The following is a 72,089-nucleotide window of genomic DNA, read 5'->3' on the forward strand; positions in this document are numbered from 1 at the left end:
GGTGGGCTGGTCTGGGCAGACCAGGGCTGGGGGGGGGGGGGGGGGGACATGGGACCAGTGCAGGCCCGGTGGGAGGAATGTGCTCCCCCTACCCCCGTGCCCCAACCGTTCTCAGCAACCTCACCCTCGGGATTCGATGGGACCGTGTCGCAAGCAGGGATCACCCAGGTGGAAGGTGCTACTGTGGGCATGAGTCAAAAATTGTCGTACGATGAGGCGCACCAGAGCTCATCACAGAGCGGGGTGTCGTCTCCCTCCATTCTATGGACCAGAGCCACTGTTACTGCGAATCCAGGCTCCCAAGCTTGTAGCGCTGCAGGTATGTATAACGGATGGGTGTGCGGTGTGGGAAGTGAAGGTCAGGGATGTGGTGTCCGTGCCCCTGGCTAGCAGCCCCCCCCTTCCACCTCTCCCTCGTAGTCCTGGAGGCGATCAGAGCGTCCCGTGCGCGCTGGGCCTGGTGGTAACATCATGCGGCCTCCCCTGCCTGCCTGGGTAAAGCGGCCTGTTATCCGTAGGTGCCCGGAGGGTGACATGCATCCGGTCTATCGCCCCCTGGACACCCCTGGCAACCCAGCGATGGCAGTGAACCCCGCTGCCCAGGCATCCTGGTGGGCTCGCTCCACATCGAACTAGGTGTATCATGGAGCTTACCTGACCCACAACTTTTAATAGATTGTGGGATGGGGAGCACATGGCCCACTCTACAGGTGTGGTACAGCAGAAATGGAAAAATATTTTTTAAAGCAAAACAATGTTTATTCTATGGACTCAATGAAAAATGAAAATGCAAGTTAATCTTTTTAAAACAGACAGTGAACAGTTTAGCAGCCATTAATTCAAATACAACCGCCAAAGAATACATCACTAAGTAATCCGTAAGCTGTCCTTTAAACAACCTTTTACCTGAAGCGCATCAGGTTAAAATCACGACTGTTTTTAATGTTAAATCACCAGGATCGATTTACAGTCTTTAGGTTACAGAGAGACTAATAAACCTTCTGGCTGTGACTGCAGCTATCCAGCTCTGAAAACGAAACTAAAACCCTGCAGCAAACAGCCTAAAACGAAAGTAAAAAGCTGACAGACAGCCCAGCTCCACCCACTCTCTTAAAGGTACTCTCACGACAGTATATACACTATATACACACCCTTTTATAAACACCAATTTCTTAAAGGTACTCTCACATGACACTGGGCATATAGGGCCTCCATGGCAGCGCAGGTGCACCTGTGTGCCAAGGTCTGTGAGATCCCAGTCAGGACCCCACTCGGCGACTGGAAGGACCCTGTTGCATAACAGTTCAGGGCGACTGTCATCTTGACGGTCACCGGGAGTTGGTGTCCTCCCCCATAACCCCGCAGTGCCAGGTGTTCCATGGTCTGGTAGATATGTCGCACTGTCTCTCTGCTCAGCTGGAGTTTCCGACTGCATGACCGGTCCAGCAGGTCCTCGAATGACAGGCAGTGTTGGTACACACGAGGCCTCAAGTGGCTGCTCTTTGGCATCTCCTCTTCCTCGGCCTGTTAGACAGCCCACCCTCCAGCCTATGCGGCCACCCCCTTCCCCTCTGCAGCCCGTTCCTCTGAAGCCTGGTCCTCTGTAGCCCGGACCTCTGCAGCCCGGACCTCTGCTGGCCGTTCCGCTGCCCCCCTCACGTGGCCGCAGGGCATCTCGAGGAGCTGCAACCATCACCATGGCGGCCAGCATTGCTGATTGAACAGCAAATGCCATTGTCTGCAGGGGGTGAAAGGCCAACATGTAAGCATGGCAAATACTCCTGTGCGCAGTCAGGTTCCATGGGCTACACGGTGGCCCCAATTGACAATGCGGGCCCCTCCCAAGTATGTCCCTCCCCCGCATCCCTGTCCCGTCGGTATCCAGCACCGTCGGTATCCGGCACCGACCTTGCACCCGTCCCTGCTGCCAGAGTTTACCTGACCCACAACTTTTAATAGATTGTGGTATGGGGAGCACACGGCCCAGAGTATGTGACATGCTTACATGTTGGCTGGCACTGCCCTCACTGGGGGCTGCTGTGGGTGTTGCCCTGGGTGGTCTCCTGATGGGTGGCGGTCGGTTAATTGTAACTTGACATTAACTCTTTCCACACTGGACTTCCACTTGTGATTGGTCACATAAAGGGCTGTTCCTGTTCAAAGTCACAGAAAAGGGCTCTTTTTACCCAAATCCGGGTGGAATTTTGATGAAAAGGCGAAGGTGAATGTTAGAGGAGTAGTTTACCCCTGGAATGGTATGTCTTCTGATCACCGGACATGGCAGAAAACAATCAGAGGTTTGGCTGGAAAGTTGAAACAGTCTTGTACTTCACAGACTGTCTCCTCTAGCATGCAGGCGGGGGAGGGGCAAGCAGTAAGGCCCCAGATACAGGAACTGATGACTTTTATCAAGGAGGAATTCCATAAACAGAGGAAAGAAATGCATGAGGGTCATGCAAAGGCTATTGTAGAAGCTGTGGAACCCGTGAAGAGTACTTTGGAGCAGATGGAAAGGTGTTTGGAGGTGCAGGGGTCACAGATTCAGGAGATTGAAGGAGTGATCTCGGATCACAGCGATCATGTGGTGGCTCTGGAGACGGAGATGGGGCTCCTAGGTGAAACAATTCAGGGCAAAGGTTGAGGAGCAGGAGAATGCTTCGAGGAGACAGAACCTGCGAATAGTGGGCCTTTCTGAAGGAGTGGAAGGTGAGTGCCACAAGGTATGTCTCCAGGATGCTGGCGGAACTGGTGGCAAAAGTGATGCTAGATAAGGCACCTGAGGTGGACCGAGCGCACAGGTCTCTGAGGCAAAAGCCTAGTGCTGGGAAACCGCCATGGGCGGTGATTGTGAGACTCCATAAATTTGTGAAGAAAGAGAAAATTCTACTGTGGGCCAGGGAGAAGCATAGCTGCGACTGGGAGGGAAATAACGTCTGGATTTATCAGGACATCAGAAACGAGTTGGCAAAACGGCGGGCAGGTTTCAACAAGGCCAAGGCGGTGCTGTACCGGTGGCAGATCAGGTTTGGGGTGCTCTACCCGGCGAAATTATGGGTGACGTTCGGAGGCCGGGAGTATTATTTAGAGACCCCAGAAGCGTCCGAAGACTTCATTAAGGAGCATAAACTGGGGGAGAACTGAGTGGACAATGCTTGGGAACCGGGGTGCTGGCACTATGTAATGGTCGGGAGCATGTTTGAAGTGGATATAGGGATTGGGGGATTTTAGCCTTTTTTTCTGGGGGGGGGGGGGTTTGTTCAATGTTGAGATTGTAAGGAGTTGTAGAGGTGAAAAGTTTCTGTGGGGATGGATGTTCCCATCCCCCCTCCTGTTTTATGGGTCTGTTTGTGTTTAACATCTGTTTGTTTGCTTTTGGAGAAGGCTACCTGGAGTTCAGGAGAAGTCCATGTTTGGGTGGGGGAGGATAAGGTCAGCAGGGAGTATTTCTCCTTGAGCTGAGGAGTGGGGGGGGGGGAGGGGAGGTCACTGGAAGGTGCCTTTGGGCAGGGCGGCCATGCGAGCAGGTTATGCTGGTGAACGAACGTGAGGTGGTGGGGGAGAAGGCCGAGAGGGGTGGCCAGGGGGAGGGGGGACAGGGGGAAGTGGGGGGGGGGAAGAAGGGGAAGGGGAAAAGCGGGGAGGGGGTTTCAGCGACATGGCAGGGGGTGAGAGATGACATGGTCAAGGGCGAAGAAAGGGGCCATCTGGGATGGGCTAGGTACAGAATGGAATTAAAGGGCAGGAGTTAAGTGGGGAAGGTGACAGATGGTTGAGGGGATTGGAGGCGCAAGCCTCCGGTAAGGCTGGTAACGTGGAACGTCCGGGGACTGAATGGCCTGGTTAAAAGGTTGCGGGTATTCCCGCACCTCAGGAGCTTGAAAGCGGGGGTGGTCTTTTTGCAGGAGACACACCTCCGTGTGAAGGACCAGGTTAGGTTAAGGAAGGGGTGGGTCAGGCAGGTTTTTCACTCGGGGTTTGATTTGAAATCGAGGGGTGTGGTGATTTTAATGAGCAGAAAAATGGGATTTGTGAGTGCGAAGGAGGTGAGGGACCCGGGTGGGAGATATGTGATTGTGAGTGGGGTATTCGAAGGGGCACCGGTAGTGTTGGTAAATGTGTATGCCCCAAATTGGGATGATGTGGGTTTTATGAGGCGGTTGCTGGCAGCAATCCTGGATTTGGCCACGTACCAGTTGATCATGGGAGGAGATTTGAACTCTGTCCTGGAGCCGAGGGTGGATAGATCGAGTCCCAGGTCGATGGGTAGGGTACGAATGGCAAGGGAGCTGGGGGGTTTGTGGAGAGGATGGGTATGGTGGATCCATGGCACTTTCAGAACCCAGGTGAAAGGGAGTTATCCTTCTTTTCACACGTCTATAAGGTGTATTTGAGGATTATTACTTTGTAGTGAGTCGGGAGATTTTGATTGAGGTGGAGGGGGCAGAGTATGCGGGAATAGTTAACTAGAACCATGCACCGCACTGGCTGGAGATTCGGTTCAGATCGTGACAAGAGCAGAGGCCGGGGTGGAGGTTTGACTTGCGGTTGTTGGCGGATGGAGGTTTTTGTGATAAGGTGCGGTTGGCAATTAGGGATTATGTGGAGTTCAATCAGAATGGGGAGGTGTGGGCGGGCATTTTTTGGGAAGCACTGAAGGCAGTGGTCCGGGGAGAAATTATCTCATTCACGGTTTCTGAGAATAAGGAAAGGAGGGTGGAACATGACCGTCTAGTGAGCGAGCTAGTGGAGGTGAACAGGGAATATTCGAGGGTGCCTACCATGGAGGGATTGGCGAGGAGGAAAAAGCTGCAGGGGCAATTTGACAGGCTGACAACGGGGAGGGCGGGAGGGCAACTGCGTAGGGGTGCAATACGAGTATGGGGAGAAGGCGAGCTGCATGCTGGAGGTGGTGGTGTCCATGGACATTGAGAAAGCATTTGATCGGGTGGAGTGGCGGTACTTGTTTGAAGTTTTGGGAAGGTTTGTGTTTGGGCCGAGATTTGTGGCATGGGTACGGTTGCTGTATGTGGCACCAAGGGCGAGGGTGAGGATGAATGATACAAGCTCACGAAGCTTTGACTTACACAGGGGTACGAGGCAGGGGTGCCCGCTGTCGCCACTGCTGTTTGCGCTGGCCATAGAGCCGTTGGCGATGGCTCTCAGGGGGTCGGCAGAGTGGCAGGGGATAATGAGGGGACAGAGGGAGCATCGGGTGTCGCTCTAAGCCAATGACGTCATGCTGTATGTTTCGGATCCGTCGGAGAGTATGGGAAGGATTATGGGCCTGTTGAGGAGGTTTGGAGGGTTCTCGGGACACAAGCTGAATGTCGGGAAAAGCAAGGTATTCCTGGTGAATGAGCTGACACAGCGGGCTAATTTAGGGGGGGATGCCATTTACGATAGCGAGGGCTAGGTTTAGGTACTTGGGGATTCAGGTAGCGAGGGAATGGACGGGGCTCCATAAGTGGAACATAACGAAGCTGGTGGAGGAGGCCAGGGAGGATCTTAAGAGGTGGGATACACTGCACTTAACGTTGGCGGGGAGGGTCCAAGTGGTGAAAATTAATATTCTGCTGAGGTTCTTGTTTATCTTTCAGGCTCTCCCGATCTTTATACCAAAGGCCTTTTTTCGGAAAGTGGACACAATCATCTCTGATTTTGCCAAGGAAGGTGTGGAAGGTGCCGAGTGTGAGGAGGACCCTGCTACAGAGGCAGAGGCAGCAGGGGGGCTGGCTTTGCCAAACTTGCTTCATTATTATTGGACGGCGAATATGAACAATGTGCGGCGGTGGTGGGAACAAGAAGGCGTGGAGTGGGTTAGGATGGAGGAGGAATCTTGTCAGGGGCCTAGTTTGAGGGCTATGGTGATGGCAGCATTGCCAATGGCTCCGAGTAGGTATTCAGGGAGCCCAGTGTGCAGTCCACGGTGAAGATATGGAATTAGCTGAGGAGGCATTTTAGGGTGGAAGGGATGTCGGTGCTAACGCCGCTCAAATCATGGGTTTGAGCCATGAGCCAGGGGGGGATGGATAGTGTATACAGGAGGTGGAGGGAAGTGGAGCTGGTCAAGGTGAGGGATTTGTATTTGGAGGAAGGGTTTGCCAATCTGGAGGAGCTAAGGGAGAGGATAGAACTGCCAAGGGGTAGTGAGTTCAGCTATCTACAGGTGAGGGACTTTGCACAAAAGGTCTGGAAGGGGTTCCCTAGATTGCCGGGATACATTCTGCTGGAGCGACTGTTGCTGTGGAAGGGGAGGGAAAAATTGGGGATATATATAAGTGGCTGGGGGAGCAGGGAGGAGAGCGGGTGGTGATGTTCAAGGAGAAATGGGAAGCGGAGTTGGGAATGGAGATCAATTGGGGAGTATGGAGTGAGGCACTGCGAAGGGTAAACGGGATCTCCTCTCGTGCAAGGATCAGCCTGATACAGTTTAAGGTGGTGCACAGGGTGCGTATGACTCGGGCGAGAATGAGTGGGTTCTTTCAGGGGATAGCAGATGAATTTGAGAGGTGTGGGCGGGGGACAGCGAATCACGCGCACATGTTTTGGGGTTGTGAAAAATTGGGAAGGTTCTGGGCGGGAGTGTTCACGGTCTTAGCCAGGACAGTGGAGGAGGGAGTGGACCCGGACCCTTTGGTGGCGATATTTGAGGTTTCAGAGAACCAGAGCTCATGGAGAGGAGGAAGGCCGATGTCTTGGCCTTTGCCTCTCTGATTGCACGGCGACGGATTTTGCTGGAGTGGCGGTCGGCATCGCCACCGGGGGTAGCAGCATGGTTGGGTGACCTGTATGACTTCCTGTGGTTAGAGAAGATAAAGTATGAGTTAAGGGGCTCAGCAGGGGGGTTTGATAAAAGGTGGGGGATGTTTGTGACCGTGTTTGAGGGGCTGTTCGTCGCAGGGGGTTGAGGGGGTTGGATGATGGGGAGGGAGGGGTGAAAAAGGAGAAAAATCTGTCCAAACTGCGTAGTTGATTGTTGGATAGAATGATTCCCAGGATGTTCATTTGCTGTAACCTACTTTGATACAAGTTTGAATAAAATGCTTTTAAAAAAAACTCTTTGCATACTGAACATTTCTATAATGTCACAATCCCTACTAATATTGTAGTGAGCTGTGCTCCAACTTCCCCTTTGATACTATAACCAGCAGCATCTATTTAGTTCAAAAATACAACTTAACTAACATACTCTGAGTTAAACATTAGCTTTATTTGTGTACTTCAGCCAAGGGCTCCTGTTGACTTGTTCATGATGATCAAGATTTAATTGCTGCTCAAATGTTAGCTTTGAGTCATGCTGCTGTGTTGCATAAATAAGCAGATTGAAGCGTCAGATAACTAGACAGCAGCAATTGATTTCGAGTTTAGTTTTCCTGTTTCTTTCGTACAGATTTGAGAAGCAGTAAGAGTTGTCCAAACTGTCTGAAAACAGAAATCCATTGTGAGCCGTTAAAATGGATGAACACGGCACAATATCTGCACACCGCCCCTTTCTCTTGTTTGTTTCAATTTTGATTCTCGACATGGACCATCTGAAGGCATTGGGGATAAATAGCAGGCTGAAGGTAAGTATCGCATCAATTAAAATAGGGGCAAAATGTTACTGCTCTGTCGTGGCGGAGAGCTGTTCAAATCCATTCATTTCAGTGGAACTGGAAAACCCGCGCGTGGGAGGGGTTGTAAATTACAACTGTGGTGTGTGTAAATGCCAATTATGCATCCTAACGAGTAAGCATGAGGATGGTTGGTAGGTTTTGCTTCTCTCTTTTTCAACAACGGATGATTATGCCCTTTTTGTCAAAATTGCATCTCGTGGAATTTCCCCCCCCGGAATTTCCTCCCCTCTTAGGTCGGGATAAACTTTCTGGGATATATTTTAACAGGCAACACTGCCTTATCTTGTCTCCTACCTCTTCCAAGTGGCTGTTAATCATATGTGATGTAAAGTTTGACAGTAATTGGGGACCGCAAAATCCAATCTCGCCCTCACCCAATCTGCGCTCAGACATGTTCCCAGTGAGAAAGGCAATGATTTGCTTTTGTTAAATGAGAGTTGGATTTGTTTGCCCAGCTCTCTCTCTGAGTTATATATCCCTGTCAATGGGCAGGAAGGATGTTCCCAAATATTTTCCCGTATCCTCTTAGGCTATGAATAAAAATGCAACTGGGGTCTGCCATGGACATCTTGGGGGTGAACAGTCAGGCGTGCCATTTTTGGGGTCTCATTAACATCAAGCTGGCATGTCACAAAACGGCTGGGCAGCAAAAAATAATGACAATCAGGATCATAGAAACATGGGAATTAGGAGCAGAAGTAGGCAATTCACCCCTTCGAGCCTGCTCAGTCATTCAATCAGATCATGGTTGATCTCTTTCTGGTCTCAAATCCACCTCCCTACCTGTTCCCTATAACCTTTAAACAGTTTTTATCTAAAATACATCTACCTCTTTCTTGAAACCATTTAATGATTCAGATTCCACCGCACTGTGGGGCAGCGAGTCTCACAAATTCACAACTCTCTGCGAGAAGTAGTCCCTCCTCATCTCAGTTCTAAATCTACCGCCTCTCAACCTTTATCTGGGACCTCTTGTTCTAAATTTCCCCACAAGGGGGCATATTTGGCCTACGTTTACTTTATCAATCCCATTTAGTATTTTATACACATCGAACAGGCCAGTTAGCATTTCAACAGCAATCAGCTAACTGAGGAAATGGAGGTTTGGGTCAGGAGACCATATGATCAGAGAGAATAGGAGCAGGAATAAACCATTCGGCCCATCAAGTCTGCTCAACCATTCAATAAGCTCATGGCTGATCTTAACTCCACTTTAAGACCTGTACCATAACCCTTGTTAATACACAATCTGTCCAATTTAGCCTTGAATATATTCAATGGCTCAGCCTTCATTGCTCTCTGGGGAAAGGAATTATTGATGAGCCGCTGAGAGAATAAATTCCCCTCATCTTCATTGTTGCAAAAGGCTTGTTTGTAGTTTATGGAGGTTAAAATAATGAGGGTATAATATTAGGCAATTTCAACTTTCCCACAATTAATTGGGATAGCCATCATGTTAAAGGCTTAGGTGGAGTAGAGTTCTTAAAATGTATACAGGAGAAACTTTTAGCTCAATATGTAAAGGATCCAACAAGGGAAGGAGCAGTGCTGGACCTTTTTCTGGGAAAAGGAGCCAGACAGGTGGTTGATGTGTTGGTGGGGGAGCATTTTGGTGATAGTGATCACAACACAGTGCAATTTAAATTTGTTATGGACAAAGAAATAGACAAGTTGCAAAAAAAGGTTTTGGATTGGGGGAGAGTAGATTTTAACAAAATAAGGCAGGATCTGGCCAAGATAGTCTGGAAATAATTATTTGTGGGGAAATCTACAGAAGAGCAGTGGTGGGGAGGGGGTCAGGGGTTCAATGATGAAATGGGGAGGGTACAGGCCCAGTATATTCTCTCTAGGATAATAAGAAGGTGTAACAAACCCAGAAAACCATGGGTGACCAGAAACATTCAGGATACGATGGAAAGGAAAAGGGAGGCATTTAACAAGTATCAAGGGAGCAAGTTTGCAGAGGCATTAATGGAGTACAGAAAGTGCAGGATGGCGCTTAATGAATCAATTAGGAGAGCAAAGAGGGGATATGAGAAAGCTCTGGCTGGTAAAAGTAGGGAAAATCCCAAGATATTCTGTACGTATATGAAAGGGAGCAGGTTAACCAGGAATAGAGTAAGGCCCATTAAGGACCAATGGGGAGATCTGTGGGTGGAGCCAGAGGACATTGGGAGGGTGTTGAACAAATATTTCACATCTGTCTTCACCCAAGAGAATGAGGAGGTAGTTATGGAACTTGGGGGAGAGATTGGAGGTATTGGTGGGCTTAAAAGTGGAGAAAGCTGCAGATCTGGATGAATTGTGTCTCAGGCTGCTATGTGAGGGGAGGGATGGGATTTCTGGGGCTCTGACCCAAACTTTTAATTCCTCTCTGGGTGCCAGAGCGCTGAAGAACAGCTAATGTGGTCCAACTATTTAAGAAAGGTTGCAGAGACAAGCCAGAGAACTACAGATCAGTGAGTCTCACATCAGTGATTGGGAAACTACTGGAGAAGATTCTGAAGGAAAGAATCTATCTCCACTTTGGGAGACAATGTTTGATCAGGGATAGTCAGCATGGCTTTGGCAGAGGGAGGTCATGCCTAAAAAAATCTGATTACATTTTTTGAGCATGTAACCAAGTGTGTATATGAGGGTAGTGCAGTTAATGTAGTTTACATGAATTTCAGCACAGCCTTTGACAAGGTCCCACATAGGAGACTTATTAAGAAGGCAAATGCTCATGAGATACAGATGGATTCATAATTGGCTTAGCGGTAGGAGACTGAGGTTGTTGATAGATGGCTGCTTTAGTGCCTGGAAGCTGTTATAATATAGATCCATGTATATGTTGGAGTGCAGACAGGCAGTGATTGACACACAGGATGACCAGTAAGCACACAGAACACAGCAACCAATCACCAGGCAGAACACGGCCACTATAAAGCCAGAGGGCACCAGTTTTCCTGCTGTCTTGGGATCCAGCCTCTGAGACAGTCAAAGCTCGTGAGCAGCAACTAGTACAAACACAATGTGGTAGTCAGTTAGTCTGGTCAGGTTAGCCTCAGGTCTCCAGTCAAGTCAGCATAGTGTCAACCCACAGTTAAGCATGTAATATAGTTAGTTGTTCAATAAAATCATGTTGCATCTCATCAAGTGTTGGAAGCCTGTCTCTCTCTACACTGCATCAAACACAGTCCACATAGACCCAGCTTGCCCAACACATCAGAAGCCAGTGACCAATGGCGTACCACTGGGCCTCCTATTGTTTGTCATTTTGTTTAAATGACATAGATGAATATGAGGGGGGTAGGATGTGTAAGTTTGCGGATGACACAAAGTTTGGCCGGGTGGTTAACAGTGAGTTTGAGTGTTTGGGTTACAGGAAGATGTAGACGAGATGGTCAAATGGGTGAATAAGTGGCAGATAGAATTTAACCCTAAAAAGTGTGAGGTGATACACTTTGGAAGGAGTAATTTGACAAGGAAGAATACCGTGAAAGGTCTGACACTGGGAAGTTCCGAAAAACAAAGGAACCGTGGCGGGTTTGTTCATAGATCTCTGAAGGCAGAAGGGCAGGTTAATAGGGTGGTGGAAAAGGCATTTGGAACACTCACTTTTGTCAATCGGGGCAAGAGCAGATTACAAAAGCAGGGAGGTCATGATGGAGCTGTACAGAACTGGATACTGCGTCCAATTCTGATCGCCACATTTTGGGAAGGATGTAATTGCAATGGAGCGGGTGCAGAGATGATTCACCCAAATGTTGCCTGGGATGGAACATTTAAGTTATTAAGAGAGGTTGGATAGGCTTGGGTGGATTTTCTGGAGCAGAGAAGACAGAGGGGCCATCTGATCAAGGTATACAAGATTACGAGGGACATGTTCAGGGTGGATAGGGAGCAGCTGTTCCCCTAAGTTGAAGGGTCAGTTGAGGGGGCACACATTCAAAATGAGGGGTGGAGGGTTTAGGGGGGATTTGAGGGAAAACATTTTTACCCAGAGAGTGGTGACGGTCTGGAATGCACTGCCTGGGAGGGTGGTAGAGACGGAATGCCTCACATCCTTTAAAAAGTACCTGGATGTGTAATTGGCACATCATAACATTCAAAGCTATAGGCCAAGTACTGACAAGAGGGATGAGGTGGGCAGGTCAGGGCCTTTCATGTGTCAGTGCCAAAGGGCCTCTTCAGCACTGTCGTATTCTGAGATACTGTGATTCTCTGCCCACGTTGCACCCGGCACACATCAAACAGATGCAATCTGAGCATGAACCAGATGAGCATTTAAATATGATCAGCATGTTCCAAGCTGGAGTCTATGCGTTTTGGGATTCTTCACCACCGCCGGACAAGTGATGACAACGCATAGGCGCTATTTCTTCAGGGAAAAAGCAATTACTGGGTAAGGAAGGTGATTCTTTTGACCACCTGTGGGGCCCCACTATCAGCGTCATAAAGAGCCTAACCTACCTGATAGATCTGTACTTTGATCAATATATCTTATGTGTCGCCGCACGATATATATTACTCGACAGAAATTTGTAACTGAGCTTCGTGCGTGAAGTAAATCCAATCTTTATTCAGTCATTTTGCAGATGTCTCTTATCAAGTCAGTTTGCTTGCAAATACAGTTTTTAAAAGTTTGTTTTGTCCAAGCAAATACATCTGTTAAATTCAATACAAATTACAGATTTTGATGTTTTCTTCAAGTTCAAATACATGATACAGAGAAGTTGAAAATGAACAAAATGGCAACTTCAGAGCAAAGCGCAGGAAATAGTTAAGGACAGGAAATAGAAATGAAATGAAATGAAAATTGCTTATTGTCACGAGTAGGCTTCAATGAAGTTACTGTGAAAAGCCCCTAGTCACCACATTCCGGCGCCTGTTCGGGGAGGCTGGTATGGGAATTGAACCGTGCTGCTGGCCTGCTTGGTCTGCTTTAAAAGCCAGTGATTTAGCCCAGTGTGCGAAACCAGCCCCTGATTATTCCCGAATAATTTGCTCATAATCGGCACCTATTTTTAAGGTATTTGCTATTGCTAATGTTTTATCCTCTTTCTGTCTGAGATTGGGTCATAAAAATTATAGTTCATTTTATTCGACAGAAATGACTGTCTATCAACCTTTTAGTATGGGGTGGCTGCATCATTTTATTCCCAACACTCTTTATCAGTTATCATGACCACTGAACTGGGAACTTTGCCCAGCCCAGATGCATATAGTAACGAATGTGTGTGTCTGGAGTTTTAATCTGATCTTTCTCATGGTATTCAGCAGTTTTCACTGCCTGTCTGTTTGAACTGTGTAACCTTAGTGAAGCCATTTTGAGCCTAAATCACTTTAAAAAGCCATTTTGATTTTGAAGCATTTCTTCCTTATAAACTAATTATATATTAAAAGTAGATTTCTATCACTACCTTGTGGCCCCAGACTCTAAGGCATTCAAGTAATTTGTGGCCCTCATGGAAAATCACTACGACACAATCCGTCAGTCATTTTTCAATGATATCAATTCGACATGGCCGAGAGAACACCGGGGAAGTTTGCAGAGTTTTTCGCAAGGTTATACAAACTAGCGTAACACTGTAACTACGAGCCACCCTACCTGAGATGCTATGAGGCCGCTTGGTATGTGGTGTGAAAGTCATGGTGACCCAGTGAAAATTGCTGGCCAAGCTGTTGCTGGACCTAAAAAAGGTAAAATCAAAGGTTCCATGTCCAAGATACACGTAGACCCTAAGGCCCAACCAAAATATTTCAGGCCCGTCCAGTTCCCGACGCATTGCTGACAAATATAGAGGATGAACTCAACTGTTTGGAAAATTTAGGAATCATCCAGCCGGTAAAATTTTCAGATTAGGCAGCACCTGCAGTCCGGTGCTGAAATTGAACAAAACCATCCGCTTGTGCAGGGATTATAAACAAGGCCTCTCGCTTGGACAGATGCCCAATGCCATGAATAGAGAACCTCCACACAGCGGCCCCCTGGCAATTCTCCGGGCGCCGATGGGCCAAGCGGCCGTCCGTGTTTGGCCAGTCTCACCGGCGTAGGTTATGCATAGTCCCACACGGCGGAACCTGGCAGGTAAGTCGGCGGGGGCAGTCCTCGGGGGGGGGGCACGGGGGATCCGATCCCAGGGGGGGTAACCAAGGTGGCCTGGCCCATGATCGGGGCCCACCGATCTGCGTGTGGGCCTGTGCCGTAGGGGCACTCCTTCCTTCCTTCCGTGCCGGCCCCTGTAGGGCTCTGCCATGGCCGACACAGAGAAGAGAAGTTCATGCGCCAAAAGACGCCGGCGGTTCTGTGCCTGCGCGAGATCACCCCGGTCCTTTGGCACATGCGCAGACACGCGCAGTCCCTTCAGCACCGGCTGGCGTGGCGCCAACCTCTCCGCCATCCACCTAGCACCCAGAAGTGCGGAGAACTCCAGACCATCGAGAGCTGTTGACGCCAGAGTGGTTGACGCCGGTTTTCCCGCTGGCGTGGGACTTAGTCCCCGGAAAGGAGAATCCTGCCCTCTATTTCTAAACTCAATATAAATCACGCATACCTCCAATTAGAGCTAGACATATTAGAAAATAGCGATTTGATGTGAAACTGGCACCTGCCACGATTTCAACATCTAAACAAATTCTCCGCCCAGTCACGTTTCCCGATTCCAGCATCAGCCGATGGTAATCTCGCCCAATATTCTGCTTTTCTATTCTGTTATTTCTGAGGGGTTTTAAAGAAACAAAATAAACTTCACTTTGCAAGGTCAAAAAGATAAATCAATTTACAATATCTATCTTCTGTGGATACGCTAATCTTCAGAATGAACATGAGTCACATGCTTTTTAAAATTCATTTACGGGATGTGGGCATTGTTGGTTAGGCCAACATTTATTGCCCTTCAAAAGGTGGTGGTGAGTTGCCTTCTTGAACCACTGCAGTCCTTGAGGTGCAGGTGCACCCACTGTGTTGTTAGGGAGGAATTACAGAAAGCTGCCCCAGCGATAGTGAAGTATATATATTTCCAAGTTTGGAGGGGAACTTCCAGGTGGTGGGGTTCCCAGGTATCTTCTGCTCTTGCCCTTCTCGACGTTGTGGTCATGGGTTTGGAAGCTGCTATCGAAGGAACCTTGATGAGTTAGTACAGTGCATCTTGTAGATGGTATATGTGGTGAAATGCATCACTGTAAATACACAAGGGGTTAATGTAAATACACGTAGACTAGATAGACACTAGAGGGAGCACCAGAGACATGACACACAGACATTCAACCAATAGGCCAGAAAGATAGGACACGACCAATGGGCATTCAAGATGCACACAGAGGTGGCACTACCACCATATAAGGACAAAGCACACATGATCTTCCTCTTTCCAGTGGAGACACTTAGTGAGCACATAGAGTTGATTGAACACATCACACCCACCACGTGGATTGTAGCAGACTGGTTCATCAGTCTGAGTAGCAGGATTAACAGGAGAGTCAAATTCAAGTAGGAGAATCGTTAACAGTTTAATAAATGTGTTAAAGCTATCTCCAGGTCTGAACCTTCCTTTGTCAGAGTGCACATCAAGGAAGCAGCTTATGCTACATCAAGAGCATAACAAAACATGGTACCAGTGAGTGACTGTTAAATTCATATAGTTACAACTCAGCAAACAGTGACAAACAGCAACAGCACCCAGGCAAGATGACGTTCGAGATTCCGGATCCACAGCAGCTCAGGTACCAAGGCAATCTCAGTGAAAACTGGCGTGCATTCAGGCAGAGATTTGAGATCGACCTGGTAGCGTCCGACTTAGGTGGCGTGGCGGATGCAGAGAAAATAAAGCTTCTACTCACCATCGCGGGTCCAAGAGCAGCTGAAATCTTCCAGACCTTCAAATACTCAAAGGGGCAAAACAAGAGTGACTTCCAGGCAGTCCTGGATAAATTCCAAGAATTCTGCGACGAAGATACAAGACGAAAAGGAAGGACGGTAGAAAGAGGGAAAATCGACCGTGGATATCTAAGGAAATAAGGGAGAGTATCAAATTGAAGGAAAAAGCATTTAAAGTGGCAAAGATTGCTGGGAGATTAGAGGACTGGGAAATCTTTAGGGGACAACAGAAAGCTACTAAAAAAGCTATAAAGAAGAGTAAGTTAGAGTATGAGAGTAAACTTGCTCAGAATATAAAAACAGACAGTAAAAGTTTTTACAAATATATAAAACAAAAAAGAGTGGCTAAGGTAAATATTGGTCCTTTAGAGGATGAGAAGGGAGTTTTAATAATGGGAAATGAGGAAATGGCTCAGGAACTGAACAGGTTTTTTGGGTCGGTCTTCACAGTGGAAGACACAAATAACATGCCAGCGACTGATAGAAATGAGGCTATGACAGGTGAGGACCTTGAGAGGATTGTTATCACTAAGGAGGTAGTGATGGGCAAGCTAATGGGGCTAAAGGTAGACAAGTCTCCTGGCCCTGATGGAATGCATCCCAGAGTGCTAAAAGAGATGGCTGGGGAAATTGCAGATGCACTAGTGATAATTTACCGAAATTCACTAGACTCTGGGGTGGTCCCGGTGGATTGGAAATTAGCAAACGTGACACCACTGTTTAAAAAAGGAGGTAGGCAGAAAGCAGGAAATTATAGGCCAGTGAGCTTAACTTCAGTAGTAGGGAAGATGCTGGAATCTATCATCAAGGAAGAAATAGCGAGGCATCTGGATAGAAATTGTCCCATTGGGCAGACGCAGCATGGGTTCATAAAGGGCAGGTCATGCCTAACTAATTTAGTGGAATTTTTTGAGGACATTACCAGTGCAGTAGATAATGGGGAGCCGATGGATGTGGCATATCTGGATTTCCAGAAAGCCTTTGACAAGGTGCCACACAAAAGGTTGCTGCATGAGATAAAGATGCATGGCATTAAGGGTAAAGTAGTAGCATGGATAGAGGATTGGTTAATTAATAGAAAGCAAAGAGTGGGGATTAATGGGTGTTTCTCTGGTTGGCAATCAGTAGCTAATGGTGTCCCTCAGGGATCCGTGTTGGGCCCACAATTGTTCACAATTTACATAGATGATTTGGAGTTGGGGACCAAGGGCAATGTGTCCAAGTTTGCAGATGACACTAAGATGAGTGGTAAAGCGAAAAGTGCAGAGGATACTGGAAGTCTGCAGAGGGATTTGGATAGGTTAAGTGAATGGGCTAGGGTCTGGCAGATGGAATACAATGTTGACAAATGTGAGGTTATCCATTTTGGTAGGAATAACAGCAAACGGGATTATTATTTAAACGATAAAATATTAAAGAATGCCGCTGTTCAGAGAGACTTGGGTGTGCTAGTGCATGAGTCACAGAAGGTTGATTTACAAGTGCAACAGGTGATTAAGAAGGCAAATGGAATTTTGTCCTTCATTGCTAGAGGGATGGAGTTTAAGACTAGGGAGGCTATGTTGCAATTGTATAAGGTGTTAGTGAGGCCACACCTGGAGTATTGTGTTCAGTTTTGGTCTCCTTACTTGAGAAAGGACGTACTGGCACTGGAGGGTGTGCAGAGGAGATTCACTAGGTTAATCCCAGAACTGAAGGGATTGGATTATGAGGAGAGGTTGAGTAGACTGGGACTGTACTCATTGGAATTTAGAAGGATGAGGGGGGATCTTATAGAAACATTTAAAATTATGAAGGGAATAGATAGGATAGATGTGGGCCGGTTGTTTCCACTGGCGGGTGAAAGCAGAACTAGGGGACATAGCCTCAAAATAAGGGGAAGTAGATTTAGGACTGAGTTTAGGAGGAACTTCTTCACCCAAAGGGTTGTGAATCTATGGAATTCCTTGCCCAGTGAAGCAGTTGAGGCTCCTTCATTACATGTTTTTAAGGTAAAGATAGATAGTTTTTTGAAGAATAAAGGGATTAAGGGTTATGGTGTTCGGGCCGGAAAGTGGAGCTGAGTCCACAAAAGATCAGCCATGATCTCATTGAATGGTGGAGCAGGCTCGAGGGGCCAGATGGCCTACTCCCGCTCCTAGTTCTTATGTTCTTATGAAAAGGTAAAAGATGCGCCAACACTCACCACGAGGTAGGCTTGCAGCAACAAATGGCAATTTTGATTTGCAGCCATCTTGGAAAAGGAGCCGCACATGCGCAGCTGCGCGAAGAGCGCACAGAACGGGAAGGTCCGTTTGCGCATGCGCGAGAAGCCGCTTATGCTACGTCAAGAGGATAACAAAACAGTATGCATGGCTTCCACTGTTTGGTGGTGGTGAAAGGTTTGAATGTTTATGGAAGGCAGAGCAATCAAGCGGGCTGCTTTGTCTTGAATGGTGTCGAGCATCTGGAGTGTTGTTGGAGCTGCACTTATCCAGTCCATTACACTCCTGGCTTGTACCTTGTAAATGGTGGACAGGCTTTGTGGAGGGGCCAGGAGGTGGGTTACTCACTGTAAGATTCCTAGCCTTTGACCTGCCTGGTAGCCACGGTATTAATGTGGCTGGTCCTGTTCAGTTTCTGATCAATGGTAATCCCCAGGATGTTGACTGTGGGATATTCAGAAATGGTAATGCCATTGAATGTCAAGGGGCAGTGATTAGATCCTCTCTTGTAGGCGATGGTCATTGCCTGTCACTTGTGTGGCATGAATGTAACTTGCCACTTGTCAGCCCAAGCCTGAATATTGTTCAGGTCTTGCTGCATTTGAACATGGACTGCTTCATTATCTGAGGAGTCGCGAATAGTGTTTAACATTGTGCAGTTATCTGCAAACTTCCCCACTTCTGACCTTATGACGGAGGGATGGTCATTGATGAAGCAGCTGAAGATGGTTGGGACTAGGACACTACCCTGAGGAACTCCTGCAATGATGTTCTGGAGCTACTGGAGTTGTTTAATTATTCACCGCCATCCATGGCTGGATGTGGCAGGACTGAAGACTTAGGAGAGGCAGTGGCGTAATGGTATTGTCACTGGACGAGTAATCCAGAGGCCCAGGATAATGCTCTGGGACCATCGACTCAAATACTGCCAGGGTAGATGGTGGAATTTGAATTCAATAAAAATATGGTATTAAAAGTCTAATTGTTGTAAAAACTCATCTGGTTTTTCCTTCCTTTCGCGAGAGAAATCCGTCTTCCTTACCTGGTCTGGCCCACGTGGAACTCCAGACCCACAGCAATGTGCTTGATTCTTAAATGCCGTCAGAGATGGGCAATAAATGATGGCCCGGCCAGCGAGGCCCACATCCCATGAACGAATAAAGATAAAGAAGATGTGCTGTGTTGGTTATGGAATCGCTTAGCTCTCTAGTATTTGCTGTTTGGCACACAGGTAGTCCTGTGTTGTAGCTTCACCAGGTTGACACCTCAGGCGCGATTCTCCCGAGTCACGAAGACTCGGGAAGCTGGCATCAAAAACGGGCGGGTTTGACGCCAGCCTCTGCCCCCCCGACCGGGAACCGATTCAGCTCCCCGGTCGGGGCTAGCATCGCGCGGCCGTGAACTCCGGCATCGCGGGTTTAACGAATTTCGTTAAGCCCGCTAGCCAGAGTTAGCGACGGCTGACGCGTCAGATGACGTCAGCCGCGCATGCGCGGATTGGACGACTCCAATCCGCGTATGCGCGGATGACGTCATCACGCATATGCGTGAAACCCGCGCATGCGCGGGCCGGTATGCCCCTCAGCCGCCCCGCGAATGGATACAGCGGGGCGGTGGAGGGAGAAAGAGTGCGCGGGGTAAGTACCCGCTGCCCGTGATCGGTGCCCACCGATCGCGGGCCCATGGCGCCCATGGCACGGCCGTGGTACTGCCGTGCCAATCGGTGCCATGGTTCCCCAGATCGGGACTTTACGGCCGTTTTTATGAATGGTCAGACCAGGTGTGTTTTACGTTCATAAAAACGGCCGTAAAGGCCTTGGAAATCGGCCCATCGGCCGGGGTGAATCGCTGCTCGCCGTAAAAAAAACGGCGGGCAACGATTCGTGTCGGGAGGCGGGCGTGGGGGGGGGGGGGAGAATAGCGGGAGGGCGTCGGGCCAGCGTGTCCGTAAAAAGTTACGCCGCCCGCTATTCTCCGCCCCGTCGTGAGTGCGGAGAATCGCGCCCCTCATTTTTCGGTATGACTGATGTTGTTCCTGGCATGTTCTCCTGCACTCTTCATTGAATCTGGGTTGATACCCTGACTTGGTGGGAATGGTAGACTGTGGGATATGCTGGTCCATGAGTTTGCAGATTGTAGTTGAGTACAGTTCTGCTGCTGCTGATGGTGCACAGAGCGTCGAGGATGACCATGTGAACTAACAGGCAAGCCTCGGTCGAACAAACATACTGAATTGCAGTAGCAACTGCTCCTCGCCCCAGTTCTCTCTGTTTCTCTCTCTCACTGGGATCTCTCCTCTCTCTACCTGGGTTCTCTCTATGTGACATCTTCCCATTCCCATTCCCTGTCCAGGGGGTGTTTGGACCCCCACCCTTGGGTCCCATGATCAGGTTTTCCGCATTGTTTCTTCCCACAAAGGTGCACTTGCAATTGTCCCTGGCCCAATAGATTTTAAAGCTCTTGACTGCACACACGCCACCCAGTGTCGATTTATGGCTGTGTAGAAACCGCAAGGGCATGTTGGGATTGTAGTTCCCAAACTCTGCTCCTAAATCAGGGGCTGGAACCACGGATGGCCGCCGCTGCTAGCGGAGTTCTTGGTGAGGCGGAGAATCCCATGTGGGGAATAAAACGGGCCCCAATCCGTTAGCGATGCTCTGGTCCCTAGTTGGCAGCGGCATTGAGGTTCGTGCCCTGTGCCAGCAGGAGGATGCAAATTGGTTGGCCGGATTCTCAATGCCTCCGTGATTCTCCGCCCCCCCTCCCATCCACAATTAAAATCCTCCCACCAGATACCCCCCATCCCTCTCCACTAGAGACCCCTACCAGATATCTCTACCAGAGAACCCCATCAGAGAACCCCATGAGTGATCCCCATCAGATATGCCCATCAAAGACTCCCACCAGAGACCCCCATATCAGAGAACACCCATACAGAGAACATCCATACAGAGAACATCCATACAGAGAACATCCATACAGAGAACATCCATACAGAAACACCCATACAGAGAACATCCATACAGAGAACACCCATACAGAGACCATCCATACAGAAACACCCATACAGAGAACATCCATACAGAGAACATCCATACAGAAACACCCATACAGAGAACATCCATACAGAAACACCCATACAGAGAACATCCATACAGAGAACATCCATACAGAAACACCCATACAGAGAACATCCATACAGAAACACCCATACAGAGAACATCCATACAGAGAACATCCATACAGAAACACCCATAGAGAACATCCATACAGAAACACCCATACAGAGAACATCCATACAGAGAACATCCATACAGAAACACCCATACAGAGAACATCCATACAGAGAACATCCATACAGAAACACCCATACAGAGAACATCCATACAGAAACACCCATACAGAGAACATCCATACAGAGAACATCCATACAGAAACACCCGTACAGAGAACATCCATACAGAGAACATCCATACAGAGAACATCCATGCAGAGAACATCCATACAGAGAACATCCATACAGAAACACCCATACAGAGAACATCCATACAGAGAACATCCATACAGAAACACCCATACAGAGAACATCCATACAGAGAACATCCATACAGAGAACATCCATACAGAGAACACCCATACAGAGACCATCCATACAGAAACACCCATACAGAGAACATCCATACAGAGAACATCCATACAGAAACACCCATACAGAGAACATCCATACAGAAACACCCATACAGAGAACATCCATACAGAGAACATCCATACAGAAACACCCATACAGAGAACATCCATACAGAAACACCCATACAGAGAACATCCATACAGAGAACATCCATACAGAAACACCCATAGAGAACATCCATACAGAAACACCCATACAGAGAACATCCATACAGAGAACATCCATACAGAAACACCCATACAGAGAACATCCATACAGAGAACATCCATACAGAAACACCCATACAGAGAACATCCATACAGAAACACCCATACAGAGAACATCCATACAGAAACACCCATACAGAAACACCCATACAGAGAACATCCATACAGAAACACCCATACAGAGAACATCCATACAGAGAACATCCATACAGAAACACCCGTACAGAGAACATCCATACAGAGAACATCCATACAGAGAACATCCATACAGAAACACCCATACAGAGAACATCCATACAGAGAACATCCATACAGAAACACCCGTACAGAGAACATCCATACAGAGAACATCCATACAGAGAACATCCATACAGAGAACATCCATGCAGAGAACATCCATACAGAGAACATCCATACAGAAACACCCGTACAGAGAACATCCATACAGAGAACATCCATACAGAGAACATCCATACAGAAACACCCATACAGAAACACCCATACAGAGAACATCCATACAGAAACACCCATACAGAAACACCCATACAGAGAACATCCATACAGAAACACCCATACAGAAACACCCATACAGAGAACATCCATACAGAAACACCCATACAGAGAACATCCATACAGAGAACATCCATACAGAGAACATCCATACAGAAACACCCATACAGAAACACCCATACAGAGAACATCCATACAGAGAACCTACCCACCCCTAACATGGAACCCGCAGAACAGAGAAGCACCCAGAACAGGGAAACCCGAATAGCAGAAAACACCCCCACTCACAGCAACAAAATCCCCCATAGCAGAGACCCACCACCTCACCCCCATCTGTCACCCTGCCTGGAAGCTAAAGAGCAGTTTGGGCAGAAACAGTGAAAAAAACCACTAAAATTTTACCTTGCCTTACACCTGCTGCCTTAGACAGATACACAGAAACACACATAGAAAATAGTTGAAGGATGCCATTCGGCCCTTTGAGCCTGTTACACCATTCATTATGATCATGGCTCATCATCAAGTTCAATACTCTGATCCCACCTTCTCCCCATATCCTTTGATCCCTTTAACCCCAAGAGCTATATCTAATTCCTTCTTGAAATTAATAATGTTTTGGGCTCAACTATGTATGGAGGTAGTAAATTCCACAGTTTCACCACTCTCTGGGTGAAGAGATTTCTCCTCACCTCAGCCCTAAAAGGTTTACACTTTATCCTCAAACTATGAACCCTACTTCTGGACTCTGCCACCATCGGGAACTATCCTGTCTAATCCTGTTCGAATTTTATAAGTTCCTATGAGATTCCATCTCACTCATCCAAACTCCAGTGAATATAATCTTTACTGGCCCAGTCTCTCCTCCATGACAGGAATCAGCCTGGTAAATCTTTGCTGCACTCCCTCCATTAGCAAGAACATCCTTCCTCAGATAAGGACACCAAAGCTCCACACAATACCCTGTCATAATATCCACTCATGTATATCATGATATGCAGACAGGCAGTGATTGACACACAAGATATCCAATGAACACACACGACACAGAACAACCAATCACCAGACAGGACACCACCACTATAAAGCCCACAGGGCATTAAGGCTGTCCCTCTCTCACAGGACATGGCTAGGAAGATAGTCACAGTGCACAGGCCAATGAACATCATCACCATGTGATAGAGAGCTAGTCAGTAGGAGGTTATCAGTTAGGTTAATAGAGTGTCAACCCACAGCAGATTATGTACAGCAATCAGCAGGTTCAATAAAACAGTGTTGGACCATCTCCTGTGTCGGAAGCCTGTTTCTCATTTTACTGCATCCAGTTGCAGTTGATGTTAGACCAACACAGATAACACATCATACCCCAAGTGTGACCACACCAATTCCCTATACAATTGCAGTAAAACGTCTCTATTCCTGTAATCAAATCCGCTCACTATGAAGGCCAACATGCCATTCAGTGACTGGTGGGGGGGGGGGGGGGGGGGGGGGGGGGGGGGGCGCGCGGTGAAGGGAAATGATTCTCTACTATGGGGGTGGGGGTGGGGGTGTCCTCTGCTATGAGAGGGTTCTCTGTTATGGAGGGGTTCTCTGCCATGGGGGGGGTTCTCTGATATGGGGGTCTCTGGTAAGAGTGTCTGGTCACATAAGAAAATAGAATCCCATTTCAGCTACAATAGCAAACAGGGTTTAGCTGGCCTGAAAGGATTAGTATTTGGACGTACTCCTTTGATGGGGGTCTCTGGTGGGGTTGTCTAGTGGAGGTCTCTGCTGGGGGTCTTTGATGCGGGTCTCTGTCAGGGTTCTCTGGTGGGGGGTGTCTGGTAGAGGTCATGGGGGGTCGGGTTACCCTCTTGCGTGCATGCTTTGGGGGTGGGGGTTGACCCACCAATTCCCATGGTGGGGGGGAGGATGCCCCTATTTGTCAGCAGTGGGAGCAGGATTTTCATTGTGGGGGCGTCAGCCATCGGACCTCGCTATCGGGACACATGTTCAAAATGGCAACCCGATAGCATAATTCTCAACAGAATCCCTACCGATCCTGCCATATACAGGTTTGCAGCAGGATCACATAATCTCCTAAACAAAGATTCCAGCCCCAGGTCAGTTCCTATATCTTGACATGCGTTCCCTTGAAGGAAAGGCAGTTTCTCCATCGTGAAGGTTTTGTTTACAATAGTTTTAAAAATATAAGTTATTTTTCTCATAAACGTATAGCCAGATTTTGACCCAATCATATAACCATTTCATACCCCTTTTCAGACCCTTCCTCCTTCCAACCCGTTTTTCTACCTATCTTTGCATCATCAGTAAATTTGGTGCAATACTGTTATTAATATAGTTGAATAGTTAACGACCCAAGACTGATTCCTGTGACAATCCATTGGTTACTGTTGCCAATCTGAAAATGATTTGTTTATTCTGATCACGTTATCTGTTTGTTAAACAATTCTCCGTTTGTGCTATTACCATGAACTTTTGTGCAGTAACATTTTGTGTGGCAATGTGTGGCAATTTCTCAAATGCTTTTTTGGATATCCAAATACGCAACATCTACTGGTACTTTTTTATCTACCCTGTTTGTTACGTCCTCAAAGAACTTTAATAAATATGGAAAACACGATTTTCTTTTTCTCTAAGAAGCATGTGTGGCAGTATGATTATTTTCTAAACTGTCCAATACTACCTCCTTAAAACAGTACAGTGTCTCAACTCCTGATCACCAAAACTGAAGTTGTCTGAAAACCAGACGTGTTTAGGATGTGCTATGAATCAATTTTAATTGAGCAAAGTAAAAAGAAATTATATCTGGACAATTCAACTAGGTGCTGGATTGGTGCAGTGTAGTGCCTGACTAATTATCCCCTTTGTCATTTTATCCCCTAGCCAAATTGACCAGGTATGTTATTTATTTTATCTTACTCATTTAAAATTGATACATGGCACATCCTAACACTGTCCAGTTTGTAGACAAGGGTTTTTAGACAGCCGGGTTTTGGGATACTGTCCAGGATTTTGCAGCCACGCCATGGTGGAACCATTGACATTCGGTGGGACCGAATGATACCGGTGGTGGCAAAGCTGCAAAGACCCGCATATTGTATTGTATTAAGGAGGTGGCAGTGGTACAATTGGAAAATGATAATACAGTCAGGCAGTATCGGGCATCAGAGAGTTGACACTGCATCTCACCTCCCTCTCCATTGCAGACATCAGAGTACAAAACCTTTGTCTGTTTGGCACTCTCACAGCCTGTGCCCGTCCCACCCAAAATTCCAAAGTGCCTGCCCAGATCATTGACAATGATTTTCACCAGGCTCGACTCCCATTCATGGGTACAAATGAGACCATGATTGAATTCCTATATTCTGAAGTACATCCGAGCTCTGATGTCAAAAGTGCTCAAGACTGAACTACTGCTGTCTGATCTTTTGATTATTTTGAACAGGGGGAGGAAGTGCATTGGAAAATGGCAGGTGGTAGTTAGATGCAGAAAATATTACTTACAGATGGTTATTCCTTTTCACAGCTTAATAAAGATTCAATCTCTGGATCAGAGTTAAATAGGAGGAGCTATCCGACTCTGAAGTCAACAAAGGAACAAATTAAGAAAGAATGGACTCCTTGGACAGACAAACTGTTGCAATGTGGCTACCAGAATCACAGCTTCACCCCTGAAGAAAGGTCAGAGGGGACGTCCATTATGAAAATGATCGAATGGCCAAAACCACCCAACCCTTCTGTACCTTTTGTGAAAAGTAGCGACCCAGCACATGTTCGCTTTGTCATTTTAAATTCTACAAAGACTTTCTATGTCGGGGATCAGTTACAAGTGATGCTGCAAATGAAAGATTTTGAAGGACACCCAAAGAAATATGGAGGTGACTATCTCCAAGGCCGGATCCACACTCCAGCTTTAAAAGCTGGTTCAGCCGGAACAGTTATAGATAATCAAAATGGATTTTACTATTTAAATTTTAATTTATCTTGGCCGGGGAAAGTTGAAGTGTCTGTTTCCCTGGTTCATCCCAGTGAAGGAATCCAAGCACTTGAAAGACTGCGCAAGGAACGGCCAGCGAGGGTGTATTTTCAAAGTACATTTGCATCAGGAGCTACCAATGAGACCACTGTGTGTAATCTCTGTTTGCCACGAACTAAACCACTCTGTAACTTTACTGATCCCAGAACTGGGGAGCCCTGGTTCTGTTACAAACCAAAGAAACTTCCGTGCTCTGCCCGTATCAACCATGCATTGGGAGGATATCAGCAGAAACTCTTAAGAGAAGAAGACAAATGTTTCTTTCAAAGGTATGTCATTTAACAATTTCCTATTTATAGTCTTATTTCCACTTTCTTCACATGAGATATTAAAGTACTGAATGCAGTGATTGGCCAGTTCCAGGGTCCTATTTACATCATAGCCATGTCAAAAGGAGAAGATTGCCTAAAATCATTTGTTGCTTGACATACCTAGTGGTAAACCACTTTTAAAATGGAACCGGCCTCATCACCCTTTTTAACAGGCCTGAAAGACTATACTGACCCTATTTTAAGACCATTACCATTCCGTTAAATCCTGAAGGTAGGAGAAGGGTGCACTTAAAATTGAACCAATTTAGGCTCACTGTCCATGTTTGCATAAATGTCCACTTGGAGAGCAAACTGGGGGACGAATCTCCGGCCACGTTGTGCCCAGTGCTGATCCCGCTATTTCGGGAGAATAGCGGGAAAGCCCCATAATGGAATTTGCAGTGGGCGCCAAACAGTCTGCGGATTGTTTGAATCGACCAGTATTACCTTCTACCTGTTTTCTGGACATTTTTAAACAACAGTTTGGAGTGTTTTCTATCAATTTTAAAATTAATGCACACCCACAGCAAAGTATAACAATCAATGTCCAACAGCCAGATTAACTGCACTTCAATTGCTGGTGGAGTGGTCTCCTGAAATCGATCCTTGACTCGAGGTCCCGGTCTGAATTCTTTCTTATTATTTTTACTGGAAAACCATCCTTGTTGCCAGCTTTGCCTTTACTGTTAGGTTTTAGTTGTTCTGTTCTTTCTTTACAATAGAAACAAAGGATGAAATGTTTGCCACACCATAAGTTACTTGACCAGATCATCAGACTTTATTAGTGAGATGTTGCTCACAGTGTAAAGTGGAAAGGAAAATCTCCCAAATGCTTCTGATGATGTCACCACGTAATTATGTGACACACTACAGAGAATCATTGGTTTACAAAATATAACTGCTTCATTGCACAGGACCTTCAACCGACACTATACACCAGACACATCAATGATATTTTTTTCCTTTGAACCCACGGCAAAGAATCACTGAAATGACTACACAATGCTATCAATAAGTTCCATCCCACCATTGGAGTCACCATGGACTACTCTCCAGAATCGTTGCATTCTTCGACACACGCATCTCCATCAAGGACGGTCACCTCAGCACTGCGCTTTACCGCAAGCCAACAGATAACCTCACAATGCTCCACATCTCCAGCTTCCACCCTAAACACATTAAAGAAGCCATCTCCGATGGACAAGCCCCCCGCATACACAGGATCCTGCTCAGACGAGGAGGAATGTAGCAGACATCCACAGATGCTGAAAGACGTCCTCCTAAGAATGGGATATGGCACTCGACTCATCAATCAACAGTTCCAACAAGCGACAGCAAAAAACCGTACCAACCTCCTCAAAAGACAAACATGGGACACAACCAACACAGTACGCTGCGTCATCCAGAACTTCCCCAGAGCGGAGAAACTACGATATCTTTTTTGCAGCCTTCAACACGTCATCGATGAAGGCAAATATCTTGCCAAGGCCATCCCCACACCCCCAGTACTTGCCTTCAAACAACCGCGCAAACTCAAACAGACCATTGTTTCCAGCAAACTATCTAACCTTCAGGAGAACAGCGACCACGACACCACACAACCCTGCCATGGCAACCTCTGCCAGATCATTGACATGGATAGCACCATCACAAGTGAGAACACCACCCACCAGGCATACTCATGCGACTTGGCCAACATTGTCTATCTCTTGCACTACAGGAAAGGATGTTCCGAGGCATGGTACATTGGTGAGACCATGCAGACGCTGCGACAACGGATGAACGGACATCGCACAACAATCAACAGGCAGGGATGTTCCCTTCCAGTCGGGGAACATTTCAGCAGTCAAGGGCATTCAGCCTCTGATCTTTGGGTAAGTGTTCTGCAAGGCGGCCTTCAGGATGCGCGACAGCGCAAAATCGCCAAGCAGAAACTGATAGCCTAGTTCTGCACATATGAGTACGGCCTCAACTGGAAACTTGGATTCATGTCGCATTACATTCACCCCCCACTGTCTGGCCTGGGCTTGTGAAATCCTACCAACTGCCCTGGCTTGAGACAATTCACATCTCTTTAACCTGTGATCATCCCTCTCTCCAGTCACACTGTCTGCGCCTGTAAAGACTTAATTACCTACAAAGACTCACATTCAAGTATCATCTTGCATCATTGACTATAAATGTGTTTGTGGAACCCACCTCTTCACTCACCTGATGAAGGACCTGCACTCCGAAAGCTAGTGATTCCAGATAAACCTGTTGGTCTTTAGCCTGGTGTTGTAAGACTTCTTACTGTGCCCAACCCAGTCCAACGCTGGCATCTCCACATCATGCCTCCGATGATGTCACCACCTAATCACTACACAGAGATGCATTGGTTTACATAACATAACAGCTCCCCTTGCAGGTCAATCAGACAACTAGCCTGGGCCACCCATGCGCCCTCTGGAAACCGTAGACCCGAGCAGTTCCGAAGGAAACACCTCGGAGACGAGCATCGAAGAAATATCACAGCTGTCACCCGCACTTTCCACCTGCGGATACTCACATCTCAGTGGGAATAACTAGTAGACAGGTTTCATTGGTGAGCACCTGACTTACAGCAGGCAGAGACAGGGACGTCGCAGGAATCCGGCAATTGGAGGGATACTGGAGTCCAGCACTTAACTGAGACCCTGCTCTGAGCTACAGTCTTCTAGTTAGCTGTGACAATATTATGGCACCCTTTGGAATTTCTGTTTAAATTACAGACTTTGGACAGGGGGATACAGCTGTCCTGTTGGACCAGGCCAAGGCGTTACCTCTCGGTTCTGTGGCAGAACCTGTGATGTTGATTTGATAGGTCTGGCAAGCAACCAATCGGTGCATGTAGGATCATCAGCCAGCTCCTATCGTTGCCTGTGATTGGTGAAGCCAGTCAGAAACTTTCAGCAAAAAAGGCGGGTCTTCTGCAAAGTTCCATCTTTTGTTTCAGTTCTGAGAAGGTTTCAGCCAGGTCTCAGCTGGAAGTCAGTCTCTCTCTCTGCTGCTCTTTCTCTCTCAGCCAGGTGATATCTAAAGCCTCCAAGCCAGTTCTGTGAAGGCTCTCCTAGTGGGACAGCACTCAAGTTTGTGAAAGGTTTCTGGAGTAAGAAAACAAGCAGTCATTCACCAGGTCTGTAATCTTTTCAGCCTCTTTCTGGAAGGCTGTGAAGAGCTCGAACTGAGATCTTTCTTTAAAATGCAGCCGGTATTTGTGCACAGGAATCAAGCAAACAAGAGGCCTTCAAACTCTCAGCTTTGAAGCCCCATAATATCTCAAGGAAACAGAGGCTCCATCTGGTGGTAGAAGGGTGAAAGTGCATTGACCTGAATCTTGTATAAAGTTCCATCTGGTGGTGGAAGGGTGCAATAATAATAATCACTTATTGTCACAAGTAGGCTTCAATAAAGTTACTGTGAAAAGCAATTGCACCGATCTGGAATTCTTGGGTAAAACATTGCCCGGTGGTCAAAAGTCGGAGTTGTGCCAAACTGAACTTCTTGAGTAAATCTATTTCCCAGAGGCCGCAACCGCAGCAATGAAGAGTCATCTCCCCTTTCCCCTTTAATATCTGTTTTGTATCCTCTCTTACCCTTACCTAGTGTCTGTCTTGTGTGTGTCTGGGTGGAGGATGGAGCAAGATTTGGGTGATGGGTAGATTGGTAGATACTTGTTCTGTCATTCCTTGATACATATGTTGATCATTTCCTTTTGTTATTAAAAAACAGTTTGTGAATATTTTACTTATAAATCTGGTGTCTGTAACTCATTGGAGCAGTCAAGGGTTAAAGATCTTCGGAAAACACAAATTGATGGTTAATTCACTTATGTTGGGACTCTGGGGTCTGTAGGTCTGGAATTGACTGCACACTCTTCCAGGCTGTCGTAACACTTGCCATAGAGGGAGTGCAGCAGAGGTTCACTTGGGTGATACCAGGGTTGGTGGGACTGTCCTATGAGGAGAGATTGGTTCAACTGGGCCTTTATTCGCGAGAGTTTAGGAGGATGGAGGAGATCTGATTGAAACATTCTAATTAGGATGAACAAACTAAATACAGGGAGGATGTTTTCCCAGCTTGGGGAATCTAGAACCAGGGACACAGTCTCAGGATACAGTGTAGGCCATTTAGTACTGAAATGAGGAAATAATTCTTCACTCTGAAGGCTGGTGAACTTGAGGAATTCTCTAGATCACGGCTGGGATTCACCAATATCGCAGCCAGGTGTTGACGCCGATGTCAAAACCGGCGCGAGCAATGCCGGCATCAATGGGCCTCAAGGCCCAGTAATTCTCCTCTTCTTTGGGGGCTAGAAGGGTGCTGGAGTGCTGTGCGCTCCTCCGGTGCAGAAAGCCGGCACTACATGGCCGTATGCTTGCCACAGCTGGCGTGGGTCCGCGCATGCGCACCATGGCCATCTCTGCCGGCCCCCGGGCAACTTGGCAAAGCCCCACAGGGGCCCGGCGCGGAGGAACATAGCCCCCCCCCCGAATGAGCGCCCACCGATCGGATGGCCCCGATCGCGGGCCTGGCCACCGTGGAGGCCCCTCCCCCCCCCCCCCCCCCCCCCCCCCCGGAGTCGGATCACCCCGCCCCACCCACCAGGATGGCCACTGCAGCCAGAACGCTGAGGTCCCGCCGGGTGGGACCACATGTGAACCATGCCGGCGGGTCTCGGCGGAACTTGGCGGGAACTCGACCCGTCATGCGCGGAGAATAACCGCAGGGGCCGCTTTCAATGGACCAGAAAATCGGCGGTCCAGCGTTGGAGCGGCATGGCGGGATTCTTGCACCCCCCAGCAATTCTCCGTCCCGCCACGGGCTCGGAGAATCCCTGCCCAGGTTCCTGAATGTATTCGAGAAAGAGATAGTTTTTCTTAGGTTTTAATGGCATCAAGAAGTATGTGGAGAAAGTTGGAATATGGAATTGAGATAGAGGATCAGCCATGATCATACTGAATGGCATAGGAGGCTCGAAGGGCAAAGTTACCTATTCCTACTCCGAGTCTCTATGTTTACACTTTGCACATGATGAGCTCTGCTTGTTAACAATTGAAATAATCCACTGACCAATGGTTTAACATGCAATTATGTGTTATATTTTCAGTAATAGAAACATCAAAGAGCCCATAATACTCAGCGGTCCAGGTTATGTCATTGTAAAGCCTTCACCTAGAGCAGGTAAGAAAATATAAGTTATTGCAATGACGAGCACATTTGAGGTTTTCTGGGCGGGATTATCCATCAGCTGACTCCGCAATCGAGAACGGTGATTTGGCGATAAATCAGTTCCGATGCCAAATACGAGGCAGGCATCAATTTGACACCAAATCGCCATGTTCTGTCACCTCAACAGCGGCGTTAATGCGTTCAGGAACACACGTACAGTAGACATCATTTGCATGAGACTAGCGGGTCCAACCCGGTATTCCCCGGGGCCTCCACGATTCTCCACCTCCGTTGAGCCGAGTTCCCGATGGTGTTGTTCACTTGTGTTTTTAAAAGCCGTGAAACGGGTATGGTGGCTGCCGCGGGAGAGAGAGAGGAGATAGAAACACAGAGAGGAGCGACTGCGGGCTGCCGGGCCGGACACTGGCCACCCACCGGCAGCCCACCCTGGCAAACACCCACAGTTTCCCCGGCCAAGGGCAGTACCGTCGAACGATACTCCTGACATCAGGGATGGGCTCCAGGGCCAGAGGCCCCCATGGTGCCAGGCACCGACAGGGCCAAGGCTGTGGGGATGGGGTTGGGGGGTGGGGCGGTTGGGGGGGGGGGGGGGGGGGGGGGGGGGGGGGGGACATGTGGGGGCGGATTCCACAGTGCTAACCAGGGTCACCATGTAGCTCAGTGGACCTGGTTGTGCACGGGGGTATGCACCAAGCTAACATGTTGACCTTTCACCCCCTGTAGACAATAGATATTGGAATACAACCAGCCTTCCTGCTAGTCGCCGCGGTCCTGGGGAATGCCCTGCGGCTGAAAGAGCGGGCGTTGCTCGAGAAGGAGGAGATAGCTGCGGCAGCGGAGTAGGCAGCAGAAGTGCGTGCAGCAGCGGAGTGGGTAGCAGCGGAGTGGGGAGCAGCGGAGTGGGGAGCAGCGGAGTGGGGTGCAGCGGAGTGGGCAGCAGCTGAGTGGGCAGCACAGATGCGTTCAGCAGCGGCGGGGGCAGCAGAGGTGTGTGCAGCAGCGGAGTGGGCAGCAGAGGTGTGTGCAGCAGAGGTAGGTGCAGCAGCAGTGGTGAGGGCAGCAGCGGAGTGGGCAGCAGAGGTGCGTGCAGCAGAGGTGTGTGCAGCAGAGGTGCGTGCAGCAGCGGAGTGGGCAGCAGAGGTGGGTGCAGCAGAGGTGCGTTCAGCAGCGGAGGGGGCAGCAGAGGTGTGTGCAGCAGAGGTGTGTGCAGCAGCAGTGGTGAGGGCAGCAGCAGAGCGGGCAGCAGAGGTGTGTGCAGCAGCGGAGTGGGCAGCAGAGGTGCGTGCAGCAGAGGTGTGTGCAGCAGCAGTGGTGAGGGCAGCAGCAGAGCGGGCAGCAGAGGTGCATGCAGCAGCAGAGCGGGCAGCAGAGGTGCGTGCAGCAGCAGAGGTGGGTGCAGCAGCAGAGCGGGCAGCACAGGTGCGTGCAGCAGAGGTGGGTGCAGCAGCAGAGCGGGCAGCAGAGGTGGGTGCAGCAGCAGAGCGGGCAGCAGAGGTGCGTGCAGCAGAGGTGTGTGCAGCAGCAGAGGTGGGTGCAGCAGCAGAGCGGGCAGCAGAGGTGGGTGCAGCAGCAGAGCGGGCAGCAGAGGTGCGTGCAGCAGCAGAGCGGGCAGAAGAGGTGCGTGCAGCAGCAGAGGTGGGTGCAGCAGCAGAGCGGGCAGCAGAGGTGCGTGCAGCAGGGGTGGGTGCAGCAGCGGAGCGTGCAGCAGCGGAGCGGGCAGCAGCGGAGCAGGCAGCAGTGGAGCAGGCAGCAGCGGAGCAGGCAGCAGTGGAGCAGGCAGCAGCGGAGCGGGCAACAGTGGAGCGGCCAGCAGCGGTGTGTACAGCAGAGGAGCAGGTGGCATCTGCTCAGGATGGAGAGCGGCATGTCCAATAAGCTGAGGAGGTGGAGCTGCTGAGTAGGCACCGCATGAGGCACTGCCTGTCATTCAAGGACCTGCTGGATCAGGCATGCCGCCGAAGACTCCGGCTGAACACAGAGACAGTGCAACATATCGGCCAGACGATGGCACAACTGGCACTACAGGGGTATGGGGGGAAGGGGGGGCTCCCAGTGGCCGTCAACGTGATGGTCGCCCTGAACTTTTGCACAATGGGCACCTTCCAGGCGCCAAGTGGGGCCCTGTCCAGGATCACACAGACCCAGTCCACAGGTGCATCCGCGCCGTCACGGAGGCCCTATATACCAGGCGGATCAATACATCTATTTCAATGTGGCCATCGACAGGATGCCCCGGGTCCAGGGGGTGATCGACAGGATGTCTGTCCCCCACGAGCACCTGTAGGTGACAGGCTGCGCTACATAAACCGAAAGGGGTTCCACTCAATGAAGATGCAGCTGGCATGTAACCATCAGCTGTGCATCGTACACCTCTGCGCGCGATACGTGGGAAATGTGCACATCACTTTCATCCTGGCACACTCGATGATTCCTGACATGTTTGCGACTCCCCCCCCTCCCCCCCTCCAGCTGAGGGGTTGGCTCCTGGGTGACAGTGGTTATCCGCTGCGGTCATGGCTGCTGATGCCTATCTGGAAGTCACAGACTGAAGCCGAGACGCGCTACAATGACGCCCATACAGCGAGCAGGGGCGTGACCGAGCGGTGCTTTGGCCTGCTGAAGATGCGGTTCAGGTGCCTGGAACGTTCTGGAGGGCCCCTCCAGTATGATGCTGAGAGGGACACCCGCATTTTGGCAGCCTGCTGTGTCCTCCACAACATCGCACACCCTTTTAAAAAGCGCATCACAATCATTTAAATACTAAGGACTGGATTCCGATTGCCGATGCAGAAATCGCGTTCGGCGATTGGCCGGAGAATCCATTTTTACGCCGCAATCGGGGGCAGCACCGCATTTTGGATGCTTCGCCCCCTCACAAACACGACATTGGGACGGTCTCAGGATGTCTCCTGAGGCCCTCCCCCGATGCTCCGCCTCGATGGGCCGACTTTCCGAGTCGTGGGACACGTGTCTTCTCAACTTTCGTGAAACTGGTGTGGCGGCTGCGGACTGTCTCAGGGGGGTGGGGGGGAGCCATTCCGATGGCAGCGGGGGGGGGGGGGGGGGGGGGGGGGGGCTTCGGCGGGGGTTGGGGGGACTGGTGGGGGGTGATCCGCGGTTGGCGAGGGGGTTACAGGGGGGCACTATCTGGCAGGCCGCGCGGACGCCACAGTCCACCGCCATGCGCATCTGCAGCCACGGGCCCGGCCATTCTCCGTCCATATCTGCAGGCAAAGCCAGGGCCTTTAAGTGGCACGGCTGCAAGCCTCCTACCGGGCGGAGCGTCGGTGCTGAGGCGCCGGTGACTTTTTGGTTGTAAGACCAGTCGCTTCCTCCAAACATAGCCGCAAAATCAGAGAATCCAGCCCTAAGATATTTGCAAGGCAGGCTTATTCAGAGCCCACCTCACCACCGTGACATTGTAGGACCTGCTCTTTCACTTTTCTTTAACCATGTCCCAAAACATGCAGCAGAGGAAGCTGTCCTTGGGGCCTGGCAGCTTCCATGTCGTTTTTCCCAACCACTGCGCCATTCTGCACAAAATGAGAAAGTTGCACCCCATGTTTCGAGTTCAAAGATTGTAGTGTTTTCTCAGTGCCTATCTCACCAGCAAAGGTTCAGAAGACTGACTCCTGGAATGACAGGATTGCTTTATGGGGAGAGATCGGGTCGTCTAGGCTCTATTCGCTGGAGAGGGTATCTCAATGAAACAGATAAAATTCTGACAGGTTTGGATGGATTGGATGCTAGGGTGATGTTTCCTCTGGCTCAGGGGCAGTCTAGAACAAGGGGTCACAGTCTCAGGACACAGGGTAGGTCATTCAGGACTGAGATGAGGAGACATTTCTTCATTCAGAGGATGGTGAACCTGTACAATTCTTGAACACTGAAGGCAGTAGAGGCCAAGTTCCTGAATTTACCTAAGTAAGAAATAGATTTCTGGGCATTAAATGCTTCAAGGGGTGTGGGGAGAGAGCGGGAGTACTTGAGGTAAAGAATAAACCACAATCACATTGAATTGTGAAGCAATGGGCAGAATGGCCTACTCCTATTCCTTTTCTATGTCTCAGTGAGAGGCCCTTATTGAACTGATCTAAACTGGCAGCCGGCAGAGAGCAATTGCCTGATGGCATAGATCACATGACTGCGGCAAACACGAGAGGATATTTAGTGCTGTTGCCTTTCAAACCCCAAACACAATCATAGGGGGCCATTAAAACTGGACATGGGTTTGAGGCAAGTTGAGGCATGGTTTGAAATGTTTTAATCTCACAAATAGCCCAAATCATTTGGGGTTAGAATTTACGCTTATTGGTATTTTCAGCTTTCCTCCATAAGCAGTGTCACAAGAGAGTCAAAGCTACCGTAAACTGCAGGCTGTTCATTTGCGACACTTAAAACAGAGGAACCTTAAAAGGTTCAATCGGCATGATGCAGGGAAACTATTCCCTCTGGTGGCGGAGTCTAGAACAAGATCGTGGCCGGAATTCTCTGAAAATGGTGCTATGTCCCCACTCCCGTGAGAAAACAGGCACAAATCACTCTGGGCTTTTTTCTAGAAAGTCCAGAGTAGTTGTCTGTTTCGTAGGGAGTTAGCAGGGCCCCGGAGTAGTCTTCGGCTGCTGATACTGGGCCCTGCACTTCCGTCCGCGGGTCCGCGCATGCGCATGGCGGCCGCCTGCGGTGTCGGCCCTGTGCAACTTGAACCCACACAGCAAGCCGGCCCCAACATTATAGGCTTCCCCCCAGATCACGCTCGCCTGCCGACCGGTGGCCCCCGATAGGAACCCTGGCTGTCATGGAGGCCCCCCCTGTGACGGATACCCCTGCTCCCCACCACGGTTGCCGCGGACTTTGTCCGCAGCTGCCACTCTGAGCTCCCGCTGGGTGGAACCGTGAGGGAACCACGCTGGCGGGAACTCGGCTAGCTGCGGTGGCCTCTTTCAACGGCTCCCGACCAGCGCCATGTCGACCGTGCGCACGCGGCTGGCGGCGATTCTCTGGTCCATGGAGAATCGCGGGAAGGCGTCGGACCCGATCGCAGGTCTGACGCCCCCATTCTCCATCCCCGCACGCAGCGCGATTTTGACGCGGAGAACCCACCCCAAATCTTTCAATTAGAACTGACCATTTAATAGCAAAATAAGGAAGCATTTGGTTTCACTCAACAAGTGATGGAAACCTAGAATTTTCTCCCAAAAAGGGCTGAGAGTGGTAGGTTGCTTTGTAGGTAAGAAAATGTGGAATAAAAGTGTGTAAGTAGATGTGAAGGACAGATGATCTGCCATCCACTTGAGGCCTGAATATTTGAGGAGATGGTAAAGCTCTGCACCTTAACCAAGATGGTGCCATCGGCCTGATTTTAGAAATCCTAACCCGGCACCCATCATTTATGTCGGGGGCGAAACGGGCAAATTAGAGTTTGCACATCCATGGTTCACAGAGGCAACTTCACATGCAAGTGTACAGCTGCATGCAAACAGCAGCAATTTTCATTTGCGATATGTCAAAAACACAACTCATGGCCTTTAGACATTTGTGAAAAAGATCCAAAGCTTTCAGAGTTATTTGGAATGGCAAGCTACCTTTTTGGAGATGTCCAGGTACCTCTTTCGGATAGCTAGATGTCCTTTGGGAGAAACAAGGTGCCTTTTTGGAGAGATGAGGTCTCCTTAAGGATGTTTAGAGTAGACCTGAAGGTATGTAAAAAGTGGATAAACTCATTGGAACTGTCAGGCTGTTAAGGCATTTAAATTTCCAAGGTCTTCAAATTTTTGAAACTAAAACAGCCTGCACTTGAAAAAAATAGTGCTTGCAATTTCACAAGCCTGAGGTTTATATGAATAGTACTGCATGACTAATTCCACAATCCATCATTACCATAGTGTGAGGTCTGCAAGTTCACCATTTGATTGACAGGTTGAAGTGGTTCTAAAGTCTTTCATAAGGGACTATGAATGAAAATGTTTATTTTAACATTGGAGTAAGTACTCAAGGGAGTTTAAATGTAAGGAATTTTATGAATGAGAGTGCTTCTTTAAATAGTGAAGTCAGTGACAAACTCAGAGAACTTTATTTCATTTCACCATGATCCCTGAGGTATTCCCATGGTGAATACTAGGTGAGTCGGCATGGAGCATGTAAGGGTGATTGGTGGGTGGCATGGGCTGGCATGACTTGGCACTAAGTTAGTATAAGGGATATAAAAGACCATGGATGGTGGGTGGAGGGGCATGGGTTGGCATGGAGGCATGAGGGGCCATGAGAGTGAGTAGAGTGGAATGGGTTGGCATCGAGGGCATGAGTACCCATGGAGGTGGATAGAGGGACCTGGGTTGGAATGAAGGGTATGATGGACTATGGGGGTGTGTAAATAAGCATGGGTTGCCATGGACAGTACAAGGGGCCAAGAGAGTGGGTGGGGTGCATGAATTGCATAGACGGGACATAAGGAGCTTTGAGGGATGGGGTGCAGAAGGTTGTTTGTAGATTAATTGCTTTGTTTTGCAACTAGAACAAAGTCTCCGAGCATCGAGATGACAGCCCCTATATTGTGTTCCTATATTACCTACCTGAGACTGTAATTCAACATAGATCCATATATGTACAACTTATTATGCTGATAGGCTTTTCCGCAATATCATTACATGAATGTAAACTCTCTATGCTACCAGTAAAAAGCACTTTGCCATTGTCAAGGGAACTATGATTAGTCAGTTGGGAAATGTAATGGTGATGTGCATTGGGATACAGTGCCTGAATTCCTTTTCAGTCTCACTTATTTTGTTCTCAGGTAAACATCTTGGAAAATGCGTCCCTGGAAAACCTCTGCTTTCACCATCTGGATTTTATTATCAGGACCGATGGATGTCGACAAGTTGTGACATTTGGCACTTCAACACTCCTGCCAGTGTCACAGACTGTCTGCGTGGGAAAGGAATTTACATTTTTGGAGACTCTACTATACGGCAGTGGTACGAATATTTGGCAGGATTTCTACCAGGTTCGGTTCAGCCATTTGTATTTCAGTATTATGGCATAAGCTGATTTCAGTACTACTTATACAGCAATCTCAAACCAGTTCCTTATATTTGTACTGCCATGAATAAGTGCAATCTGGAACAGTAACACTTTATTATTTTTACATGATGTGGAGATGCCGGCGTTGGATTGGGATGAGCACAGTAAGAAGTCTAACAACACCAGGTTAAAGTCCAATATGTTTGTTTCAAACACTAGCTTTCGGAGCACTGCTCCTTCCTCAGGTGGATGAAGAGGTAGGTTCCAGAAACATATATATAGACAAAGTCAAAGATGCCAGACAATGCTTTGAATTCGAGCATTTGCAGGAAATTAAGTCTTTATAGATCCAGAGATAGGGGAAACCCAGGTTAAAGAGGTGTGAATTGTCTCAAGCCAGGACAGTTGGTAGGATTTTGCAAGCCCAGGCCAGATGGTGGGGGATGAATGTAATGCGACATGAATCCAAGGTCCCGGTTGAGGCCGTACTCATGTGTGCGGAACTTGGCTATAAGTTTTTGCTCGGCGATTGTGCGTTGTCGCGTGTCCTGAAGGCCGCCTTGGAGAACGCTTACCCGGAGATCAGAGGCTGAATGCCGTTGACTGCAGCGTTCCCCGACTGGAAGGGAACATTCCTGCCTGGCAATTGTCGCGCGATGTCCGTTCATAAATTGTCGCAGCATCTGCACATGCGCCTACTTGCGCCGGCCAGCGGAGGCCCTTTGACGGCGGTTGGTGCGGCGGCAACCCCGCCGGCGCTGGCCGAGCCTCTGAAGGTGCGGAGGATTCTGCACCTTCCGGGAGGCCCGACGCCGGAGTGGTTCACGCCACTCCTCGGCGCCGGTACGGCCCGCCCCACCGGGTAGGGGAAAATCCTGCCCCTAGGGCGCAATTCTCTGGCCTCGTTGCGGTCTCGCTCCAGCAATACAAGGCTGGTGAATAGCGGGAGAGGCAGAAAACCAGAACCGCGCCATGCGCTAAACAGTTTGCGATGCAACCGGCCCATCCCATTGGAAAAATTGAGATCTCGCCATAGCTTAGTGAGAAACCAGTTATCACCACTTAATCCCTAGTTCCATACAATTAAAGAGAGCCACCCCATATCCACTGGCTTCCTGTCATTCATCGGCCTCCCCAGCAAGTGGTCATGCTGCCGCGATTAGTACTCCTTTGGAAAAACATGAACATGGTATAATGGCTTCTGTGGGACCGGAGGAGGTGAGTAGCCATCTTTGCTCACAGGCAATGAGCCCAGGGGCACTGGGCTTGCCGCCCCAGTACTCGGCAGGGGATTTGGGACCCTTGGCTGGGGGTTCGGCATCCTCCGTAGGAGTGGGCCACCAAGGGAAAGGGGGAGGGGGAGGGACGAGGCACTGGGGGCGCATGGCATCAGATGCCAACCCCTGGATCATGTATATCTGTTCCAAGGGCAACCCTAGCTCCTGCCCGACTGACCACACATAACCCCCACAGACTGGACAGGCCTCTGTTCATGTAGTTGAAGGCTGTCCCTCATAGGGAATTGGCAATCGTGGTTAATTCAACACTTCATACAACCCAAGTGGATTCCTGTGGGTGGGCGGGTCATGTAGCATGTGGGAGTCTTTGCCTACCATCCCAATCACACACTGTGCTTGAACACTGCAGGAGGCAACATCACACACGCAACATCCAAACACCCAGGGAATGGGCCACCATTCCATAGACAAGTCCATAGCCGGGGGATGGGTGAGTGCTCCGGAGAAGGGGAGATGCCTTGAGAGATGGGCCAAGAGTTTGGAGGTCAGCCTGCATGGCGCAGGAAAGTGACAGAGGCGTCATACTGGTTGTGCTCAAGTGTTTTTAATGTGTCACAGGTGTCAGACAGTTCTCCACTCCTGATGGTGCCGCCCCACTCTCCCCACCACCCCCCTCTCCCGGTGCCCGCAGTGAGGCTCAACGTGCTGCACCTTCCTAGCTCTACTGCTACGTTTGGGTGTCTCACCAGGATGCACATCTGAGGTGGAGGCAACCAGCTGCTTACCTTGTCCCGTGGCCTTCGTTGCCCTAGGTGGGCATCCTTTGGGGGTTCTGGGACCGGTGGGCCCTGGCGCACTTGTCGATGACACACGCACAGCAGGGCCACCCTGTCCTGTGTGCTGATCTCAAGATGCAGCCTTATCAGAGGGGTGGAACTCGGGGGAGATGGTGCCACCATCCCCACTCCATGGGCATCCAGCCCCCCTTCCTCCCGCTCGGGATGGAGGGGCAGCTGGTTCGAGGCCTGGCTGCGCCTGCATCATCTGGCTCCACCAGCCCTGGCGGCTCCCATGGTGCACCATGGTGTTGACGCCCTCGGCGATGCTCCTCAGTGATTGGGCCACGTTCTGCAGCACCTTGGTAATGCCCACCTGCGACTGCGATAAGCTCCGCAGCATCTCGGCCATGCCCATTTGATGCGGGACATGTCCCGCAGAACCTTATCAAAGTTCTCGGCTGGAGAACCTGTGGGAGAATGGACATGTGGTCAGTGGGAGGGACATGTGGTCAGTGGGAGGGATGGATCAGTCAGTAAGGCAATAACAGCTCACGTTTAACAGGTCCTCTAGGTGGGCCCGATGGTTCCTCACCTCTGCGGCTTCCGCCAACCTCTGCATTGGTGACCACTCTGTCCTCGGCCACCCCCGTCACCTCCAGGGCCCGCTCCTCAAAGCTGGTGAGGATTCTTAAGCCCATATTCCGCCCCCAGTCTGGGCCCTCTCCCGGCAATTGTGCCAGAGCTTCTCCTACGGAGACACAAAGAGGATATCATTAGTGGTTCAGTGGTGGGAGGAGTGGTGTGAAGGAAGGGTTGGGGAGAGGGTTGAAGGGAGAGGGGTAGTGAAGGGAAGGTTGGGGGTGCATGGAAAGTTGGGAGTGATGGATGCTCGCATGGGGCAGGAAAGAGCTCGGGATGGGGTTGGCGGGCATTGGTGTCACCTCACCCACACTGCCCGGTGTAAGTGGTTGACCTTCTTATCGCACCGGAGGCCAGTTCTCCTGGTCACGCTCCCAGAGCTTACAGCAAGTGCCAGCTCATCCCAGGTGGCACTGGCTGCCCTGTGGCTCATCCTCTGGGATCCTTGGGGGAACATGACAACCCTCTTGGCCTCGACCGCATCTTGGAGCCTCGCCAGGGGCCAGTCTTCCCAGCACCATGGCTGCAAGTTATCTTGGGTGGCTGTGAAAATTGCGGCATGGTAGCAGAGTGGTTAGCACTGTTGCTTCACAGTGCCAGGTCCCTAGTTTGATTCCTGGTTTGGTCACTGTTTGTGCAGAGTCTGCACGTTCTCCCTGTGTCTGCGTGGGTTTCCTTTGGGTGCTCCCCGAAAGTCCCGAAAGGCGTGCTTGTTAGGTGAATTGGACATTCTGAATTCTCCCTCTGTGTACCCAAACAGGCGCTGGAATATGGCGACTAGGGGCTTTCCACGGTAACTTCATTCCAGTGTGAATGTAAGCCTACTTGTGACAATAAAGATAATTCTTTTTAAAAAGTGCTATTTAAGTGCTGCTCGACCTTGTTTTTAAAAAAAAAATTTTGATTCTCCTCCCTTTTCACATTTTCTCCCAAATTTACACCCATCAACAATAAACAATAATCGGTAACAAATATGTCAATCCCCATATCAATAACAACGATCCCATCCTCCCACCAAACCCCAAACATTAGCCCGCATGTTCACATAAACAAATGACAAAAAGGAATCAGGAATCACCCACAGTCGCCATTAACACACACAGTCCCCCTCCCCCCCAACCCTCCCACCCACTCGCCCCAACTAATGTTCGATGTTATCCAGTTCTTGAAAATGCATAATGAATAATGCCCATGAATTGTAGAACCCCTCCATATTTCCCCTCAGTTCGAACTTCACCTTCTCAAGAGTCAGGAATTCCAACAGGTCCCCCCCGCCACGCCAGGGCACAGGGTGGAGAGGTTGCTCTCCATCCCATCAGGATCCTGCTTCGGGTGATCAACAAGGCGAAGGCTACAACATCTGCCTCCGCACCCATTTCCAACCCTGGCTGGTCCGACACCCCGAATATGGCCTCCCGGGGGCCCGGGGCCCGTTTCAGGTCCACCACTTTAGAAATTACCCTGAAAAGCTCCTTCCAGTAATCCTCCAGCTTTGGACAGGACCAAAACATATGAACGTGATTAGCGGGGGGCACCCCCCACAACGTTCACACACATCTTCTACTCCTTCAAAGAATCGGCTCATCCTCGCCCTCGTGCGTGCTCTATATACCACCTTCAGCTGTATCAGCCCCAACCTCGCGCACGAGGTGGAAGTGTTCACTCTCCAGAGCACCTCACACCAGAACCCCTCCTCCATATCCTCTCCCAACTCTTCCCCCCACTTTGCTTTGATCCCTTCCAGTGGTGCCTTCTCCTCTTCCAAAATAGCTCCGTAAACCGCCGACACTACCCCCTTCTCCAGTCCCCCTGTTGTCAGAACCTCCTCCAGCAATGTGGAGGCCGGCTCCACCAGGAAGCTCTATATCTCCTTTCTGGCAAAATCTCGAACCTGCATGTATCTAAACACTTCCCCCTGCTCCAGCCCATACTTCGCTTCCAGCACCTTCAATCCTGCAAACCGACCCCTAAGAAACAAATCTTTTAGTGTCTTAATCCCCATCTCCTCCCATTTCCGAAAATTTCCATCCCACTTCCCTGGCTCGAATCTGTGGTTCCCCCGAATCGGCATTTCCCTTGACCCTGCCCCCCAACCCAAAGTGTTGGTGAAAAGCCTCCAAATTCTCAAGGAATCTATTATTACCGGATTCTGTGAATATTTCCCCGGGGCCATCGGGAGCGGCGCTGTTGCTAGTGCTTTCAGTCCCAACCCCCTGCACAAACTCTCCTCCATTCTGACCCACTGGGAATCAACCCCTCTGACCCAGCTCCACACCTTCTCCACATTCGCCGCCCAGTAGTAATACATCCGGTTCGGAAGACCCAAACCCCCTCCCTGCCTGCCTTCCCTTCTGTAGTAGCACCTTCCTAACTCTGACCACCTTCCCTCCCCATATGAACAAAGTAATCATTCCCTCAATCTCTCTCGAAAAAGCCTCTGGCAGGAAAATCGGCAGGCATTGAAAAATAAACAGAAATCGCGGCAACATGTTCATTTTAACCGCCTGTACCTGACCCGCCAGTGACAGAGGGAGACCATCCCACCTTGCCAGATCAGCTTTCACTCTCCCCACCAAACTAGAAATGTGGTACCTGCGGAGGCCCCCCCCCCCCCCACTCCCGGGCAACCTGCATCCCCAAGTACCTAAAGTGAGTCCCTGCCGACAGAATGGCAGCCCCCCCACCCCCAGCCAAGACACCACAAAATACTCACTCTTGTCCAGATTTAGTTTGTACCCCGAGTAAGACCCAAACACCCGAAGCAGCTCCAATATTCCCCCTATCGACACACTCGGTTCCGACACGTATAACAGCAAGTCATCGGCATACAAGGACATAGGACATCCCTGCCAAGTCCCACTGTGGAGAGAAAAGTATCTTGAGCTGATGTTATTTGTGCGGACACTCGCCCTCGGCTCCTTATATAGTAGCTTTACCCAGTTCACAAATCATGGTCCAATCCCAAACCGCTCCAGAACTGCCTGATGTACCATCAATTGAACGCGAGTCGAGTTGCTGTACAAAAGTATGGCTTTAATCAGCTAGATGTTAGCCCTGCGGTCGATTACAGTAAATGGACGACCGCCGGGAGTACTGGGTATTTATACCCCGCCCTGGAGGCGGGGTTAACTCAGCCTCTCGACAAATCGGGGAGCCGTCACATGACTGGTCTCAGCCAATCGGTCGAGAGGCACATGACCGACCAGGGCCAATGGTAAGCCGGTGTTCTGCACCAATGGCAGGCAGCTATGCTAATCATACCACCACACTGCCATCAAGTACCCCCATTCTACCCGGTCGAACGCCTTCTCAGCTTCCAATGCTACAACCACCTCTGTTTCCTTCCCCTCCGCCGGTGCCATAACGGCATTCAATACCCTTGTAACGTTTAAAAAGAGCTGCCTCCCTTTCATGAACCCCGTCTGATCTTCACCTCTCAGCTTCGGGAGGCATTCCTACAGCCTACCCACGAGTACCTTCGGCAATACTTTTGCGTCCACATTCAATAGGATATGGGCCTACACGACCCACACTCCGTCGGATCCTTATCTTTTTTTAGCAACAAGGACGCCTCAGCTCCAGCCGCCCGATACCCACGCCGGGTTCCTCGCCGGTTTTCAAACTGGCCCCGTTTGACGCCTGGGACGGCCCCAAAGGCCGACAACAATCGGGAGGGAGAGCGAACAATCGGGGAAACCCCCGAAAGTGCCGCAAATAGTGGCCACCGGTGGGAGCTCCTCTCGATGCGGCCGACCTGCTCGCAAACGCCACCGGAAGTCGCTGCTCGACCTTGTTAGTGGGGGTTGGCGAGTCTGTCGCGGAGATAATTTGAGGCCTTTGGGGCCTCGTTAAGTGGACCAATTAACCTTAAATAGTGCTGCTAGCCAGGCGTCGGGAAGGTCGCCACAGTTCCCGTTCGCTACCACACTTGGAAATCTTTCCGGAGAATCGTGCCCTCAGTCACTTTGTCGGGCCCTGGGCAGTTTCTCACTGGTTTCGCCCACATTTTTCAACACTGGGGAGCTGAACTCAGAGACCGGGCCGCCATTTTGAAAGGGTGAGCTTGTGGGTCCACCACAGCCCCCACCCATGGGCATTGTCACCCACCAAATACACCGGCACTACCTCGTGAGGGCACCTCGATATGGGGCCCTGGGGTTCCCCCCTCTTCAAGCCCCTCCCCCTCGCTGCAAGCCTTCTTACAGTCCCCCCTTCTCAGGAACCCCACCCATCACCCCCCCCCCCCCCCCCAACCTTCCAGAGCCCCCAGCATACCTTGCAGGAGCCCACACATCATCCTTCAAACCCACCTCCACCTTTCTTTCATTGACATGGTCCCCCTCGGTCCCTGATCCTCTCCAATGCTAACGTGGCACCCGGGCACCCTTGCACTGCCACATTGGCAGTGTTCTTGCCAGCTTGGCAGTGCCAACCGGGCACCTTCGCAGCGTCAGGGTGGAAGTGCCAAGCTGCCCACGTTCCAGTAGAGGGCCAAGGAGCCACCCTGCACTGACCCTGACCACCCAGGGGTCTCCGGTAACCCGGGAGACTCCCGGAATTTTGTTTGTGTGGACCAGTGTTCAACGGCACTGGTTGTGGCCTCGCTGGGAGCCAGTCGATCCTGGGAGTCTGGTAGATCCCAGGAGGCTGGTAGATCCTGGATAAGCTCGCCAAAGTCGGTGTCATTTTGTCAAGCCACTTTTTGCCGTGACTCAGGCTTCAATGCCTCAGGGACTTGGGTAGATCCCACGAAGCATGTAGGCTGCTGGCAAACCGACGGGAAACCTCACCCAGCATCCACCAGCCACACCGCGCTCGACCGAGAGCGCAACATGGCCAGTGGATCGTGCCCCACATCTTACCTTCCAATCAAATTGTGAATCACTCAACATTAATCCTTCATCTAGACTACCTATAGAAAAAAATGGACAAGTGCAACTCACCAACCCATATCGCTTAATTTTCTTTTCCATATGAAGGATAAAGCAATGGTTATTACAAGTTAATTTCACTCCAGGCTGACCTAACTGGACTGGTGATATAATTCATGAATTAATTTGAAGGCGCTGCCATTGGTTCTTTCTCTCGGTGACTCGCTCCCTCTCTCTCTGGTTTAGCTCAGTGGACTAGACAGCTGGTTTGTGATGCAGAACAGGGCCAGCAGCGCGTGTTCAATTCCCGTACCAGCAGAGAATTCTGAATTCTCCCTCTGTGTACCCGAACAGGCGCTGGAATATGGCAACGAGGGGCTTTTCACAGTAACTTCATTGCAGTATTACTGTAAGCCTACTTGTGAAAATACAAAGATTTTTTATTTATTTCTCATTTTTTAATTCATTCTTGAGACGTGGGTGTCAGACATAATTTCCCGCTCCTAATTGCACTTGAGCAGGTGGTAATGAGCCGCTTTTTGAACAGCAGCAGTCCATGTGGTGTAGATACACCCACAGCGCTGTTAGGAAGTGAGTTCCGAGGTATTGGCCCAGTGACAGTGAAAGAATAGTGACATAGATCCAGGTCAGGATGGTGTTTGGCTCGGAGGGAAACCTGCAGGTGGTGGTGTTCCCATGCATCTGCTGCCCTTGCAATTCTATGTGTTGGTTTGGAAGGTGCTGTCAAAGAGGCCTTGATGAGCTGCTGCAGTGCATCTTGGAGTGCAGCATTTTATCTGATTTCCTGGAGGTGAGGTGTTCATGAATTCCTCCATACCCATGTAAGGGTTTTCTTAGGGAATGGTTCTCAAAACAGATAAACTGTTCCTAATCTTTAACCATAATTGCTCAATCAACATAAACAATTTAGAGGTGCTGGCTTTCCTATTTCTTCAATTTCCTGCAATGCAATGAACTCCCATATTTTATTTGGGTGGAGCTAACTGATCTGCTCCGTTATGAGCTAGTGCCAACTCTATGGGTGAAATGGCCTCCTTTTGCGCTATTTTCTATGATTCATTTGCCTCTTGTTGCTGTCTCCCATCTTCCTGTCCTTTCTGGAAGTTGTGAGCATTCTTTCTCCTGCTTCTTATAGTCAGTCACAGATCGTTTCATTTGTCAGCTATTCCTTATAATCCTGAACACTTCTGTGATCACTCAAGTACTCAGGGTTAAGAGACATGTTTCCATCTAAGTGAAGTATTCGAAGAAAATGAAGTAATCACCTATCCATGGCTGAAAGTTGGAATGTATCTATTGTACTTTAAAGGTATTTTTGACTACTATTCCAGCTATACTGAGGTTATTATGCAAAATCTGTTTTTGCTCAACATAGAATTCCATTACACGTTGTCTCTGACAATGGTCCTTGCTTCACTAACTGGGAGTGGACACAATTTGCAGAAAGTTGCAATCTTAACCATATCACATCAAGTTCATTGTACCTCCAATCCAATGGCAAAGCAGAGAAAGGTGTATGAACAGTTAAGAAGCTATTCAGCAAAGCACAAGATGACAACACACATATCTTTGACACTGTTGACATACAGAGTACACCATTGTCATCAGCTTTGTCGCCTGGCCAGATGTTAATGGGAAGAAAAAATTGCACCACGTTACCTGAGATCACGATTCCGAATATGGATGAACAAGAACAACATAACCGACTAAGATTACACAAACGAAAACAAAAACGCACACAAAAACTTTAGCAACATTACAAGAAGGAGATTATGTCAGAATACAAAATCCTGACGGTAGATGGTCACATGTTGCTAGAGTATTATGACAAATTGCACCAAGATCATATTTAATACAAACTGAGAAAGGCACAATGTTTAGAAGAAATAGAAGAGCATTACTGAAGACAAAGAACTATGTTCCAGTTTATATGCCGAATATTATTGCTCAGGATATGATTTTCCCAAACATTGAGTTTTCAAATCCTTCATTATCAACAATACATCAAGACAATTTGGAAGACAGCTTGAATACTTCGACAAGACCACTGAGAAGATTAACAAGAATGAGGAAACCACCGAATAGACTAAATTTGTAATGACATATTAATAATTCTTCAGCAGTAATCACTCCTGTGATATGACATTTATTTTTGCAACTGAATGTAAAACAAAGTAATGATTCATGCTTGCTAATGTAATATTCAAAGAAAAAATGTTACAGAGTTCCTAACCTTTTTTTTACAAAGAAAGGGGGATGTGACATTATGTTAAATGTACAGAATTGTAAGGGTTAATGTTAAGTCCAAATTAACCACTAGAGGGAGCAGAACTATATAAGGCATCGATGCTAAGCCTTCTGGGTGAGAGGTTGAGGAGAAGGCTAGTAGACAGACTGTAGGAAAGATAGTGTGCGTGAGAGCAGATCATGGTTATTGCATTACTGTGGAGATTAGTAGTAAATGAGTGTAGATTCTGTTTATTATCAACTGTTTATGATACAGGACAAAGTGACAAATCTAATTAAATAGTGTAAATAAATCTTTAGCTTTGTTCAATATAAAAGCTAGTTGTGGTCTTTGTGAACACTACGCCAACTATCCTGGGATCAGAACCACAAAGAACACCACAGTAGCATCACTTGGCATTAGCCGGTTAGTCAGAACGGTGTCAGGGTGGCACATTTTCAATTTGTTTGGGTGCATGAAGAGGCCAGAGCTGCAGGCATTCATACTGATGAAAGTGCAGCTACTTCACTGCCCATCCCCAGGGAATCACACTGAACCTGCACAGCACTGCTACAAGTATTGCTACATGAATGAACTTCTTGCCTAAGTGCCAACCTTTAAAGTTATTAGTACTTAGCTGCAAGATGAAAGCTTATCTTGTTAATAATACGATTATCTTCTGTTTTAGGTCTCAGAAAGTTGAACACTACCAATGATATAAAGCTCGGTCCTTTCCTCTCTGTGGATCAGACAAACAAGATCAAAATGGAATATTATGCCCACGGTAATCCGATTCGGAGCAGCCCCATTGCGAGTCAGGATCTGCCATTCATTGCAAACAAGCTGGATGAGATCAAAGGAGGAAGGAGCACAGTTATAGCCTTCACCATATGGTGTCACTTCAACACTTTCCCAGTAGAACCGTACATCCGAAGGCTCCAGAACATCCGTAGGTCAATCCTGCGATTGCTGGATAGGAGTCCAGACACACTGGTTGTAATAAAGACAGCCAATGTCCAGGCCCTCCGACGGGAAGTCAGTCTCTACAACAGTGACTGGTATTCCTACCAACTTGATTTAGTGATGAGAAAGATGTTTGAGGGCATCAACGTGGCGTTTGTGGATGCCTGGGAGATGACCATTGCACATTACCTGCCACATAACCTGCACCCTAAACGGGTCATTATAAAGAATGAAGTAGATGTGTTTCTTTCTTATGTGTGTCCTTTAAAACTATTTTAGATATGTTCTAATCAAGTGTCTATAATCCTATCATTAATGTTGAAAATGAAATGAAATGAAAATCGCTTATTGTCACAGGTAGGCTTCAAATGAAGTTACTGTGAAAAGCCCCTAGACGCCACATTCCAGCACCTGTTCGGGGAGGCTATTACGGGAATCGAACTGTGCTGCTGGCCTGCTTGGTCTGCTTTCATAAGCCAGCGATTTAGCCCTGTGCTAAACAGCCCACTGCTATTAAGTGCCATCTGAATTCTAAGGCTCATGGAATGGCCTTAAATCATCACATCTCACTTCTTCCTACAGAGGTTTACCTAATCACCCACTGAACATTAAAGGTTCCAAGGGAAGTGTGTCAAATTTAATGCCCGTGGGTAACCAGAACCACCTGTAATATTGACACACCAGCCGAGAAACGTGACGCACTATTTTTGACCATACAGTCTTCCATCACAGGACCTGACTGGTGAGGCTCAGGGACATTCAGTATTGGGCCTCTGGCTTCATCATTGCTGAACAAGCAAACTGTACACACTGGCAAATAGCTCACTGGCTACATAGAATGGGAAATTGGGCTCTTGCAATGCCAACACAATCAGATCGAGAGGTAGAAGTGTTCGAGAGGGGGGAGTGTTGCAAGGATGGGGAGAGCATAGTGGTCACGAGTGAGGGTAAAAGATAACAGTGGGTGAAATGGAATAGCAGTGACTGTTGGGGGGGGAGGGGGGGTGTTGATGCTGGATGGCAGGGTGGAGGGTAGCTGTGGAGGGAAGGGAGAGGATAGTGATGACAGGGTGGGGGAAGAGTATCCCAGTGCCCGAGAGGTGACAAGCATTGGTTGAAGTGAAGGTGTTGTCGTGGGGAGTGTTGTGTTATGCTTCTTCACGTAGCATAAGCTGCTTCCTTGATGTATACTCTGACAAAGGAAGGTTCAGACTTGGAGATAGGTTTAACACATTTATTGAACAGTTAACAATTCTCCTATTTGGGTTCGACTCTCCTGCTAATCGAACTATAGTAACTCAATCTAACTAACCAGTCTGCTCTAATCCATGCGGTGGGTTTGATGCTTCCTGATCTGCCCCTGTTTCTCTGAGTGTCGCCTATGGAAAGAGAAAGAGCATGTGTGCCCTGTCCTTTTATATGGGTAGCCCCCTTGTGGTAGTGTCACCTCTAGGTGTATCTTGACTGCCCATTGGTCGTGTCCTATCTTACTGACCTATTGGTTGAATGTCTGTGTGTCATGATGTCTCAGGTGCTCCCTCTAGTGTTTATCTAGTCTCAGTGTATTTACATTAACCCCTTGTGTATTTACAGTGTCCTAGTCTATCTACATTAACACCTTGTGTATTTACAGTCAGGGCCGGCTCAAGGTATCGGCAACTCGGGCAGTCGCCCGGGGCGCCATGTGCTAGGGGGCGCCATCAAGTCTATGTCTATGTATTTGCATTATGTACTTCTGTATGTCCTATGTGTTTCATGGTACAGGTGACAATAAATCAAATCTAATTAATTCAGTGGCCGAAAGGTTGTAAGATTCTAAGGACGATCTGCGCATTTGCAACATGTTGCCTCCGCTTGATGGCAGCTACACATGCTCAGTAGCTGCCCACGCGCAGCCCGGAGTCACGTGGGGTGCTCCTTCAGCCCCGACCCCAGCCCCGCCCCCTGTGCGGCCGCCATGTTGATTGGTCTCGGCCGCCTGCCGGTCTGGTTCAGCCGCTGGCGGTTGCTCAGTGTCTGTGTGAGGCGGTGGCTGCACGGAGGGTCCTCGGCAGGAGGAGGGACGCCGAGGGGAGCAGGAAAAGGCTATCCGCAGCGGGGAAAGGTGATGGAGCGCAGCGCTGGAGGCCTTTAAAATTGGCACTTGTAAGGGTGCCGAAGTTCAGCTTGCCCGGGGCGCCAGCAACCCTAGGGCCGCTGCTGTTTACAGTGATGCATATCACTGCAGGAAGCAGGGGAAAGAGTGAGGAAGGCAGTAGCAATGTTCAAGAGGAAGTGATGGTTAACAGCAGCTATTGAATTTTGAATTTGGAGTTCGGATAAGCACTCCTGCTTATGAGCTCCATATTCAGGTGAATACATATTTTCAATTGTTATGTTGTTGGTTGTGGCCCTTATAAGAACCACCTGCTTTCTGAAAAATAGTCCTGATCCTGAATGTTTTTTTTATTCTTTCATGGGATGTGGGCACTTGCCCATCTTTAAACTGAGTGACTTTTTCAGCCATTTCAGATGGCAGCCACATTGATTTTGGTCTGCAGTCGTATGTAGGTCAGACCAGGTGCGGATGGCAGATTTTCTGCCCTTAAAAAAAAGTGAACCAGTTGATTTTAATGACAATCTGTGTGTTGCGGCAGTGCTGACAATAGTGTTTAATTCCACCTTTTGTTTTGCTGAATTCAAATTCCACCAGCTGCTGAGATGGGATTTGAACCCTTATCGCTAGAACATTAATCTGGCTCCCTAAACTACGAGCCTAGCGACAGATTGTGATGCCACTACCTCGATGCTGCAGTGGAGGGGTCTCAAGTAGGCATTAGCACTGTCATCTGCCCATGAAGAAATGCTTGAGCATTGTGCACTGATTTATTCGGATTTACCAATAGGTAAGCAGTAATGAGCACGTACCCAATTAACAGCACGTTGCCAAAGGATGTTTTTGAAACAATGGCACATTCTTAAATAATTTAAGTGTGGAATTACATGCAAATCTGCAGGTTAATTTTCAACTAGGCCGAAAAGTACTTGTGTTTATTTTTCAGCTGAAGGGAACCATGCAGGCACAGCAGGCGGTAAAGAAAGCAAATGGTATCTTGGCCTTCATGGCGAAAGGATTTGAGTACAGGAGCAATTGTACAGGGCTTTGGTGATGTCACACCTGGAATATTGTGTGCAATTTTGGCCACTTTATCTGAGGAAGGATGGTCTTGCTATAGAGGGAATGCAGCAAACGTTTACCAGACTGACTCCTGGAAAGGCAGGACTGACATATGAGGAGGATTGAGTCAGGTAGGATTTAGCACACGGCTAAATTGCTGGCTTTATAAGCCAACCAAGGCAGGCCAGCAGCATGGTTCAATTCCCGTACCAGCTTTCCCGAACAGGCGCTGGAATGTGGCGACTAGGGGCTTTTCACAGTAACTTCATTTGAAGCCTACTTGTGACAATAAGTGATATTCATTTCATATTTGCTGGAGTTCAGAAGAATGAGTGGGGGATTCTCTTAAAGGCCGATGAAATTCAAACAGGACTAGACAGGGTAGATTTATAAAGGATGTTCCTGATGGCAGGGGTGTTCAGAACCAGGGGTCACAGGCTGGGTATATGGGAGAGAGCCTTTAAGATAGAGATGAGGAAAAATGTCTTCACCCAGAAATGGTCAGCTGTGGAATTCACTACCATAGAGAGTAGTTAAGGCCAAAACAGATGGGCGCAACTTAGTGGGACATAAAGAGTCCCATTTTGGGGCCTGTTTAGCGGGGTATTCTTGGCACCTGCAACGCTGAGAACGACCCTGCTGTCAATTGGGACCTTTTATTTCTGGCCTTGGTGAGGCAGGCCCAGCCGAGGCGCACTTGCCTTCATTTCCTGCACTGACAAGCTCAGCTCTTCAGTACAGGAAGAGATGGGAAAATGGCGCCCTGATACCAGGCCTTTGGATATTCCGGCACAAACATATTTAAGTGAAACTAACTACTCACTTAAATATGCAAATATGGACCCTGCCCAGTGAGGACGAGATTTAATGGCCTTGCTGCATCCCGGTGGGTCTCAAAAAGGCCGTATGACTCCGCTCATATGTTTACAAGAAGTAGTTAGATATAGAACTTAGAACTTATAGAAAAGGAGATCAAAGGATATGGGGCAAACGTAGGATTAGGCTATTGAATTGGATGATCAGCCATTGAGCAGGCTCGAAGGGGCAAATGGCTTCCTCCAGCTCCTATTTTTTATGTTTCTAAGTAACTTATTATAGACAGGATTCATAGAATCATAGAATTTACAGTGCAGAAGGAAGCCATTCGGCCCATCGCATCTGCACTGACCCTTGTAAAGAGCACCCTATTTAAGCCCACACCTCCTCCCTATCCCCATAACCTCACCTAGCCTTTTTGGGGGGAGCACTAAGGGACAATTTAGCATGGACAATCCACCTAACCTGCACACCTTTGGACTGTTAGAGGAAACCGGAGCACCCGGAGGAAACCCACGCAGACACGGGGAGAATTTGCAGACTCCGCACAGGTAGTGACCCAAGCCAGGAATCTAATCTGGGACCCTCGAGCTGTGCAGTAACACTGCTTTTTTTTTTGTTTAACAATTTAGAGTGCCCAATTCATTTTTTACAATTAAGGGGCAATTTAGCATGGCTAATTCACCTATGCTGCACATCTTTTGGGTTGTGGGGGCGAAACACGGGCAGAATGTGCAAACTCCACACGGACAGTGACCCAGAGCCAGGATCGAACCTAGGACCGCAGCGCCGTGAGACAGCAGTGCTACCCCCGGCGCCACCGTGCTGCCCGAAGCAACACTGCTAACCACTGTGCTACCGTGCACAGCGGAAATAATTCTAACTCCGCTTTTGGGCGTGTTTAGCAGGGTGCTTCTTGCTGCTTCAGTGCCAGGATTCACCCTGCTATTCACTGGCACTTTGCCAGTTTTTGAACCTTGGAGAGTTTCTACCCACGGAGGCCACACTTTAGTCGCTTTCTGGCTCCTTGCATGACCAGGGTGCCATTCTGACCTGCAGCCCTGATCTCTGCACCCCACCTCTTTCAGATCTCCCCCCTTTAATGAATCGCCCTTCACTCCCACCCAAAGCTCTTGAGGCACCTGGAACCCCCTCACCCTCCTCTAATGGGCAAGGCCACCCTGACACCTGGACACCTTGGCACTGCCAGGTCAGCATCCTGACAGTACCACCTTGCTGGCAGGTGGAATGTCAGGGTATTCCCTGACCAGTCCCCAACCACGCGGGGGTCGTTAATGGCCTACGAGAGCCCCCGAGGTGCTATCATGCCTGGTCCACGTTTGTGGAAACCGGTGCTAAACTCCGCCCTGTTGAAGTCTCACACGTGTAGCCATTGACTCCCAGGAAACGGGTGAATGTGGCGTCCGGGTATTTAAATGAACCCAATGACTCACTTAAATATCGACCAGTCAGGGCATGATCCAGATCGCATCGGGCAGAGGGAGTCAGGTTGTTGGAAAGACCAAGGAACTGATCTTCGACTTCAGAAAAAGTAGCACAACACACACTCCCGTCTGCATCAATGGCTCTGAAGTGGAGATGGTGGATAGCTTTAAGTTCCTGGGGGTCTGTCATGGTCCACTCACATTGATGCAACAGTCAAGAAAGCCTAACAACGTCTCTACTTCCTACGGAAGCTAAAGAAATTTGGCATGTCTGCATTGACTCTCACAAATTCCACAGATGTGTGAAAAAGAGCATCCTATCCCACTGCCTCAGGAAGGCAGACAGAGACACCTCCCACCCAGGCATTGCCTTCTTCCAGACCCTTCCATCAGGCAGAAGGTACAGAAGTCTGAAGATCTGCACATCCAGACTTAGGGACAGCTTCTTCCCCACAGCTACAAGACTCCTCAACGGCTCCCCCTTGGACTGATCTGTTCCCTGTAAGTGATGTGTTAGGCAGGTTGGTTTGATGTGGACTGCACTCGATGCAGGGAAGTTACAAACAGACGTCTAACACTGGAGAAGACCCAACACTGTTTTATTCAACTATAGAACTGCTATACATATTCAGCTGTGGGTCGACACCATACTGATGTGACTGGTGACCTTTTAGTAGCCTGACCAGACTTACTAGCTACCGCATGGTGTTTGCACTTCCTAGCTCGTGGACTCTGACTATCTCAGTAGCTGGGTCCAAAGAGAGCGGGAAACCTAGTGCCCTCTGGCTTTATACAGTAGTCCCCCTTTATAACGCGGGTGTTGGGGTCCAAGACCCCAACCCGCGTTGTAACCGAGCCGCGGATATCCATGATGGGGGTTTTAAATTTATTTAAAAATCTATGCTAGCGCTTCCCATTGTGAGTCTACGGGGGGGGGGGGGAGAGGTCAGACCCCCGTAGACTCACAATGGGAAGCGCTAGCATAGATTTTAAAATAATTTAAAACCCCCATCGTGGATCCAATTAAAATTTCAGCAGCCGGCTCACTTTGATCCGGAGAGGGAAGCTGCTCTCACTGAAATCAGCCGGCCGCTGAAATTGACACTGCCCGCTGCTCTCTCCCTCCAATCCAACTTTTAAGTTTTAATGTTTCTGATTGGAGGGAGAGAGCAGCCGGCAGTGTCAATTTCAGCGGCCAGCTGATTGTTTCAGCGAGAGAGCAGCTTCCCTCTCTGGATCAAAGTGAGCCGTCCACTGAAATTGACACTGCCCGCTGCTCTCTCCCTCCAATCAGAAACATTAAAACTTAAAAGTTGGATTGGAGGGAGAGAGCAGCGGGCAGTGTCAATTTCAGCGGACGGCTCACTTTGATCCAGAGAGGGAAGCTGCTCTCTCGCTGAAACAATCAGCTGGCCGCTGAAATTGACACTGCCGGCTGCTCTCTTCCTCCAATCAGAAACATTAAAACCCCCTCTCCCCCCACATCCTCCAACTAGACCCCTCTCCCCCCACACCCTCCGGCTCGCCCCCTCTCCCCCCACAATCTCCAACTAGCCCCCTCTCCCCCCACACCCTCCAGCTCGCCCCCTCTCCCCCCACACCCTCCGGCTCGCCCCCTCCCCCCCTCTCCTCCTCCCCCCCTCTCCTCCTCCCCCCGTCTCCTCCTCCCCTCCATCTCCTCCCCCCCCCTCTCCTCCTCCCCCCCCTCCTCCCCCGTCCCCCCTCTCCTCCCCATCCCCCCTCTCCTCCCCCGTCCCCCAACACCCGCAGGGCCCTCGTCTCTCCCCCAACACCCGCAGGGCCCTCCTCTCTCCCCCAACACCCGCCCCCCCCCCTCTCCCCCCCCTCCCCTCCCCCCCCCAACACCCGCCCCCCCTCCTCTCCCCCCCAACACCCGCCCCCCCTCCTCTCCCCCCCCAACACCCGCCCCCCCTCCTCTTCCCCCCCAACACCCGCCCCCCTCCTCTCCCACCCCAACACCCGCCCCCCTCCTCTCCCCCCCCCAACACCCGCCCCCCTCTTCTCCCCCCCAACACCCGCCCCCCCTCTTCTCCCCCCAACCCCCGCCCCCCCTCTTCTCCCCCCAACACCCGCCCCCCCTCTTCTCCCCCCCAACACCCGCCCCCCCCCTTCTCCCCCCCCAACCCCCGCCCCCCTCTTCTCCCCCCCAACACCCGCCCCCCCTCTTCTCCCCCCAACACCGCCCCCCCCTCTTCTCCCCCCAACACCCGCCCCCCCTCTTCTCCCCCCAACACCCGCCCCCCCTCTTCTCCCCCCCCAACACCCGCCCCCCCTCTTCTCCCCCCCAACACCCGCCCCCCCAACACCCACCCCCCTCTTCTCCCCCCAACACCCGCCCCCCCTCTTCTCCCCCCCAACACCCTCCCCCCCAAAACCCGCCCCCCCCTTCTCCCCCCCTTCTCCCCCCCCTTCTCCCCCCCCCTTCCCCCCCCCCTTCTCCCCCCCCAAACACCCGCCCCCCCCCTCTTCCCCCCCCCCAAACACCCGCCCCCCCTCTTCTCCCCTCGCCAACACCCGCCCCCCCTCGGCAGTGTCAATTTCAGCGGCCAGCTGATTGTTTCAGTGAGAGAGCAGCTTCCCTCTCTGGATCAAAGTGAGCCGGCCGCTGAAATTGACACTGCCCGCTGCTCTCTCCCTCCAATCCAACTTTTAAGTTTTAATGTTTCTGATTGGAGGGAGAGAGCAGCGGGCAGTGTCAATTTCAGCGGACGGCTCACTTTGATCCAGAGAGGGAAGCTGCTCTCTCGCTGAAACAATCAGCTGGCCGCTGAAATTGACACTGCCGGCTGCTCTCTCCCTCCAATCAGAAACATTAAAACTTAAAAGTTGGATTGGAGGGAGAGAGCAGCGGGCAGTGTCAATTTCAGCGGCCGGCTGATTATTTCAGTGAGAGCAGCTTCCTTCTCCGGATCAAAGCGAGCCGGCCGCTGAAATTGACACAACTGACAGTTGGGGTCCATCAGCCCCCCCGCGGTATATCGCGAACCGCGGTATTGCGGAGCGCGGTATAACGGGGGACTACTGTAGTGGTAGTGTCCTTCTGGTGATTGGCTGTTCTGTGTTGTATGCTTACTGGTCATCCTTTGTGTCAATCACTGCCTGTCTGCATCTCGTTATATACACGAGTGGATATTATGACATCTCCCCTTTTTTTTTAGGTAAATAAATACTGAGGTATGTATACATATATATATTTCTGCCTGACTAAATACAAACGGTGCTTGAACAAACGTATATACATGGGAAGGTGTCGATAGTGCAGATACATGGCAAACAAAGCAATATTTACAAAGGTTAAATCAATGAATTCAGTCACAAAATTTACAAAAGTTCAGTCTACAGATTCAGTCTTTCTGGTGGGCGACTAATTCTTGTTGATCGCCGCAGAAGTGGATCAGGAGCCGCCTACACGTGGATAGGTGGGATTGCTGCCATCGCGGTGGTCGCGTGGGCTGGCAGGATCGGTGGCCTCGTGGCAGGATACGTCCAGAGGAAGTATGATGGCCGGCAGAGCACTGCGGTCAGGTGATGGGCGTGGAACTCTTCGCAATGTCCGTCTGTTGCACCGTAGCAGGGAGCCATCAGCCATGTGGACAAGGAAAGACCTTGGGGCAACTTAAGACCATAAGACCATAAGACATAGGAGTGGAAGTAAGGCCATTCGGCCCATCGAGTCCACTCCGCCATTCAATCATGACTGATGGGCATTTCAACTCCACCTACCAGCATTCTCCCCGTAGCCCTTAATTCCTCGCGACATCAAGAATTTATCTATCTCTGCCTTGAAGCCATTTAGCGTCCCGGCCTCCACTGCACTCTGCGGCAATGAATTCCACAGGCCCACCACTCTCTGGCTGAAGAAATGTCTCCGCATTTCTGTTCTGAATTTACCCCCTCTAATTCTAAGGCTGTGCCCACGGGTCCTCGTCTCCTCGCCTAACGGAAACAGTTTCTTTGCATCCACCCTTTCTAAGCCATGTATTATCTTGTAAGTTTCTATTAGATCTCCCCTTAACCTTCTAAACTCCAATGAATACAATCCCAGGATCCTCAGCCGTTCATCATATGTTAGACCCGCCATTCCAGGGATCATCCGTGTGAATCTCCGCTGGACACGCTCCAGTGCCAGTATGTCCTTCCTGAGATGTGGGGCCCAAAACTGGACACACTACTCCAAATGGGGCCTAACCAGAGCCTTATAAAGGCTCAGTAGCACATCGCTGCTTTTATATTCCAACCCTCTTGAGATAAATGACAACATTGCATTCGCTTTCTTAATCACAGATTCAACCTGCATGTTTACCTTTAGGGAATCCTCGACTAGCACTCCCAGATCCCTTTGTACTTTGGCATTATGAATTTTCTCACCGTTTAGAAAGTAGTCTATGCTTGGATTCTTTTTTCCAAAGTGCAAGACCTCACATTTTCTCACGTTGAATTGCATCAGCCATTTCCTGCACCACTCTCCCAAACTGTCTAGATCCTTCTGCAGCCTCCCCACTTCCTCAGCACTACCTGCCTGACCACCTAACTTCGTATCATCGGCAAACTTCGCTAGAATGCCCCCAGTCCCTTCATCCAGATCATTAATATATATGGTGAACAGCTGCGGCCCCAACACTGAACCCTGTGGGACACCGCTGGTCACCGGCTGCCATTCCGAAAAAGAACCTTTTATCCCAACTCTCTGCCTTCTGTCAGACAGCCAATCCTCAACCCATGCCAGTAGGTCACCTCGAACACCATGGGCCCTCACCTTACTCAGCAGCCTCCTGTGTGGCACCTTATCAAAGGCCTTTTGGAAATCTAGATAGACCACGTCCACTGGGTTTCCCTGGTCTAACCTACTTGTCACCTCCTCAAAGAATTCTAACAGGTTCGTCAGGCACGACCTCCCCTTACTAAATCCATGTTGACTTGTTCTAATCCGACCCTGCTCTTCCAAGAATTTAGAAATCTCATCCTTAACGATCGATTCTAGAATTTTACCAACAACCGAGGTTAGGCTAATTGGCCTATAATTTTCCATCTTTTGTCTTGATCCTTTCTTGAACAAGGGGGTTACAACAGCGATCTTCCAATCGTCCGGGACTTTCCCTGACTCCAGTGATTTTTGAAAGATCTCAACCAACGCTTCCGCTATTTCTTCAGCCACCTCTCTCAGAACTCTAGGGTGTAGCCCATCGGGGCCAGGAGATTTGTCAATTTTAAGACCTTTTAGCTTTTTTAGCACCATCTCTTTTGTAATGGCAACCATACTCAACTCAGCCCCCTGACCCTCTATAATTTTTGGGATATTACTCATGTCTTCCACTGTGAAGACAGACGCAAAGTACTTATTAAGTTCTCCAGCCATTTCCTCGTCTCCCATCACTAGCCTTCCTGAATCAGTTTGAATTGGCCCAATGTCTACTTTGGCCTGTCGTTTGTTTCTTATGTATTGAAAGAAACTTTTACTATCATTTCTTATATTACTGGCTAGCCTGCCTTCATATTTGATCCTCTCCTTCCTTATTTGTCTCTTTGTTAACCTCTGTTTGTTTTTGTAGCCTTCCCAATCTTCTGATTTCCCAGTGCTTTTGGCCACTTTATAGGATCTCTCTTTTTCTTTGATACATTTCCTGACCTCCTTTGTCAGCCATGGCTGTCTAATCCCTCCCCGGATAATCTTTCTTTTCTTGGGGATGAACCTCTGTACAGTGTCCTCAATTATGCATACAAACTCCTGCCATTTTTGCTCTGCTGTCTTCCCCACTAGGGTCTGCTTCCAGTCGATTTTCGCCAGTTCCTCTCTCATGCCCTCGTAATTACCTTTATTTAACTGTAACACCATTACATCCGATTTTGCCTTCTCTCTTTCAAACTGCAGACTGAACTCAACCATATTATGATCGCTGCTTCCTAAGTGTTCCCTTACTTTAAGATCTTTTATAAAGTCTGGTTCATTACATAGCACTAGGTCCAGAATAGCCTGCTCCCTTGTGGGCTCCATGACAAGCTGTTCCAAAAAGCCATCTTGTAAGCATTCCATGAATTCCTTTTCTTTGGATCCACTGGCTACGTTATTTACCCAATCCACCTGCATATTGAAGTCCCCCATGATCACCGTGACCTTGCCTTTCTGACATGCCTTTTCTATTTCCCGGTACATGTTGCGCCCCTGGTCCTGACCACTGTTAGGAGGTCTGTACATAACTCCTATTATGGTTTTTTTGCCTTTGTGGTTCCTCAATTCTACCCACACAGACTCCACATCATCCGCCCCTATGTCGTTTAGTGCCATAGATTTAATTTTGTTCTTAACTAACAAGGCAACCCCACCCCCTCGGCCCACCTTCCTGTCTTTTCGATAGGTTGTATATCCTTGGATGTTTAACTGCCAGTCCTGAACCCCCTGCAGCCATGTCTCTGTGATGCCTACCACATCATAATCATTCACGATGATCTGTGCCATTAGTTCATCTACTTTGTTACAAATGCTACGAGCATTCAGGTAAAGTGCCTTAATGCTAACTTTCTTATCATTACAGATATTGGAAGTCCTAAGATGTCCAAAGTTATCCTTCCTTTTTGTTGCATTCCTAGTCTGCCTCAAGCTTAAATCCACCTGCCTACATGTTATCCTCCTGCGTATCTTGGCATTTAACTCCATGCTCCCTGTCGCTTTCACTTTCCCTTCCCCCCAACTCAGAAGTTTAAAGTCCTACTGACAACTTGTTTGACAACAACAGCTGTGGCTGACCAGCAGCCCTCAGGCAACTGGACGCAAACATGATCGGCTGGAGCCAGCTTGGGTAGATCCGTGGCATGAGCATCATATGTGGCCTTCTGTTGGGCCCGGGACTGCTGCATTTTTTGTAAAACCGTGAGGTGGTCAAGGTCTGGAACATGGATGGCTGGAACTGTGGTCCTCAGACGGCGATTCATGAGCATCTGCACTGGAGACAACCCAGTGGACAGTGGGGTTGCCCTGTATGCCAGCATTGCCAGGTTGAAGTCGGAGCCTGAGTCTGCAGCTTTGCACAGCAACTGTTTGACAATATGGATCCCTTTCTCGGCCTTCCCGTTTGATTGTGGGTAGTGGAGACTGGAGGTAACGTGATGGAAGTTGTAGGACTGTGCAAAATCAGACCATTCCTGGCTGTAAAAGCATGGACCGTTGTTGCTCATTACCATGAGCGGTATCCCGTGCCTGCCGAACGTTTCTTTGATGACCTCCTTCGACGTGAGGTCGGACAGTTTCACCACTTCTGGGTAACTGGAGAAGTGATCGACCAGGAGTACGTAGTCACGCCCCTTGGCGTGGAAAAGGTCTACACCTACTTTGGACCACGGAGCGGTCACAATCTCGTGCTGTTGCAGTGTTTTCTTGGGTTGAGCCGGTTGAAACTTCTGACAGGTGGGGCAGTTGAGGACCGTGTTGACAATGTCCTGGTTAATGCCCGGCCAATAAACCGCCTCCCGAGCTCTGCATCAGCATTTCTCGACTCCAAGGTGACCCTCAAGGAGTTGACCCAGCACCATAGCCTGCATGCTCTGAGGAATAACGATCCTCTGGAGTTTCAGAAGGATTCCCTCCACAAATGTCAGCTCGTCTTTCACGTTAAAGAATTGGGGGCATTGTCCCTTCTGCCAGCCATGACTAAGGTGCTGCATCACACGCTGCAGTAGAGGATCCTTGGCCGTTTCCTCACGAATTTGGACCACCCGTTCGTCAGAGGCTGGGAGGTTGGTCGCACACAATTGCACTTGCGTTTCTATGTGGCAGATGAAGTCACCTTGTTCACACGGTGTGGTGATGGACCGGGATAGGGCATCTGCAGTGATCAGCTCTTTGCCTGGCATGTAGACAGTTCGAAGTCATAGCGGTGGAGTCGAAGAAGAATTCGCTGCAACCAAGGTGTCATGTCATTTAAATCCTTCTGGATTATGTGGAGTAGTGGCTTGTGGTCCGTTTCCACCGTAAATTTCGGCAGGCCGTAAACGTAGTCATGAAACTATTCCTGTCAGGAGACCCAAACATTCCTTTTCGATCTGGGCATACCATTGTTCAGTGGGCATCATGGCCCTGGAGGCATATTCCACTGGAGCCCAGGACGAGGAGTCATCCCGCTGAAGGAGCACTGCCCCAATACCGTCCTGGCTTGCATCAGATGATATCTTGGTTTCCTTGGTTGGGTCGAAGAACGCTAGAACTGGGGCTGTGGTGAGCTTTGCCTTCAGCTCACGCCATTCTGCTTCATGTGTGGGCATCCACTGGAATTCCATTGACTTCTTGACATGATGGCGGAGGGCCGTGGTGTGGGATGCCATATTGGGAATGAATTTCCCGAGAAAGTTGACCATCCCAAGGAAGCGCAGGACCGCCTTCTTGTCCTCCGGGGTCTTCATGGCGTTGATCGCCAAGACCATGTTGGCATCTGGCCGCACATCCTGCTGCGAGATATGGTCACCCAGAAATTTAATATCTGATTGACCAAATGAGCACTTGGCCCTGTTGAGCTGGAGACCATGTTCATGAATTCGCTGGAAGACCTGCTGGAGGCGAGCGATGCGTTCCTGGGGCATTGTGGACCAGATAATCATGTCGTCCACGTATACTCGCACCCCCTCGATGCCCTTCATCATCTGCTCCATGATGCGGTGAAACACTTCGGAGGCAGATATGATGCCGAAAGGCATGTGGTTGTAGCAGCAGTGACCGAACGGGATGTTGAACGTGCACAGCTTGCGACTGGACGCGTTCAGCTGTATTTGCCAAAAGCCCCGGTAGGCGTCCAGCTTAGTGAAGAATTTGGCATGAGCCATCTCACTGGTCAACTCTTCACATTTCGGGATCGGGTTATGCTCCCGCATGATGTTACAGTTTAGATCCTTAGGATCAATGCAAATGCAGAGCTCCCCGATGGCTTCTTTACGCAGACCAGGCAGCTGACCCAGTCTGTTGGCTATGTGATCTTCGAGATGATGCCCTGGTCTTGGAGGTCCTGTAACTGCTTTTTCAGACGATCCTTGAGGGGCGCCGGCACCCGGCATGGTGCATAAATTACAGGGGTGGTGTTCAGCTTGAGCAGGATTTTATATCGGTACGGGAGCGTGCCCATTCCATTGAATATGCTGTGGTATTGCATGATAATGTCGTCTATGTCGGCTTGTAAATTTCCATCGGGCGAGGCCGTCTCTGGTGACGATGACATGGTGTGGACTCGCTGAACCAGGTTCAGGAGCTTGCAGGCGCGAGCACCGAGCAGGGACGCCCTGTCAGCCCTGGCGATTTCAAACCGTATTGTTGTCATGATCGCCTTGTTGGATACCCCTCGTTGACATGAGACACTGACAGCTATGGCATTGCCATTGTAGTCAAGGAGCTGGCAGGCTGGTGGAAGAATGCTTGGTCGGGCCTGGATGGTGTCGAGGTCGGATTGTGAGATGAGGTTCGCAGACACGCCGGTGTCCAGTTTAATCGGATGCGAGCCTTGTTAACTGCGAGGACAGCACACTACTCGTCGTCTGGATCCACACTGAGGATCGAGAGGCGTTGCGCAGGTGTGGTGGGGGCCAGCTCATGTGTGGTTATGATGCCCACCCGATATGGAGACTTGAGGCAGTCAGCATCAGGGTCCGTTGGGCTGTCGGGATCGGAATCTGGCATGTCTTGCTGTATTGAGCAGACACTTCTGTGACGCAGCTGGGACCGCTGGCTGTTGAGCGGTGGAGCAGATCTGCAAAGGGCTGCGTAGTGGCCAAGCTTGCCACACTGGAGACATCGGCGTCCTTTTGCCGGACATTGCATCGGTCGTGGCACGCATGCGCAGGGATCCAGGAAAAGTGCGCGAAACGGCCACTCTCCTCGATGCTCAGGCCTTGCATCTGTGCGATGGCCTGCACCCTTTCCACCTCGTGGGAGGCCAGCTTTGCAGTTTCTGCCGCCCTGATGTGGGAGTAACGATTCTTGGCATGCTCATGGACAACGCACGTCTCAATAGCGACAGAGTGGGTCAACTGTTTGATTTTAAGGAGCTGCTGCTGCAGGAATTCGGAGTGGACACGGAAAACGATCTGATCCCGGATCATGGATTCAGACGTCGAGTCATAGTTACATGACTGCGCTAGGATGCGGAGATGGGTCAAGAAGGAGTGAAAGGTTCATCCTTACCCTGAAGCCTCTGCTGGAAGATGTACCGTTCAAAGCTCTCATTCACCTCAATGTCGCAGTGGCTGTCGATCTTCAGCAGGACTGTTTTGAATTTCGTTTTGTCTTCGCCGTCGGTGAATGTAAGGAAGTTGTAGATACGGATGGCGTGATCCCCCGCAGTGGAGATAAATAGCGCGATCTTCCTGGCATCCGATGCTGCCTCGAGGTCGGAGGCCTCGATGTACAAGAGGAACTTTTGCTTGAAGGTTTTCCAGTTGGCGCCGAGGTTGCCGGAGATGCGGAGTTGCGGAGGAGGCTGGATGTTTTCCATTTCGCTGGATAGCTGCTTGCTGGTCAATGCTGATTTACTCGAGGTAGGTCCGTCAAGATCAGTATCACTCTGGTACCATGATGTGTTAGGTAGGTTGGTTTGATGTGGACTGCACTCGATGCAGGGAAGTTAGAAACAGACGTCTAACACAGGAGAAGATCCAACACTGTTTAATTCAACTATAGAACTTATATACATATTCAGCTGTGGGTTGATACTATATTGATCTGACTGGTGACCTTGTAGTAGCCTGACCAGACTTACTAGCTACCTCATGGTGTTTGCACTTCCTAGCTCGTGGACTCTGACTGTCTCAGTAGCTGGGTCCCGAGAGAGCGGGAAACCTAGTGCCCTCTGGCTTTATAGTGGTAGTGTCCTGTCTGGTGATTGGCTATACTGTGTTGTATGCTTACTGGTCATCCTATGTGTCAATCACTGCCTGTCTGCATCTCATTATATACATTAGTGGATATTATGACAGTAAGAACACTATTCACGATGCCCTATGCTGCTCTTGCTCATGTATTTGCTTTGTTTGGCCCCTTGTTCCGCACTGTAACCAATCATTGTTTGTTGATGTACCATTTGTCAATGTTCTCTGTTGATTATTCTTTTGTCTACTATGTACATACTGTGTACGTTCCCTCGGCCACAGAAAAGTACTTTTCACTGTACTTCAGTACATGTGGCAATAAATCAAATTAAATCAAATCAAATCAATCACGATCGGCCCAGCTCCTGGTGTGGAGCCCAATTTGGGGCTCTTGCGAGATTCACTCATTGCACCTGGCAAAACAGAGGCTGAATCGCGCCCTAATGCGATGAACATCAAGCTTGCACTTTTCATATCATCGCACTAGTTGCTGAACTGCAGACAACACTCTTTCTGTCCATGAAGCATTGGGTGAGAATAATTTCATCCATTAAATCATGAAACAGAGAACCTTTTTTATTTGAGACCCCTGTCTGGAGAGAAATCTCGCCTGAGGAGAACAAATACTCTTTTCCTTTCAAGATGGCACAATGTCGTTACAACAGCTTCAATTCACAATGACACCTGTGGACATGGCAAAACTTGATTCACTTATACGGCGCAACATTATAGTATCTTTATTTTTGATTTTGTTTCCACAATAAATGACTTCTTTCCCTTGTTACTGGATTCACATTTCTGCATGTTTCTTTATAAGTTTCATTGTAATTTGCAGTTGAATTTGATCATTCATATTTTTATTGGGAAGTAAAAATGTCTCATAAAAGTGATGAGTGACTAAAGCTTCCGATTCAGCCAGTGGCTTTATGGCTAAATGCGCATTATAGTGTGCAAGATAAAGTGGTCACATTAATTAGGAGTTAGGTCTGACACCATCTGCATAAGAGATGGTAATACATCTGGATACAGATAAAGATGGACAGGACTAATGATGTAATGGAAGGAGCTAGTGTGATAGCAAGGCTGTGTGTAACCTATAGAGAAATCAGAAAAATGGGTCTTGATATTAACCACTCCATGGCAGATATTAGGAGCCGGGAGTGGATTAAATGCTATAAGATGCGGCCCATCTCCCGTGCCACTACCCTCACCCCCTCCACTCCCTCCCAGAACAAGGATAGAGTCCCCCTCGTTCTCAGATTTCATCCCACCAGCCTCCGTATTCAAAGCATAATCATCCGCCATTTTTGCCAACTCCAGCGTGATGCCACCACCAAACACATCTTCCCTTCACTCCCTCTGTCAGCATTCCGCAGAGACTGTTCCCTCCGAGACAATCTAGTCCACTCCTCCACCATACCCAGTACCTCTCACATCACCCATGGCACCTTCCCATGCAATCACAGAAGGTGTAACACCTGCCCCTTTACCTCTTCCATGCTTAACATTCCAGGCCCAAAACACTCATTCCAGGTTAAGCAGCGTTTCACTTGCACCTCTTTCAATCTGGTCTATTGCATTCGCTGCTCCCAATGTGGTCTCCTCTGTATCGGAGAGACCAAACGCAGACTGGGTGATCGCTTTGCTGAGCATCTTCGGTCTGTGCGCATTCAGGATCCTGACCTTCCTGTTGCCTGCCATTTTAACAAAAGACCCTGCTCCCATGCCCACATGTCTGTTCTTGGCCTGCTGCAATGTTCCAGTGAAGCGCAACGCAAACTGGAGGAACAACATCTCATCTTCCGGTTAGGCACGCTACAGCCTTCCTGCCTGAACATCGAATTCAACAACTTCAGATGATCAGCCCCACCTCGACCCATTTGTTTTCATTTCATTTTAACTGTTTTTACCATTTCTTTCTTTCCTGCATCTTTCCTGTACCTTTCGCCTCTTTGCTTCCCCCTTCCCCTCCCCCCACACCTACAGTTCATCCTCTGATGTTAGTTTCCCTGCTGTTTGACCTTTCACATCTTTTGTCCTCTCTGGGGACTGCCATTAGCACTCCTTCCCCTTGGTTTCTATGATGTGGAGATGCCGGCGTTGGACTGGGGTGAGCACAGTAAGAAGTCTTACAGCACCAGGTTAAAGTCCAACAGGTTTGTTTCAAACACGAGGTTTCGGAGCGCAGCTCCTTCCTCAGGTGAATGGCGAGGTATGTTCCAGAAACATTTATATAGACAAAGTCAGAGATGCTGGACAATGCTTGGAATGCGAGCATTTGCAGGTAATCAAATCATTACAGATCCAGAGATAGGGGGTAATCCCAGGTTAAAGAGGTGTGAATTGTCTCAAGCCAGAACAGTTGGTGGGATTTTGCAAGTCCAGGCCAGATGGTGGGGGGTGGATGTAATGCGACATGAATCCAAGAGGCCGCACACATGCGTGCGGAACTTAGCTATAAGTTTTTGCTTGGCAATTCTGCGTTATCGCGTGTCCTGAAGACCGCCTTGGAGAATGCTTACCCGGAGATCAGAGGCTGAATGCCCTTGACTGCTGAAGTGTTCCCCGACTGGAAGGGAACATTCCTGCCTGGTGATTGTCGCACGATGCCCGTTCATTCGTTGTCGCAAATGCTCGCATTCCAAGCATTGTCCAGCATCTCTGACTTTGTCTATATAAATGTTTCTGGAACATACCTCGCCATTCACCTGAGGAAGGAGCTGCGCTCCGAAAGCTCGTGTTTGAAACAAACCTGTTGGACTTTAACCTGGTGTTGTAAGACTTCTTATGGGTTTCTTTGGCCATTAGCACCTGGTTTCCCTGGGTTTCTGTGGCTATGGCTCGTCTTTCATTCTCACTCCACAGTATAAATATTTCCCACTCTCTCTGTCTGTTAGCTTTGACAAAGAGTCATCGTACTCAAAACATTAGCTCTTTTCTCTCCCTACAGATGCTGCCAGACTTGCTGAGATTTTCCAGCATTTTCCCTTTCGTTTCAGATTCCAGCATCCGCAGTAAGTTGCTTTTATTATTATTTAAGACAGCGATCATGCTCCCAAACTGACATACTTACCTGTTGCCATTTTTATGACAATGGCTGCCATGCGTACCAATCTCCCACCTTCAAGAGGAAATTAGGAAACAGCGTGAAAAATCAAGGAAAGCACAATGATGTTTTAGAAGTACAAAAAGAGTAAAAGGATTATTCAGGAAATAGCCGCACAGATCAGAGTTGGTGACTTGTCTAAGAGGTCAGCATAGAATACAATGAATATTTTGTGTCTGTTTTCATAAAAGTGGTGGACACAACAGACCTTGTAGCTAAAGGGTGAGAGTGTGAAATATTGCATGCGATAAACGTAATTGAGGGCAGAAATATTAAGGAATTTAGCATTCACAAAAGTGGATAAATGACCAGTCCAGGTGAAATGTGTCCCAAGCTGCCAAGAGCAGGACTGCAATAGCAAAGACTCTGACCATGACTTTCTATTCTTCTTTGACCAGACACATGAGGCTGGATTCTCAGTTCTGAGACAAAGTGTTGACGCCATTGTGAAAACTGTGGAGTTTCTCGACGGCAAAAACGGTGCCACAGGTGAGGTTATTCAGACACTCAAAAGGGCTAGCACGGGCGTCGCACTTTGGAAGTGGAACAGCGGCAGATTCTCCAGTGCCGTGATTGCCGCACAGCTGCAACTGCACTTAAGGGATTCTCACCCTCCCACACACACAAGCGTTGCAGCCACCATGGCTGCAAAGAGAGCAGCGATGCAGAACCGAGACCCTCCTTGACACCGTGGAGGAGAGTCGGCTGGTGCTGTACCGTGGCCCGGGAAGGAGGTCCTCAGGCGCTACCGTTCGCCGTGCCTGGACAGAGATGTGAGCTGCCATCAGCGATGTCACCCGGACTGGCACCCAGTGCACGACCTGCTCAGGGCGGCCAGGGTGAGTAGGCAGCACTGTGCCCCTGGCACTAATCCACCAGCCCCCACACACAAGTGACCCGGATCCCCCTCCCGGGGGACGGCCGGACCCCCACCCTGTCCCGCATGTCAGCACCCAAGACCGGAAGGAGACCACCAGACCTGTGTCCCCTCACCATGCCCAAGCAGAGGGCACTGGACCTGGTTGGCAGGCCGGAAGAGAGGGAGGTTGCTGGCACGGAGGTCGGCGGCGCGCGACAGAGTGAGACCCCCTGCCTAGTTGCATATCCTCATGACACATGTGTGCCGCCATCTCATCCCACTCACCCACTCCAACCCTCTCCCCACCCCAACCCCCTCACCCCACCCCAACCTCCCTCACCCCACCCCAACCTCCCTCACTCCACCCCTCAGCCCCTCACCTCAGCCCTGACCAGATCCCACCACCCCTCACCTCAGCCCTCACCCTCACCACCGTCCGGCTGTCTAACCATATATGCCGTCTTGTGTCTTACAGAACCTGCGGCAGATGGGCCCGGCCCATCTGGGGCCCTCCGCCCCCAGCCACTGCCAGAGCTGGTGCCCCCCGGACGGCAGAGCACTGATGGGCAGAACAGCCAGAACACCAGCCCTCTGCCCGAGACCCAGGAGACCTCAGAGTTCGGGTCAGACGACGATACTGACTTTCCGTCACTGTTGGCTCCAACACCCCCCCCCCACCATCTCAGATTGGCACGCTAGTGAAGAGGCTCCTGGGACACAATCTGGTGCGCACCACATAGTCGGTCCGGTACAGCAGGTGGAGGTAGAAGCAGCCGAGGGGCCGGACGGTCGTAGGGCTGCCCGGCCTCAGGAACCAGCTGCCGTCCAGACAGGTCCCGGGATCCTGGAACATCCAGTCCCACCCATAGTGCAGGTGCAGTCAGAGACCCAGGGACTAGAGGAGGGGATGACAGCCGGATTCCAGCACTTGCAGGAGCAGGTGAGGAGTCCACCCGCGTGCAGGAGCAGGGAGCGGTGCCAGTCATGCATGCCATCCAGACCGAAACCGCACAGGTGGCGTCCGCAGTGGAGGCAATGGGGGCGACGGTGTTGGACATGGGTCAGCATGTGCAAGCCTGGGGCATTCTGTGCAGGCGAGGGCTGTGGCCTTGGGCAGGGTTGCCGACTCACAGCGCTGCCCAGTGTGGCCCAGTCACAGCAGGCCCACACAGGGTACTGGATGTACCGATCCGTCTGGGCATACAGGGCGTCGGTGACTGCACGGAGGCACCTGTGCACTGATACCTGTGAGATGCTGGACAGGTCCCCACTCGGCGACTGGAACAAGTCCGTCACGGAAAATTTCATCGCGACCGTCACCACGACGGCTAACGGTAGCGGGTATCCTCCCCAATACCCATGCAGTACTAGTTGTGCCATCATCTGGCAGATTTGTCGCCCTGTCTCCCTGCTCATCCGCAGTCTCCTTCTGCATGCCCGGTCAGGAGGGCCCTCAAAGGACATGTGGTCACGGTAAACGCATGGCCTCATCCAATGCCTCCTTAGCACCTCCTCCTCCTCATCCTGTTGGGCAGCCAGCCCTCCAGCATGAGTGGCTGCCATCTGACCCCCTGCAGCCTGCTTCACTGCTGCAGGCTCTGCCATCTCTCTGAGCCGCCCCCGTCCACGCTGCCGTAGGGTTGCATGCAGGGTAGCGGCTATCGCCACGGAGGCCAACATCACAGGTTGATGCCAAAGGCCATAATTCTCTGCAGGGGATGAAAGACAAACATGTAATCATAGCGCATACACCCGTGCCTACCAGGTGCCATGTGGCAACACGACCTCGGTTGTCAACCACACATGCCCCGCATCCCTGTACTCGTCGGTGCCACTGGTCAATGCACCCATCCCTGCTGCCAGGGGCACCATTGGATGGCACTGCCCGCTCTGGGGGATGCTGTAGGCGTGGGCATGGGTGGTCCCCTGGTGGGTGCTGCCGTTTGGGTGGGATGCTGAGGGGGGGGAGCACCCCCACTGCCGTTGTCGGGGTGGGTGACCAGCAAGATGGCCGATGAAATGGCGGTCCGTGCCTGGGCAATGCCCCAGTTCTGTTGGGGGCTCCCCAGCTGCTCGGCCTGTCCCCTCCCCTTCCCCTCCCCTCACCCGGCCCTGGCAGGAACCCCCCACACAGAAGGTACGCCTGGTGTCCGAGCTGGAAGCCCGCAGTCCACCCCACGCCATCTTCTACCACCTCTCTCAGCTGCCTCAGCCAGCAGGCCAGCTTCACAATTTTTTATACCACATTAAAAACACGCCGTTGAGAAATCGGTCCATCCAAGGCACTGAATCACTAAGGCTACGGAGACTCAGTCGTCAGGACTGGTAATGAGATTCATACTGTACTTTCGGGCCGTGCAGTGAGTGCCACAATTTTGTCATTCTTGGGGGGGCTGGAGAATGCCGAATCGGTGTGAAACCAGCATCATCCTCGAATTCGGT

At 49.7% G+C, this 72,089-nt stretch overlaps 1 protein-coding gene across 1 annotated transcript; it reads left to right on the plus strand.

The window, feature by feature from the left end:
• Positions 1-7,394: 7,394 nt before the first annotated feature.
• Positions 7,395-49,683, plus strand: LOC119969075 (NXPE family member 3-like). The gene is made up of 5 exons (XM_038802277.1): positions 7,395-7,565; positions 25,615-26,393; positions 31,564-31,637; positions 38,440-38,649; positions 49,130-49,683. Exons 1-5 carry the CDS (start codon positions 7,455-7,457, stop codon positions 49,681-49,683), a joined length of 1,728 nt encoding a protein of 575 aa, XP_038658205.1. The 5' UTR covers positions 7,395-7,454.
• The last annotated feature ends 22,406 nt before the right edge of the window (positions 49,684-72,089 follow it).

This window comes from Scyliorhinus canicula, chromosome 7, assembly GCF_902713615.1.
Source record: "Scyliorhinus canicula chromosome 7, sScyCan1.1, whole genome shotgun sequence".
Taxonomy (NCBI): Eukaryota; Metazoa; Chordata; class Chondrichthyes; order Carcharhiniformes; family Scyliorhinidae; genus Scyliorhinus; species Scyliorhinus canicula.

Bases quoted from the DNA above. Each gene is read 5' to 3' on its own strand.
- LOC119969075 (XM_038802277.1), top strand. From the start codon at position 7,455: ATGGATGAACACGGCACAATATCTGCACACCGCCCCTTTCTCTTGTTT. The intron at 7,566-25,614 runs GTAAGTATCGCA...TCCTTTTCACAG, and splicing joins GGATAAATAGCAGGCTGAAG to CTTAATAAAGATTCAATCTC. The intron at 38,650-49,129 runs GTTCGGTTCAGC...CTTCTGTTTTAG, and splicing joins TTTGGCAGGATTTCTACCAG to GTCTCAGAAAGTTGAACACT.